Here is a 72,089-nt window from a genome sequence, read left to right as displayed (position 1 = left end):
AGAATTACAGCATAAAATCCATGGGATAGGTTACAACATGAGACACTCTCTAAGAGAAAATCTCTGTGTTTCAGCACTTCATCGGGGTAAGATTTCATGAAGTGCCAAAGAAGGCGGCAAAATATCATTCGGGACATTATTTACTGGAATTCAGCCTGGCCATTAGTAGGAACTGCCTTTGAACATATCATGTAGATATACCACACACGCTTTCCCTTCACTGAAAAATTACTGTTTACAACAAATAAGCAATTGACGATCAAAATTGATTGAAAGCATCTTAAACATGTCAAGTATTTCATTGTAGATGATCTGTGATCCAAATGCTTCTTCCACCTTCGAGAGGGACAGAAGAATTCTTCCATATCATGATGGTTTAAAATTGTATCAACCAATGTTTTCTGCTGAAAAGATATCATCTATTTTTTTCTATTTTTGGAAGAAAATATTCCTAGACATACAACAGGTGAGAACTAAGTAATTTTAAAGAAACAAATGAAATGAAAATATTCTGTAAATAGAATGAAATGAAAAGCTGTGTTTTAAATAGGAGCTAAATATTAAACAGAATTTTTGTACCAGGCATTTGAATTACTGCACCAGCTCTTTTGCCCATCAAGAGAGGCATTTAGCATTTCAGTCTTTTCCAAGGTGTTCATGATCTGCTATGCTGATCTCTGTGTGTGCCTAGGTGTGTGTGGAGGGGGGGGCATATGAAGGGGAGTGTGTATGTTTGCTTTACAATTGTTGTGGCAGATTCATGCCTCAGCTCCACATTTTGTTTTAAAAAGGTCACACCGAGTGGATATGAAGTTTACTATCAACAAGAGATCGATTCCCAAATCATCCATTTGACTCTCCCTTATAAATCATGTGCTTTGTTGCATATTTTATCAAATATACTTTCAAGCCAGATGGAGGAAGGAGGATGTGGGAATCCCTCCACCATCTTGCAACTTTTATGTAAGTAGGTTTTCAAGAAAATCATCATTTCTCTTTTAAATATGTCTGGAACAGGCATGATGGTAGTGTCAACCTGTTGGAGTTTTTGTTGCTGGAAGAAGTTGTACAAAAGGATTGGTTTTTACATTGACCAGTTACTGAATCAAGCGCAGGAATACATTGGAAATTTAGCTGGGGGTTCCTTTTCCCAGCAGACTACTTCTAGAACGAGCTTGTACACTGAAGCTGACTCTTTTGCTCTCTTTTTGTTTCTTTCCTATTTTCTTGGCTTCTTTGCCACTATCTAGACAATTTTGGAACTTTGTTCCCAACTAAAATGGTTTCAATAGTCTGATTGTGATCATACATTTTTACAAGGAATTTTTAAAATCTTTCCTCGAGTCCAGAAAGTCAAGGACTTAGATCTTTTTCTTCCCTTATCAATATTGCCATGAAATTGATAAATAAAGACCAACTCTTTATTTTTGTTTTTAACCCACGTAGATAATTCCCATCCATTAATCCATTTTGTGGACCAATAGCTGCCATTCTGATGGAAGCTGTCACTTCTTAACAATAGGCATTCTGTGACTATGTTGACTGCACTTTGGGTGAAGATCCTAACTGGTCTTAGATATACATAGGGAGAAATTTGCTCAGCCAGTGTCAGTCTTAAGCATGCGTATCAGAAGATCTTTCTAGAGCTGGGAATTTTCCCATGAAAGGGATTCAGTTAGGGAAGAGACACTTGTGCCAGAGTTTTACATTCTTCTTGAACACTGCTTAAGGAACTTAGATGCCATGTCCATTTGGATCTCTGTCTGCACAGAACTTTGTCATGCCAGTGCTTTGAAATGCATCTTGAAGAGAATTCACTAGCACAGAATGAAAGAGAGTGGAAGGGGTTGGTGGGGCTAACCAGGCCCAACCCCCCTGCCTAAACCAGGATACCTAGAGCCTCTTGCCCAGGATTCTATCTGGGTGTACTTTTAATGTCTTCAAAGATCCAGGCTCCACAATCTTTCTGGGCAGTCTGTGCCGTGGTTCAGTCACCCTGACAGTAAAGAAACATTTACTGATGTTCAAAGGCAATCTCCTGTATTTCAGTGTGTGCCCACTGCCTCTTGTCTTTTCCCTCAGCATCACTGAAAAGACACTGATTCCCTCCCCTTTGCACTATTGCTTCCATATGTATGTGTGATGCCATGTAGAGGTATGTCAAAAACCTCCCTGAAGCCCAGGCAGATAATATTCCCTTCATCTACCAGTCAAGTTGATTCATCAGAGGAGTTTAAAGTGATGTTCAGCATGAAATTCCCCTGAAAAATCATGCTAACTACATTATTTGGTCATCTGTCATGTGCCTGGCAAGGATTTCCAGGAAGAGCTGCTTCATCAACTTCCTGGGGATAAAAAAGAGGCTGGCTGGTTTGTACTATGGCGAGTCCTCTTAATTGCCTTTTTTGAAGATGGGTGTCATTTGCTAACATCCACTCTTTAGCCTCTCTTGTCGTCTACATCTTAGCAAAACGCTTTTCCACTATGTCTGGCTAGGAAAAACTGTGCCAGCACAGAAAACATCTCCCATCGTGTTCTAGAAGTTGCACGGATGTCTGCCAAGTGTTTGGCAGGAAGAAAAGAAAAGTTGTCCAAAACAGCTTCCAATCGAATGTTCCTGTGATTGGAAAAGTCAGGAGAGTGCAAAGGTACTGTTTTCTATCAGTTGGCAAGGTGCGCACACAATCCCAGTGTTGTACAGCTTGCTTCTTCACCTTCCCGAAGCTGCAGCTCTCGCCGGCTGCCGGAGCCCAAGAAGCGGCTTCTTCGCGCAAAGACGATTGTGCCGCTCACAGGGCTCTCCTTAGCGCGGCTTCTGCCGAAAGACGCCCGGCAGCGGCTCTTACCTCCGGAGAGCATCCTACCTTCGTCTTTCGCGTCTTTTGTAGTCTACATCTTAGCAAAACGCTTTTCCACTATGTCTGGCTAGGAAAAACTGTGCCAGCACAGAAAACATCTCCCATCGTGTTCTAGAAGTTGCACGGATGTCTGCCAAGTGTTTGGCAGGAAGAAAAGAAAAGTTGTCCAAAACAGCTTCCAATCGAATGTTCCTGTGATTGGAAAAGTCAGGAGAGTGCAAAGGTACTGTTTTCTATCAGTTGGCAAGGTGCGCACACAATCCCAGTGTTGTACAGCTTGCTTCTTCACCTTCCCGAAGCTGCCGCTCTCGCCGGCTCCCGGAACCGAAGAAGCGGCTTCTTCGCGCAAAGACGATTGTGCCGCTCACAGGGCTCTCCTTAGCGCGGCTTCTGCCGAAAGACGCCCGGCAGCGGCTCTTACCTCCGGAGAGCATCCTACCTTCGTCTTTCGCGTCTTATGTAGTCTACATCTTAGCAAAACGCTTCTCCACTATGTCTGGCTAGGAAAAACTGTGCCAGCACAGAAAACATCTCCCATCGTGTTCTAGAAGTTGCACGGATGTCTGCCAAGTGTTTGGCAGGAAGAAAAGAAAAGTTGTCCAAAACAGCTTCCAATCGAATGTTCCTGTGATTGGAAAAGTCAGGAGAGTGCAAAGGTACTGTTTTCTATCAGTTGGCAAGGTGCGCACACAATCCCAGTGTTGTACAGCTTGCTTCTTCACCTTCCCGAAGCTGCCGCTCTCGCCGGCTGCCGGAGCCCAAGAAGCGGCTTCTTCGCGCAAAGACGATTGTGCCGCTCACAGTGCTCTCCTTAGCGCGGCTTCTGCCGAAAGACGCCCGGCAGCGGCTCTTACCTCCGGAGAGCATCCTACCTTCGTCTTTCGCGTCTTTTGTAGTCTACATCTTAGCAAAACGCTTTTCCACTATGTCTGGCTAGGAAAAACTGTGCCAGCACAGAAAACATCTCCCATCGTGTTCTAGAAGTTGCACGGATGTCTGCCAAGTGTTTGGCAGGAAGAAAAGAAAAGTTGTCCAAAACAGCTTCCAATCGAATGTTCCTGTGATTGGAAAAGTCAGGAGAGTGCAAAGGTACTGTTTTCTATCAGTTGGCAAGGTGCGCACACAATCCCAGTGTTGTACAGCTTGCTTCTTCACCTTCCCGAAGCTGCCGCTCTCGCCGGCTGCCGGAGCCCAAGAAGCGGCTTCTTCGCGCAAAGACGATTGTGCCGCTCACAGTGCTCTCCTTAGCGCGGCTTCTGCTGAAAGACGCCCGGCAGCGGCTCTTACCTCCGGAGAGCATCCTACCTTCGTCTTTCGCGTCTTATGTAGTCTACACCTCGGCAAAAAGCTTTTCCACTATGTCTGGCTAGGAAAAACTGTGCCAGCACAGAAAACATCTCCCATCGTGTTCTAGAAGTTGCACGGATGTCTGCCAAGTGTTTGGCAGGAAGAAAAGAAAAGTTGTCCAAAACAGCTTCCAATCGAATGTTCCTGTGATTGGAAAAGTCAGGAGAGTGCAAAGGTACTGTTTTCTATCAGTTGGCAAGGTGCGCACACAATCCCAGTGTTGTACAGCTTGCTTCTTCACCTTCCCGAAGCTGCCGCTCTCGCCGGCTCCCGGAACCGAAGAAGCGGCTTCTTCGCGCAAAGACGATTGTGCCGCTCACAGTGCTCTCCTTAGCGCGGCTTCTGCCGAAAGACGCCCGGCAGCGGCTCTTACCTCCGGAGAGCATCCTACCTTCGTCTTTCGCGTCTTTTGTAGTCTACATCTTAGCAAAACGCTTCTCCACTATGTCTGGCTAGGAAAAACTGTGCCAGCACAGAAAACATCTCCCATCGTGTTCTAGAAGTTGCACGGATGTCTGCCAAGTGTTTGGCAGGAAGAAAAGAAAAGTTGTTCAAAACAGCTTCCAATCGAATGTTCCTGTGATTGGAAAAGTCAGGAGAGTGCAAAGGTACTGTTTTCTATCAGTTGGCAAGGTGCGCACACAATCCCAGTGTTGTACAGCTTGCTTCTTCACCTTCCCGAAGCTGCCGCTCTCGCCGGCTGCCGGAGCCCAAAAAGCGGCTTCTTCGCGCAAAGACGATTGTGCCGCTCACAGTGCTCTCCTTAGCGCGGCTTCTGCCGAAAGACGCCCGGCAGCGGCTCATACCTCCTGAGAGTGGCAGCTTCGGGAAGGTGAAGAAGCAAGCTGTACAACACTGGGATTGTGTGCGCACCTTGCCAACTGATAGAAAACAGTACCTTTGCACTCTCCTGACTTTTCCAATCACAGGAACATTCGATTGGAAGCTGTTTTGGACAACTTTTCTTTTCTTCCTGCCAAACACTTGGCAGACATCCGTGCAACTTCTAGAACACGATGGGAGATGTTTTCTGTGCTGGCACAGTTTTTCCTAGCCAGACATAGTGGAAAAGCGTTTTGCTAAGATGTAGACTACAAAAGACGCGAAAGACGAAGGTAGGATGCTCTCCGGAGGTAAGAGCCGCTGCCGGGCGTCTTTCGGCAGAAGCCGCGCTAAGGAGAGCACTGTGAGCGGCACAATCGTCTTTGCGCGAACAAGCCGCTTCTTCGGTTCCGGGAGCCGGCGAGAGCGGCAGCTTCGGGAAGGTGAAGAAGCAAGCTGTACAACACTGGGATTGTGTGCGCACCTTGCCAACTGATAGAAAACAGTACCTTTGCACTCTCCTGACTTTTCCAATCACAGGAACATTCGTTTGGAAGCTGTTTTGGACAACTTTTCTTTTCTTCCTGCCAAACACTTGGCAGACATCCGTGCAACTTCTAGAACACGATGGGAGATGTTTTCTGTGCTGGCACAGTTTTTCCTAGCCAGACATAGTGGAAAAGCTTTTTGCCGAGGTGTAGACTACATAAGACGCGAAAGACGAAGGTAGGATGCTCTCCGGAGGTAAGAGCCGCTGCCGGGCGTCTTTCGGCAGAAGCCGCGCTAAGGAGAGCACTGTGAGCGGCACAATCGTCTTTGCGCGAAGAAGCCGCTTCTTGGGCTCCGGCAGCCGGCGAGAGCGGCAGCTTCGGGAAGGTGAAGAAGCAAGCTGTACAACACTGGGATTGTGTGCGCACCTTGCCAACTGATAGAAAACAGTACCTTTGCACTCTCCTGACTTTTCCAATCACAGGAACATTCGATTGGAAGCTGTTTTGGACAACTTTTCTTTTCTTCCTGCCAAACACTTGGCAGACATCCGTGCAAGTTCTAGAACACGATGGGAGATGTTTTCTGTGCTGGCACAGTTTTTCCTAGCCAGACATAGTGGAAAAGCGTTTTGCTAAGATGTAGACTACAAAAGACGCGAAAGACGAAGGTAGGATGCTCTCCGGAGGTAAGAGCCGCTGCCGGGCGTCTTTCGGCAGAAGCCGCGCTAAGGAGAGCCCTGTGAGCGGCACAATCGTCTTTGCGCGAAGAAGCCGCTTCTTGGGTTCCGGGAGCCGGCGAGAGCGGCAGCTTCGGGAAGGTGAAGAAGCAAGCTGTACAACACTGGGATTGTGTGCGCACCTTGCCAACTGATAGAAAACAGTACCTTTGCACTCTCCTGACTTTTCCAATCACAGGAACATTCGATTGGAAGCTGTTTTGGACAACTTTTCTTTTCTTCCTGCCAAACACTTGGCAGACATCCGTGCAACTTCTAGAACACGATGGGAGATGTTTTCTGTGCTGGCACAGTTTTTCCTAGCCAGACATAGTGGAAAAGCGTTTTGCTAAGATGTAGACTACAAAAGACGCGAAAGACGAAGGTAGGATGCTCTCCGGAGGTAAGAGCCGCTGCCGGGCGTCTTTCGGCAGAAGCCGCGCTAAGGAGAGCACTGTGAGCGGCACAATCGTCTTTGCGCGAACAAGCCGCTTCTTCGGTTCCGGGAGCCGGCGAGAGCGGCAGCTTCGGGAAGGTGAAGAAGCAAGCTGTACAACACTGGGATTGTGTGCGCACCTTGCCAACTGATAGAAAACAGTACCTTTGCACTCTCCTGACTTTTCCAATCACAGAAACATTCGATTGGAAGCTGTTTTGGACAACTTTTCTTTTCTTCCTGCCAAACACTTGGCAGACATCCGTGCAACTTCTAGAACACGATGGGAGATGTTTTCTGTGCTGGCACAGTTTTTCCTAGCCAGACATAGTGGAAAAGCGTTTTGCTAAGATGTAGAGTACAAAAGACGCGAAAGACGAAGGTAGGATGCTCTCCGGAGGTAAGAGCCGCTGCCGGGCGTCTTTCGGCAGAAGCCGCGCTAAGGAGAGCACTGTGAGCGGCACAATCGTCTTTGCGCGAAGAAGCCGCTTCTTGGGCTCCGGCAGCCGGCGAGAGCGGCAGCTTCGGGAAGGTGAAGAAGCAAGCTGTACAACACTGGGATTGTGTGCGCACCTTGCCAACTGATAGAAAACAGTACCTTTGCACTCTCCTGACTTTTCCAATCACAGGAACATTCGATTGGAAGCTGTTTTGGACAACTTTTCTTTTCTTCCTGCCAAACACTTGGCAGACATCCGTGCAACTTCTAGAACACGATGGGAGATGTTTTCTGTGCTGGCACAGTTTTTCCTAGCCAGACATAGTGGAAAAGCTTGTTGCCGAGGTGTAGACTACATAAGACGCGAAAGACGAAGGTAGGATGCTCTCCGGAGGTAAGAGCCGCTGCCGGGCGTCTTTCGGCAGAAGCCGCGCTAAGGAGAGCCCTGTGAGCGGCACAATCGTCTTTGCGCGAAGAAGCCGCTTCTTCGGTTCCGGCAGCCGGCGAGAGCGGCAGCTTCGGGAAGGTGAAGAAGCAAGCTGTACAACACTGGGATTGTGTGCGCACCTTGCCAACTGATAGAAAACAGTACCTTTGCACTCTCCTGACTTTTCCAATCACAGGAACATTCGATTGGAAGCTGTTTTGGACAACTTTTCTTTTCTTCCTGCCAAACACTTGGCAGACATCCGTGCAACTTCTAGAACACGATGGGAGATGTTTTCTGTGCTGGCACAGTTTTTCCTAGCCAGACATAGTGGAGAAGCGTTTTGCTAAGATGTAGACTACAAAAGACGCGAAAGACGAAGGTAGGATGCTCTCCGGAGGTAAGAGCCGCTGCCGGGCGTCTTTCGGCAGAAGCCGCGCTAAGGAGAGCCCTGTGAGCGGCACAATCGTCTTTGCGCGAAGAAGCCGCTTCTTGGGTTCCGGGAGCCGGCGAGAGCGGCAGCTTCGGGAAGGTGAAGAAGCAAGCTGTACAACACTGGGATTGTGTGCGCACCTTGCCAACTGATAGAAAACAGTACCTTTGCACTCTCCTGACTTTTCCAATCACAGGAACATTCGATTGGAAGCTGTTTTGGACAACTTTTCTTTTCTTCCTGCCAAACACTTGGCAGACATCCGTGCAACTTCTAGAACACGATGGGAGATGTTTTCTGTGCTGGCACAGTTTTTCCTAGCCAGACATAGTGGAAAAGCGTTTTGCTAAGATGTAGACTACAAAAGACGCGAAAGACGAAGGTAGGATGCTCTCCGGAGGTAAGAGCCGCTGCCGGGCGTCTTTCGGCAGAAGCCGCGCTAAGGAGAGCCCTGTGAGCGGCACAATCGTCTTTGCGCGAAGAAGCCGCTTCTTGGGTTCCGGGAGCCGGCGAGAGCGGCAGCTTCGGGAAGGTGAAGAAGCAAGCTGTACAACACTGGGATTGTGTGCGCACCTTGCCAACTGATAGAAAACAGTACCTTTGCACTCTCCTGACTTTTCCAATCACAGGAACATTCGATTGGAAGCTGTTTTGGACAACTTTTCTTTTCTTCCTGCCAAACACTTGGCAGACATCCGTGCAACTTCTAGAACACGATGGGAGATGTTTTCTGTGCTGGCACAGTTTTTCCTAGCCAGACATAGTGGAAAAGCGTTTTGCTAAGATGTAGACTACAAAAGACGCGAAAGACGAAGGTAGGATGCTCTCCGGAGGTAAGAGCCGCTGCCGGGCGTCTTTCGGCAGAAGCCGCGCTAAGGAGAGCACTGTGAGCGGCACAATCGTCTTTGCGCGAAGAAGCCGCTTCTTGGGCTCCGGCAGCCGGCGAGAGCGGCAGCTTCGGGAAGGTGAAGAAGCAAGCTGTACAACACTGGGATTGTGTGCGCACCTTGCCAACTGATAGAAAACAGTACCTTTGCACTCTCCTGACTTTTCCAATCACAGGAACATTCGATTGGAAGCTGTTTTGGACAACTTTTCTTTTCTTCCTGCCAAACACTTGGCAGACATCCGTGCAACTTCTAGAACACGATGGGAGATGTTTTCTGTGCTGGCACAGTTTTTCCTAGCCAGACATAGTGGAAAAGCGTTTTGCTAAGATGTAGACTACAAAAGACGCGAAAGACGAAGGTAGGATGCTCTCCGGAGGTAAGAGCCGCTGCCGGGCGTCTTTCGGCAGAAGCCGCGCTAAGGAGAGCCCTGTGAGCGGCACAATCGTCTTTGCGCGAAGAAGCCGCTTCTTCGGTTCCGGGAGCCGGCGAGAGCGGCAGCTTCGGGAAGGTGAAGAAGCAAGCTGTACAACACTGGGATTGTGTGCGCACCTTGCCAACTGATAGAAAACAGTACCTTTGCACTCTCCTGACTTTTCCAATCACAGGAACATTCGATTGGAAGCTGTTTTGGACAACTTTTCTTTTCTTCCTGCCAAACACTTGGCAGACATCCGTGCAACTTCTAGAACACGATGGGAGATGTTTTCTGTGCTGGCACAGTTTTTCCTAGCCAGACATAGTGGAGAAGCGTTTTGCTAAGATGTAGACTACAAAAGACGCGAAAGACGAAGGTAGGATGCTCTCCGGAGGTAAGAGCCGCTGCCGGGCGTCTTTCGGCAGAAGCCGCGCTAAGGAGAGCACTGTGAGCGGCACAATCGTCTTTGCGCGAAGAAGCCGCTTCTTGGGCTCCGGCAGCCGGCGAGAGCGGCAGCTTCGGGAAGGTGAAGAAGCAAGCTGTACAACACTGGGATTGTGTGCGCACCTTGCCAACTGATAGAAAACAGTACCTTTGCACTCTCCTGACTTTTCCAATCACAGGAACATTCGATTGGAAGCTGTTTTGGACAACTTTTCTTTTCTTCCTGCCAAACACTTGGCAGACATCCGTGCAACTTCTAGAACACGATGGGAGATGTTTTCTGTGCTGGCACAGTTTTTCCTAGCCAGACATAGTGGAAAAGCTTTTTGCCGAGGTGTAGATGAGAAGAGGAGCTAAAGAGTGGATGTTAGCAAATGACACCCATCTTCAAAAAAGGCAATTAAGAGGACTCGCCATAGTACAAACCAGCCAGCCTCTTTTTTATCCCCAGGAAGTTGATGAAGCAGCTCTTCCTGGAAATCCTTGCCAGGCACATGACAGATGACCAAATAATGTAGTTAGCATGATTTTTCAGGGGAATTTCATGCTGAACATCACTTTAAACTCCTCTGATGAATCAACTTGACTGGTAGATGAAGGGAATATTATCTGCCTGGGCTTCAGGGAGGTTTTTGACATACCTCTACATGGCATCACACATACATATGGAAGCAATAGTGCAAAGGGGAGGGAATCAGTGTCTTTTCAGTGATGCTGAGGGAAAAGAGGCAGTGGGCACACACTGAAATACAGGAGATTGCCTTTGAACATCAGTAAATGTTTCTTTACTGTCAGGGTGACTGAACCACGGCACAGACTGCCCAGAAAGATTGTGGAGCCTGGATCTTTGAAGACATTAAAAGTACACCCAGATAGAATCCTGGGCAAGAGGCTCTAGGTATCCTGGTTTAGGCAGGGGGGTTGGGCCTGGTTAGCCCCACCAACCCCTTCCACTCTCTTTCATTCTGTGCTAGTGAATTCTCTTCAAGATGCATTTCAAAGCACTGGCATGACAAAGTTCTGTGCAGACAGAGATCCAAATGGACATGGCATCTAAGTTCCTTAAGCAGTGTTCAAGAAGAATGTAAAACTCTGGCACAAGTGTCTCTTCCCTAACTGAATCCCTTTCATGGGAAAATTCCCAGCTCTAGAAAGATCTTCTGATACGCATGCTTAAGACTGACACTGGCTGAGCAAATTTCTCCCTATGTATATCTAAGACCAGTTAGGATCTTCACCCAAAGTGCAGTCAACATAGTCACAGAATGCCTATTGTTAAGAAGTGACAGCTTCCATCAGAATGGCAGCTATTGGTCCACAAAATGGATTAATGGATGGGAATTATCTACGTGGGTTAAAAACAAAAATAAAGAGTTGGTCTTTATTTATCAATTTCATGGCAATATTGATAAGGGAAGAAAAAGATCTAAGTCCTTGACTTTCTGGACTCGAGGAAAGATTTTAAAAATTCCTTGTAAAAATGTATGATCACAATCAGACTATTGAAACCATTTTAGTTGGGAACAAAGTTCCAAAATTGTCTAGATAGTGGCAAAGAAGCCAAGAAAATAGGAAAGAAACAAAAAGAGAGCAAAAGAGTCAGCTTCAGTGTACAAGCTCGTTCTAGAAGTAGTCTGCTGGGAAAAGGAACCCCCAGCTAAATTTCCAATGTATTCCTGCGCTTGATTCAGTAACTGGTCAATGTAAAAACCAATCCTTTTGTACAACTTCTTCCAGCAACAAAAACTCCAACAGGTTGACACTACCATCATGCCTGTTCCAGACATATTTAAAAGAGAAATGATGATTTTCTTGAAAACCTACTTACATAAAAGTTGCAAGATGGTGGAGGGATTCCCACATCCTCCTTCCTCCATCTGGCTTGAAAGTATATTTGATAAAATATGCAACAAAGCACATGATTTATAAGGGAGAGTCAAATGGATGATTTGGGAATCGATCTCTTGTTGATAGTAAACTTCATATCCACTCGGTGTGACCTTTTTAAAACAAAATGTGGAGCTGAGGCATGAATCTGCCACAACAATTGTAAAGCAAACATACACACTCCCCTTCATATGCCCCCCCCTCCACACACACCTAGGCACACACAGAGATCAGCATAGCAGATCATGAACACCTTGGAAAAGACTGAAATGCTAAATGCCTCTCTTGATGGGCAAAAGAGCTGGTGCAGTAATTCAAATGCCTGGTACAAAAATTCTGTTTAATATTTAGCTCCTATTTAAAACACAGCTTTTCATTTCATTCTATTTACAGAATATTTTCATTTCATTTGTTTCTTTAAAATTACTTAGTTCTCACCTGTTGTATGTCTAGGAATATTTTCTTCCAAAAATAGAAAAAAATAGATGATATCTTTTCAGCAGAAAACATTGGTTGATACAATTTTAAACCATCATGATATGGAAGAATTCTTCTGTCCCTCTCGAAGGTGGAAGAAGCATTTGGATCACAGATCATCTACAATGAAATACTTGACATGTTTAAGATGCTTTCAATCAATTTTGATCGTCAATTGCTTATTTGTTGTAAACAGTAATTTTTCAGTGAAGGGAAAGTGTGTGTGGTATATCTACATGATATGTTCAAAGGCAGTTCCTACTAATGGCCAGGCTGAATTCCAGTAAATAATGTCCCGAATGATATTTTGCCGCCTTCTTTGGCACTTCATGAAATCTTACCCCGATGAAGTGCTGAAACACAGAGATTTTCTCTTAGAGAGTGTCTCATGTTGTAACCTATCCCATGGATTTTATGCTGTAATTCTTATCTCTTTTAAAATTTACTATCTTCTGTACAGTTTTCATGAAACTTTCTGTTACAGTAGTGAATAGCACAGATAAATGTCATTTTGTACAACTTTGAATTTACCCCAAGAGCTGAGAGAAAACTTGATCCTATACTTCAATCCGAGTTTCTTCTATAGTCCAACTTTGTTTCTCTACCATCAAGCTTCTCCTTTGTTGCTGCTCCAAGCCCCGTCCAAGGTGACCTTGAATACTTTCAGGGATGGGACACCCACAACTTCTCTGGGCAACCTGTTCCAGTGTTCCAGCACTCCCACAGTAAAAAAGGCCTTCCTTTCATCTAATATGTGTAGGAAATCATAAATCTAGGCATAGAAGCTTGGAGTGCAAATTTGAAATTCTTTGGATTTGAAGCACATTTTATATGAATACTGACTTACAGATGACTAAAAGATGTTGATGGGCATTTGAGCTGACAAGTTTTGAAAAAGTGCACGGAAATTAAAATTGAAACCACTAAAATTAAAAACTCCTTGCCATTTTCTTTTTCCTCTCCTATTCAAAATTGCATATGTCAGATATCAGTGCTTCATGCAAACCTCTCAGATGCTCTCAGAGAAAAAGCTTTTCTTTCAGACTAAGTTGCGGTTGACGTAGAACACTAGCAGGAGTGAAAGATTTTCTGGGCATCGGGGCAGCCCGTTCTCCTTGGATTTGTGTGCAGAATGCATTTTATCCAAACTGGAAAATAGATCCCAGCTCTGTTCTATTCATCATTCTTACTTCATCAGGCCAGAAGATTCTGTGAAAAGTAGCCTGTGGACCTTGAAGACAGCGCATGTGAACCAGATGAGAGGTGATAGAGAAGTTGAGGGAGAGAAGAAAGAGCATGAGGCTGAAACCAGAAAGTATTTCTCCACGTGATCATGGAAGATTGCAGGAGCCACTTGGTACTATCAAACCAGCCCAACTTGGCACTGGTGCCACTATGGGTCTGGGAGCCATGTTGCATATCGTGCATTTTAAGGAGCCAGCTGGCCACACCCAGCCATATGCCCCCAAACACAAACCAAGGCCCTTTTCTCTGGCAAACAAAACTCAGCTGCCCTGCTTCTGGATGGCAGATAGCAGGAACCACTTGGTACTATCAAACCAGCCCGACTTGGCACTGGTGCCACCATGGGTCTGGTCACCATCCTGCCTATTGTAGCTTTTCAGGAGCCAGCCGGTCACTCTCAGCCATAGGCCCCCAAACACAAACCTCGGCCCGTTTCCCTGGCAAACAAAAGTAAGCTGCCCCGCTTCTGGATGGCAGATTGCAGGAGCTACTTAGTACTATCAAATCAGCCCAACTTGGCACAGGTGCCACCTTGGATCTGGGAACCATCCTGTGTATCGTGGATTTTCAGGGGCCAGCCAGCCACTCTCAGCCATATGCCCCCAAAAACAAACCACGGACCTTTTCTCTGGCAAACAAAACTCAACTGCCCCTCTTCTGGATGGCAAATTTTAGGACGCACTTTGTACTACAAAAACCGCCCGACGTGGCACTGGTGCCACCTTGTGTCAGGGAACCATCCTGCATATCGAGCTTTTTAAGGAGCCAGCCGGCCAGGCCCAGCCATATACCCCCAAAAACAAACCACGGACCATTTCTCATGGAAACAAAAATCCGCTGCCCCGCGTCTGGATGGCAGATTGCAGGAGCCACTTTGCACCATCAAACCAGCCCGACTTGGCACTGGTGCCACCTTGGGTCTGGGAACAATCCTGCGTATCGTACATATTCAGGAACCAGCCGAACACTCCCAGCCACAGGCCCCCAAACACAAACAACGGCCCATTTCCCTGGCAAACAAAACTCAGCTGCCCCGCTTCTGGATGGCAGTTTGCAGGAGCCACTTGGGACTATCAAACCAGCCCGACTTGGCACTGGTGCCACCTTGGGTCTGGGAACCATCCTGCATATGGTGGATTCTTAGGAGCCAGCCGGCCACTCCCAGCCACAGGCCCCCAACAAAAACCACGGCCCTTTTTTCTGGCAAACAAAACTTAGCTGCCTCACTTCTGGATGGCAGATTGCAGGAGCCACTTGGTGTAATCAAACCAGCCCGACTTGGCACTGGTGCCACCTTGGGTCTGGGAACCATCCTGCGTATCGTGGATTCTAAGGAGCCAGCCGGCCACTCCCAGCCACAGGCCCCCAAACAAAATCAACGGCGCTGTTCCCTGGAAAACAAAACACGCCTGCCAACTTTTTGATGGAGTTTGCAGGAGCCACTTGGTACTATCAAACCAGCCCGACTTGGCACTGGTGCCACCTTGGGTCTGGGAAACATCCTGCGTATCGTGGATTCTTAGGAGCCAGCCGGCCACTCCTAGCCACAGGCCCCCAGACAAAAACCTAGGCCTATTTCTCTGGCAAACAAAAGTAAGCTGCCCCGCTTCTGGATGGCAGATTGCAGGAGACACTTGGTACTATCAAACCAGCCCAACTTGGCACTGGTGCCACCTTGGATCTGGGAACCATGCTGTGTATCGTGGATATTCAGGGGCCAGCCGGCCACTCTCAGCCATATGTCCCCAAACAGAAACCTCGGCCCGTTTCTCTGGCAAACAAAACTCCACTGCCCCTCTTCTGGATGGCAAATTGCAGGATGAACTTGATACTAAAACCGCAGGCCGACTTGGTAGTGGTGACACCTTGGACCTGGGAACCATCATGCGTATCGAGCATTTTAAGGAGCCAGCCGGCCACTCCCAGCAATATGCCCCCAAAAACAATCCACGGAATTTTTCTCTGGCAAACAAAAATCAGCTGCCCCGCTTCTGGATGGCAGATTGCAGGAGCCACTTTGCACCATCAAACCAGCCCGACTTGGCACTGGTGCCACCTTGGATCTGGGAACCACGCTGCCTAGCGTGGATTTTCAGGAGCCAGCCGGCCACTCTCAGCCATAGGCCCCCAAACAAAACCCACGGCCCGTTTCCCTGGCAAACAAAATTAAGCTGCCCCGCTTCTGGATGGCAGATTGCAGGACGCACTTGGTAGTATCAAACCAGCCCGACTTGGCACTGGTGCCACCTTGGGTCTGGGAACCATCCTGCGTATTGTGGGTTCAAAGGAGCCAGCCGGCCACTTCCAGCCACAGGCCCCCAAATAAAAACAACGGCGCTTTTCCCTGGAAAACAAAACTCGCCTGACAACTTTTTGATGGCAGATTGCAGGAGCCACTTGGTACTATCAAACCAGCCCAACTTGGCACTGGTGCCACCATGGGTCTGGTCACCATCCTGCCTATCGTAGCTTTTCAGGAGCCAGCCAGCCACCCCCAGCCATAGGTCCCCAGTCACAAACCTCGGCCCGTTTCCCTGGCAAACAAAAGTAAGCTGCCCCGCTTCTGGATGGCAGATTGCAGGAGCCACTTGGTACTATCAAACCAGCCCAACTTGGCACTGGTGCCACCTCTGGTCTGGGAACCATGCTGCGTAACACAGATTCTAAGGCGCCAGTCGGCCACTCCCAGCCACAAGCCCCCAAACACAAACAACGGCGCTATTCTCTGGCAAACAAAACTCCACTGCCCCTCTTCTGGATGGCAAATTGCAGGACGCACTTGGTACTATAAAAACAGCCCGACTTGGCACTGGTGCCACCTTGGGTCTGGGAACCATCCTGCGTATCGATCTTTTTAATGAGACAGCCGGCCACTCCCAGCCATATGCCCCCAAACACAACCCACGGCCCTTTTCTCTGGCAAACAAAACTCAACTGCACCGCTTCTGGATGGCAGATTGCAGGAGCCACTTGGTACTATCAAACCAGCCCGACTTGGCACTGGTGCCACCTTGGGTCTGGGAACCATCCTGCGTATGGTGGATTCTAAGGAGCCAGCCGGCCACTCCCAGCCACAGGCCCCCAACAAAAACCACGGCCCTTTTTTCTGGCAAACAAAACTTAGCTGCCTCACTTCTGGATGGCAGATTGCAGGAGCCACTTGGTGTAATCAAACCAGCCCGACTTGGCACTGGTGCCACCTCTGGTCTGGGAACCATCCTGCGTATCGTGGATTCTAAGGAGCCAGCCGGCCACTCCCAGCCACAGGCCCCCAAACAAAATCAACGGCGCTGTTCCCTGGAAAACAAAACACGCCTGCCAACTTTTTGATGGAGTTTGCAGGAGCCACTTGGTACTATCAAACCAGCCCGACTTGGCACTGGTGCCACCTTGGGTCTGGGAAACATCCTGCGTATCGTGGATTCTTAGGAGCCAGCCGGCCACTCCTAGCCACAGGCCCCCAGACAAAAACCTAGGCCTATTTCTCTGGCAAACAAAAGTAAGCTGCCCCGCTTCTGGATGGCAGATTGCAGGAGACACTTGGTACTATCAAACCAGCCCAACTTGGCACTGGTGCCACCTTGGATCTGGGAACCATGCTGTGTATCGTGGATATTCAGGGGCCAGCCGGCCACTCTCAGCCATATGTCCCCAAACAGAAACCTCGGCCCGTTTCTCTGGCAAACAAAACTCAACTGCCCCTCTTCTGGATGGCAAATTGCAGGATGAACTTGATACTAAAACCGCAGGCCGACTTGGTAGTGGTGACACCTTGGACCTGGGAACCATCATGCGTATCGAGCATTTTAAGGAGCCAGCCGGCCACTCCCAGCAATATGCCCCCAAAAACAATCCACGGAATTTTTCTCTGGCAAACAAAAATCAGCTGCCCCGCTTCTGGATGGCAGATTGCAGGAGCCACTTTGCACCATCAAACCAGCCCGACTTGGCACTGGTGCCACCTTGCATCTGGGAACCATGCTGCCTAGCGTGGATTTTCCGGAGCCAGCCGGCGACTCTCAGCCATAGGCCCCCAAACAAAACCCACGGCCCGTTTCCCTGGCAAACAAAATTAAGCTGCCCCGCTTCTGGATGGCAGATTGCAGGACGCACTTGGTAGTATCAAACCAGCCCGACTTGGCACTGGTGCCACCTTGGGTCTGGGAACCATCCTGCGTATCGTTCATTGTAAGGAGCCAGCCGGCCACTCCAGCCACAGGCCCCCAGACACAAACAACGGCGCTTTTCCCTGGAAAACAAAACTCGCCTGCCAACTTTTTGATGGCAGATTGCAGGAGCCACTTGCTACTATCAAATCAGCCCAACTTGGCACTGGTGCCACCATGGGTCTGGTCACCATCCTGCCTATCGTAGCTTTTCAGGAGCCAGCCGGTCACTCGCAGCCATAGGCCCCTAGACACAAAACTCGGCCCGTTTCCCTGGCAAACAAAAGTAAGCTACCCCGCTTCTGGATGGCAGATTGCAGGAGCCACTTTGCACCATCAAACTAGCCCGACTTGGCACTGGTGCCACCTCTGGTCTGGGAACCATCCTGCGTATCGTGGATTCTAAGGAGCCAGCTGGCCACTCCCAGCCACAGGCCCCCAAACACAAACAACGGCGCTTTTCCCTGGAAAACAAAACTCGCCTGCCAACTTTTTGATGGCAGATTGCAGGAGCCACTTGGTACTATCAAATCAGCCCAACTTGGCACTGGTGCCACCATGGGTCTGGTCACCATCCTGCCTATCGTAGCTTTTCAGGAGCCAGCCGGTCACTCCCAGCCATAGGCCCCCAGACACAAACCTCGGCCCGTTTCCCTGGCAAACAAAAGTAAGCTGCCCCGCTTCTGGATGGCAGATTGCAGGAACCACTTTGCACCATCAAACTAGCCCGACTTGGCACTGGTGCCACCTCTGGTCTGGGAACCATGCTGTGTATCGTGGATTCTAAGGAGCCATCCGTCCACTCCCAGCCACAGGCCCCCAAACAAAAACAACGGCGCTTTTCCCTGGAAAACAAAACTCGCCTGCCAACTTTTAGATGGCAGATTGCAGGAGCCACTTGGTACTATCAAACCAGCCCAACTTGGCACTGGTGCCACCATGGGTCTGGTCACCATCCTGCCTATCGTAGCTTTTCAGGAGCCAGCCGGTCACTCCCAGCCATAGGCCCCCAGACACAAACCTCGGCCCGTTTCCCTGGCAAACAAAAGTAAGCTGCCCCGCTTCTGGATGGCAGATTGCAGGACGCACTTGGTAGTATCAAACCAGCCCGACTTGGCACTGGTGCCACCTCTGGTCTGGGAACCATGCTGCGTATCGTGGATTCTAAGCAGCCAGCCGGCCACTCCCAGCCACAGGCCCCCAAACACAAACAACGGCGCTTTTCCCTGGAAAACAAAACTCGCCTGCCAACATTTTGATGGCAGATTGCAGGAGCCACTTGGTACTATCAAATCAGCCCAACTTGGCACTGGTGCCACCATGCGTTTGGTCACCATCCTGCCTATCGTAGCTTTTCAGGAGCCAGCCGGTCACTCCCAGCCATAGGCCCCCAGACACAAACCTCGGCCCGTTTCCCTGGCAAACAAAAGTAAGCTGCCCCGCTTCTGGATGGCAGATTGCAGGAACCACTTTGCACCATCAAACTAGCCCGACTTGGCACTGGTGCCACCTCTGGTCTGGGAACCATGCTGTGTATCGTGGATTCTAAGGAGCCATCCGTCCACTCCCAGCCACAGGCCCCCAAACAAAAACAACGGCGCTTTTCCCTGGAAAACAAAACTCGCCTGCCAACTTTTAGATGGCAGATTGCAGGAGCCACTTGGTACTATCAAACCAGCCCAACTTGGCACTGGTGCCACCATGGGTCTGGTCACCATCCTGCCTATCGTAGCTTTTCAGGAGCCAGCCGGTCACTCCCAGCCATAGGCCCCCAGACACAAACCTCGGCCCGTTTCCCTGGCAAACAAAAGTAAGCTGCCCCGCTTCTGGATGGCAGATTGCAGGACGCACTTGGTAGTATCAAACCAGCCCGACTTGGCACTGGTGCCACCTCTGGTCTGGGAACCATGCTGCGTATCGTGGATTCTAAGCAGCCAGCCGGCCACTCCCAGCCACAGGCCCCCAAACACAAACAACGGCGCTTTTCCCTGGAAAACAAAACTCGCCTGCCAACATTTTGATGGCAGATTGCAGGAGCCACTTGGTACTATCAAATCAGCCCAACTTGGCACTGGTGCCACCATGCGTTTGGTCACCATCCTGCCTATCGTAGCTTTTCAGGAGCCAGACGGTCACTCCCAGCTATAGGCCCCCAGACAAAAACCTCGGCCCGTTTCCCTGGCATACAAAAGTAAGCTGCCCCGCTTCTGGATGGCAGATTGCAGGAACCACTTGGTACTATCAAACCTGCCCGACTTGGCACTGGTGCCACCTCTGGTCTGGGAACCATCCTGCGTATCGTGGTTCTAAGGAGCCATCCGTCCACTCCCAGCCACAGGCCCCCAAACACAAACAACGGCGCTTTTCCCTGGAAAACAAAACTCGCCTGCCAACTTTTTGATGGCAGATTGCAGGAGCCACTTGGTACTATCAAATCAGCCCAACTTGGCACTGGTGCCACCATGGGTCTGGTCACCATCCTGCCTATCGTAGCTTTTCAGGAGCCAGCCGGTCACTCGCAGCCATAGGCCCCCAGAAACAATACTCGGCCCGTTTCCCTGGCAAACAAAAGTAAGCTGCCCCGCTTCTGGATGGCAGATTGCAGGAGCCACTTTGCACCATCAAACTAGCCCGACTTGGCACTGGTGCCACCTCTGGTCTGGGAACCATCCTGCGTATCGTGGATTCTAAGGAGCCAGCCGGCCACTCCCACCCACAGGCCCCCAAACAAAAACAACGGCGCTTTTCCCTGGCAAACAAAACTCGCCTGCCAATTTTTTGATGGCAGATTGCAGGAGCCACTTGGTACTATCAAACCAGCCCAACTTGGCACTGGTGCCACCATGGGTCTGGTCACCATCCTGCCTATCGTAGCTTTTCAGGAGCCAGCCGGTCACTCCCAGCCATAGGCCCCCAGACACAAACCTCGGCCCGTTTCCCTGGCAAACAAAAGTAAGCTACCCCGCTTCTGGATGGCAGATTGCAGGACGCACTTGATAGTATCAAACCAGCCCGACTTGGCACTGGTGCCACCTCTGGTCTGGGCACCATGCTGCGTATCGTGGATTCTAAGGAGCCAGCCGGCCACTCCCAGCCACAGGCCCCCAAACACAAACCACAGCGCTTTTCCCTGGAAAACAAAACTCGCCTGCCAACTTTTTGATGGCAGATTGCAGGAGCCACTTGGTACTATCAAACCAGCCCAACTTGGCACTGGTGCCACCATGGATCTGGTCACCATCCTGCCTATCGTAGCTTTTCAGGAGCCAGCCGGTCACTCCAAGCCATAGGCCCCCAGAGAAAAACCTCGGCCCGTTTCCCTGGCAAACAAAAGTAAGCTGCCCCGCTTCTGGATGGCAGATTGCAGGACGCACTTGGTACTATCAAACCAGCCCAACTTGGCACTGGTGCCACCTCTGGTCTGGGAACCATGCCGCGTATCGTGGATTCTAAGGAGCCAGCCGGCCACTCCCAGCCACAGGCCCCCAAACAGAAACAACGGCGCTTTTCCCTGGAAAACAAAACTCGCCTGCCAACTTTTTCATGGCAGATTGCAGGAGCCACTTGGTACTATCAAACCAGCCCAACTTGGCACTGGTGCCACCATGGGTCTGGTCACCATCCTGCCTATCGTAGCTTTTCAGGAGCCAGCCGGTCACTCCCAGCCATAAGCCCCCAGACACAAACCTCGGCCCGTTTCCCTGGCAAACAAAAGTAAGCTGCCCCGCTTCTGGATGGCAGATTGCCGGAGCCACTTGGTACTATCAAACCAGCCCAACTTGGCACTGGTGCCACCTCTGGTCTGGGAACCATGCTGCGTAACACAGATTCTAAGGCGCCAGTCGGCCACTCCCAGCCACAAGCCCCCAAACACAAACAACGGCGCTATTCTCTGGCAAACAAAACTCCACTGCCCCTCTTCTGGATGGCAAATTGCAGGACGCACTTGGTACTATAAAAACAGCCCGACTTGGCACTGGTGCCACCTTGGGTCTGGGAACCATCCTGCGTATCGATCTTTTTAATGAGACAGCCGGCCACTCCCAGCCATATGCCCCCAAACACAACCCACGGCCCTTTTCTCTGGCAAACAAAACTCAACTGCACCGCTTCTGGATGGCAGATTGCAGGAGCCACTTGGTACTATCAAACCAGCCCGACTTGGCACTGGTGCCACCTTGGGTCTGGGAACCATCCTGCGTATGGTGGATTCTAAGGAGCCAGCCGGCCACTCCCAGCCACAGGCCCCCAACAAAAACCACGGCCCTTTTTTCTGGCAAACAAAACTTAGCTGCCTCACTTCTGGATGGCAGATTGCAGGAGCCACTTGGTGTAATCAAACCAGCCCGACTTGGCACTGGTGTCACCTTGGGTCTGGGAACCATCCTGCGTATCGTGGATTCTAAGGAGCCAGCCGGCCACTCCCAGCCACAGGCCCCCAAACAAAATCAACGGCGCTGTTCCCTGGAAAACAAAACACGCCTGCCAACTTTTTGATGGAGTTTGCAGGAGCCACTTGGTACTATCAAACCAGCCCGACTTGGCACTGGTGCCACCTTGGGTCTGGGAAACATCCTGCGTATCGTGGATTCTTAGGAGCCAGCCGGCCACTCCTAGCCACAGGCCCCCAGACAAAAACCTAGGCCTATTTCTCTGGCAAACAAAAGTAAGCTGCCCCGCTTCTGGATGGCAGATTGCAGGAGACACTTGGTACTATCAAACCAGCCCAACTTGGCACTGGTGCCACCTTGGATCTGGGAACCATGCTGTGTATCGTGGATATTCAGGGGCCAGCCGGCCACTCTCAGCCATATGTCCCCAAACAGAAACCTCGGCCCGTTTCTCTGGCAAACAAAACTCAACTGCCCCTCTTCTGGATGGCAAATTGCAGGATGAACTTGATACTAAAACCGCAGGCCGACTTGGTAGTGGTGACACCTTGGACCTTGGAACCATCATGCGTATCGAGCATTTTAAGGAGCCAGCCGGCCACTCCCAGCAATATGCCCCCAAAAACAATCCACGGAATTTTTCTCTGGCAAACAAAAATCAGCTGCCCCGCTTCTGGATGGCAGATTGCAGGAGCCACTTTGCACCATCAAACCAGCCCGACTTGGCACTGGTGCCACCATGCATCTGGGAACCATGCTGCCTAGCGTGGATTTTCAGGAGCCAGCCGGCCACTCTCAGCCATAGGCCCCCAAACAAAACCCACGGCCCGTTTCCCTGGCAAACAAAATTAAGCTGCCCCGCTTCTGGATGGCAGATTGCAGGACGCACTTGGTAGTATCAAACCAGCCCAACTTGGCACTGGTGCCACCTCTGGTCTGGGAACCATCCTGCGTATCGTGGATTCTAAGGAGCCAGCCGGCCACTCCCAGCCACAGGCCCCCAAACAAAAACAACGGCGCTTTTCCCTGGAAAACAAAACTCGCCTGCCAATATTTTGATGGCAGATTGCAGGAGCCACTTGGTACTATCAAACCAGCCCAACTTGGCACTGGTGCCACCATGGGTCTGGTCACCATCCTGCCTATCGTAGCTTTTCAGGAGCCAGCCGGTCCCTCCCTGCCATAGGCCCCTAGACAAATATTTCGGCCCGTTTCCCTGGCAAACAAAAGTAAGCTACCCCGCTTCTGGATGGCAGATTGCAGGAGCCACTTTGCACCATCAAACTAGCCCGACTTGGCACTGGTGCCACCTCAGCTCTGGGAACCATCCTGCGTATCGTTCATTGTAAGGAGCCAGCCGGCCACTCCAGCCACAGGCCCCCAGACACAAACAACGGCGCTTTTCCCTGGAAAACAAAACTCGCCTGCCAACTTTTTGATGGCAGATTGCAGGAGCCACTTGCTACTATCAAATCAGCCCAACTTGGCACTGGTGCCACCATGGGTCTGGTCACCATCCTGCCTATCGTAGCTTTTCAGGAGCCAGCCGGTCACTCGCAGCCATAGGCCCCCAGACACAAACCTCGGCCCGTTTCCCTGGCAAACAAAAGTAAGCTACCCCGCTTCTGGATGGCAGATTGCAGGAGCCACTTTGCACCATCAAACTAGCCCGACTTGGCACTGGTGCCACCTCTGGTCTGGGAACCATCCTGCGTATCGTGGATTCTAAGGAGCCAGCCGGTCACTCCCACCCACAGGCCCCCAAACACAAACAACGGCACTTTTCCCTGGAAAACAAAACTCGCCTGCCAACTTTTTGATGGCAGATTGCAGGAGCCACTTGGTACTATCAAACCAGCCCAACTTGGCACTGGTGCCACCATGGGTCTGGTCACCATCCTGCCTATCGTAGCTTTTCAGGAGCCAGCCGGTCACTCCCAGCCATAGGCCCCCAGACACAAACCTCGGCCCGTTTCCCTGGCAAACAAAAGTAAGCTGCCCCGCTTCTGGATGGCAGATTGCAGGACGCACTTGGTAGTATCAAACCAGCCCGACTTGGCACTGGTGCCACCTCTGGTCTGGGAACCATCCTGCGTATCGTGGATTCTAAGCAGCCAGCCGGCCACTCCCAGCCACAGGCCCCCAAACACAAACAACGGCACTTTTCCCTGGAAAACAAAACTCGCCTGCCAACATTTTGATGGCAGATTGCAGGAGCCACTTGGTACTATCAAACCAGCCCAACTTGGCACTGGTGCCACCATGGGTCTGGTCACCATCCTGCCTATCGTAGCTTTTCAGGAGCCAGCCGGTCCCTCCCTGCCATAGGCCCCTAGACAAATATTTCGGCCCGTTTCCCTGGCAAACAAAAGTAAGCTACCCCGCTTCTGGATGGCAGATTGCAGGAGCCACTTTGCACCATCAAACTAGCCCGACTTGGCACTGGTGCCACCTCAGCTCTGGGAACCATCCTGCGTATCGTTCATTGTAAGGAGCCAGCCGGCCACTCCAGCCACAGGCCCCCAGACACAAACAACGGCGCTTTTCCCTGGAAAACAAAACTCGCCTGCCAACTTTTTGATGGCAGATTGCAGGAGCCACTTGCTACTATCAAATCAGCCCAACTTGGCACTGGTGCCACCATGGGTCTGGTCACCATCCTGCCTATCGTAGCTTTTCAGGAGCCAGCCGGTCACTCGCAGCCATAGGCCCCCAGACACAAACCTCGGCCCGTTTCCCTGGCAAACAAAAGTAAGCTACCCCGCTTCTGGATGGCAGATTGCAGGAGCCACTTTGCACCATCAAACTAGCCCGACTTGGCACTGGTGCCACCTCTGGTCTGGGAACCATCCTGCGTATCGTGGATTCTAAGGAGCCAGCCGGTCACTCCCACCCACAGGCCCCCAAACACAAACAACGGCACTTTTCCCTGGAAAACAAAACTCGCCTGCCAACTTTTTGATGGCAGATTGCAGGAGCCACTTGGTACTATCAAACCAGCCCAACTTGGCACTGGTGCCACCATGGGTCTGGTCACCATCCTGCCTATCGTAGCTTTTTAGGAGCCAGCCGGTCACTCCCAGCCATAGGCCCCCAGACAAAAACCTCGGCCCGTTTCCCTGGCAAACAAAAGTAAGTTATCCCGCTTCTGGATGGCAGATTGCAGGAGCCACTTTTCACCATCAAACCAGCCCGACTTGGCACTGGTGCCACCTCTGGTCTGGGAACCATCCTGCGTATCATGGATTCTAAGCAGCCAGCCGGCCACTCCCAGCCAGAGGCCCCCAAACACAAACAACGGCGCTTTTCCCTGGATAACAAACTCGCCTGCCAACTTTTTGATGGCAGATTGCAGGAGCCACTTGGTACTATCAAACCAGCCCAACTTGGCACTGGTGCCACCATGGGTCTGGTCACCATCCTGCCTATCGTAGCTTTTCAGGAGCCAGCCGGTCACTCCCAGCCATAGGCCCTGAGACACAAACGTCGGCCCGTTTCCCTGGCAAACAAAAGTAAGCTGCCCCGCTTCTGGATGGTAGATTGCAGGACGCACTTGGTACTATCAAACCAGCCCAACTTGGCACTGGTGCCACCTCTGGTCTGGGAACCATCCTGCGTATCGTGGATTCTAAGGAGCCAGCCGGCCACTCCCAGCCACAGGCCCCCAAACACAAACAACGGCGCTTTTCCCTGGAAAACAAAACTCGCCTGCCAACTTTTTGATGGCAGATTGCAGGAGCCACTTGGTACTATCAAATCAGCCCAACTTGGCACTGGTGCCACCATGGGTCTGGTCACCATCCTGCCTATCGTAGCTTTTCAGGAGCCAGCCGGTCACTCCCAGCCATAGGCCCCCAGACACAAACCTCGGCCCGTTTCCCTGGCAAACAAAAGTAAGCTGCCCCGCTTCTGGATGGCAGATTGCAGGAACCACTTTGCACCATCAAACTAGCCCGACTTGGCACTGGTGCCACCTCTGGTCTGGGAACCATCCTGCGTATCGTGGATTCTAAGGAGCCATCCGTCCACTCCCAGCCACAGGCCCCCAAACACAAACAACGGCGCTTTTCCCTGGAAAACAAAACTCGCCTGCCAACTTTTTGATGGCAGATTGCAGGAGCCACTTGGTACTATCAAACCAGCCCAACTTGGCACTGGTGCCACCATGGGTCTGGTCACCATCCTGCCTATCGTAGCTTTTCAGGAGCCAGCCGGTCACTCCCAGCCATAGGCCCCCAGACACAAACCTCGGCCCGTTTCCCTGGCAAACAAAAGTAAGCTGCCCCGCTTCTGGATGGCAGATTGCAGGACGCACTTGGTAGTATCAAACCAGCCCGACTTGGCACTGGTGCCACCTCTGGTCTGGGAACCATCCTGCGTATCGTGGATTCTAAGCAGCCAGCCGGCCACTCCCAGCCACAGGCCCCCAAACACAAACAACGGCACTTTTCCCTGGAAAACAAAACTCGCCTGCCAACATTTTGATGGCAGATTGCAGGAGCCACTTGGTACTATCAAATCAGCCCAACTTGGCACTGGTGCCACCATGCGTTTGGTCACCATCCTGCCTATCGTAGCTTTTCAGGAGCCAGACGGTCACTCCCAGCTATAGGCCCCCAGAGAAAAACCTCGGCCCGTTTCCCTGGCATACAAAAGTAAGCTGCCCCGCTTCTGGATGGCAGATTGCAGGAACCACTTGGTACTATGAAACCAGCCCGACTTGGCACTGGTGCCACCTCTGGTCTGGGAACCATCCTGCGTATCGTGGTTCTAAGGAGCCATCCGTCCACTCCCAGCCACAGGCCCCCAAACAAAAACAACGGCGCTTTTCCCTGGAAAACAAAACTCGCCTGCCAACTTTTTGATGGCAGATTGCAGGAGCCACTTGGTACTATCAAATCAGCCCAACTTGGCACTGGTGCCACCATGGGTCTGGTCACCATCCTGCCTATCGTAGCTTTTCAGGAGCCAGCCGGTCACTCGCAGCCATAGGCCCCCAGAAACAATACTCGGCCCGTTTCCCTGGCAAACAAAAGTAAGCTGCCCCGCTTCTGGATGGCAGATTGCAGGACGCACTTGATAGTATCAAACCAGCCCGACTTGGCACTGGTGCCACCTCAGGTCTGGGAACCATGCTGCGTATCGTGGATTCTAATTAGCCATCTGGCCACTCCCACCCACAGGCCCCCAAACAAAAACAACGGCGCTTTTCCCTGGAAAACAAACCTCGCCTGCCAAATTTTGATGGCAGATTGCCGGAGCCACTTGGTACTATCAAACCAGCCCAACTTGACACTGGTGCCACCATGGGTCTGGTCACCATCCTGCCTATCGTAGCTTTTCAGGAGCCAGCCGGTCACTCCCAGCCATAGGCCCCCAGACAAAAACCTTGGCCCGTTTCCCTGGCAAACAAAAGTAAGTTATCCCGCTTCTGGATGGCAGATTGCAGGAGCCACTTTTCACCATCAAACCAGCCCGACTTGGCACTGGTGCCACCTCTGGTCTGGGAACCATCCTGCGTATCGTGGATTCTAAGGAGCCAGCCGGCCACTCCCACCCACAGGCCCCCAAACACAAACAACGGCGCTTTTCCCTGGAAAACAAAACTCGCCTGCCAATTTTTTGATGGCAGATTGCAGGAGCCACTTGGTACTATCAAACCAGCCCAACTTGGCACTGGTGCCACCATGGGTCTGGTCACCATCCTGCCTATCGTAGCTTTTCAGGAGCCAGCCGGTCACTCCCAGCCATAGGCCCCCAGACACAAACCTCGGCCCGTTTCCCTGGCAAACAAAAGTAAGCTACCCCGCTTCTGGATGGCAGATTGCAGGACGCACTTGATAGTGTCAAACCAGCCCGACTTGGCACTGGTGCCACCTCAGGTCTGGGAACCATGCTGCGTATCGTGGATTCTAATTAGCCATCTGGCCACTCCCACCCACAGGCCCCCAAACAAAAACAACGGCGCTTTTCCCTGGAAAACAAACCTCGCCTGCCAAATTTTGATGGCAGATTGCCGGAGCGACTTGGTACTATCAAACCAGCCCAACTTGACACTGGTGCCACCATGGGTCTGGTCACCATCCTGCCTATCGTAGCTTTTCAGGAGCCAGCCGGTCACTCCCAGCCATAGGCCCCCAGACAAAAACCTTGGCCCGTTTCCCTGGCAAACAAAAGTAAGTTATCCCGCTTCTGGATGGCAGATTGCAGGAGCCACTTTTCACCATCAAACCAGCCCGACTTGGCACTGGTGCCACCTCTGGTCTGGGAACCATCCTGCGTATCGTGGATTCTAAGGAGCCAGCCGGCCACTCCCAGCCACAGGCCACCAAACACAAACAACGGCGCTTTTCCCTGGAAAACAAAACTCGCCTGCCAACATTTTGATGGCAGATTGCAGGAGCCACTTGCTACTATCAAATCAGCCCAACTTGGCACTGGTGCCACCATGGGTCTGGTCACCATCCTGCCTATCGTAGCTTTTCAGGAGCCAGCCGGTCCCTCCCTGCCCTAGGCCCCCAGAGAAAAACCTCGGCCCGTTTCCCTGGCAAACAAAAGTAAGCTACCCCGCTTCTGGATGGCAGATTGCAGGAGCCACTTTGCACCATCAAACTAGCCCGACTTGGCACTGGTGCCACCTCAGCTCTGGGAACCATCCTGCGTATCGTTCATTGTAAGGAGCCAGCCGGCCACTCCAGCCACAGGCCCCCAGACACAAACAACGGCGCTTTTCCCTGGAAAACAAAACTCGCCTGCCAACTTTTTGATGGCAGATTGCAGGAGCCACTTGGTACTATCAAATCAGCCCAACTTGGCACTGGTGCCACCATGGGTCTGGTCACCATCCTGCCTATCGTAGCTTTTCAGGAGCCAGCCGGTCACTCCCAGCCATAGGCCCCCAGACACAAACCTCGGCCCGTTTCCCTGGCAAACAAAAGTAAGCTGCCCCGCTTCTGGATGGCAGATTGCAGGAACCACTTTGCACAATCAAACTAGCCCGACTTGGCACTGGTGCCACCTCTGGTCTGGGAACCATCCTGCGTATCGTGGATTCTAAGGAGCCATCCGTCCACTCCTAGCCACAGGCCCCCAAACACAAACAACGGCGCTTTTCCCTGGAAAACAAAACTCGCCTGCCAACTTTTTGATGGCAGATTGCAGGAGCCACTTGGTACTATCAAACCAGCCCAACTTGGCACTGGTGCCACCATGGGTCTGGTCACCATCCTGCCTATCGTAGCTTTTCAGGAGCCAGCCGGTCACTCCCAGCCATAAGCCCCCAGACACAAACCTCGGCCCGTTTCCCTGGCAAACAAAAGTAAGCTGCCCCGCTTCTGGATGGCAGATTGCAGGACGCACTTGGTAGTATCAAACCAGCCCGACTTGGCACTGGTGCCACCTCTGGTCTGGGAACCATCCTGCGTATCGTGGATTCTAAGCAGCCAGCCGGCCACTCCCAGCCACAGGCCCCCAAACACAAACAACGGCGCTTTTCCCTGGATAACAAACTCGCCTGCCAACTTTTTGATGGCAGATTGCAGGAGCCACTTGGTACTATCAAACCAGCCCAACTTGGCACTGGTGCCACCATGGGTCTGGTCACCATCCTGCCTATCGTAGCTTTTCAGGAGCCAGGCGGTCACTCCCAGCCATAGGCCCCCAGACACAAACCTCGGCCCGTTTCCCTGGCAAACAAAAGTAAGCTGCCCCGCTTCTGGATGGCAGATTGCAGGAACCACTTGGTACTATCAAACCAGCCCGACTTGGCACTGGTGCCACCTCTGGTCTGGGAACCATCCTGCGTATCGTGGTTCTAAGGAGCCATCCGTCCACTCCCAGCCACAGGCCCCCAAACAAAAACAACGGCGCTTTTCCCTGGAAAACAAAACTCGCCTGCCAACATTTTGATGGCAGAGTGCAGGAGCAACTTGGTACTATCAAACCAGCCCAACTTGGCACTGGTGCCACCATGGGTCTGGTCACCATCCTGCCTATCGTAGCTTTTCAGGAGCCAGCCGGTCACTCCCAGCCATAGGCCCCCAGACACAAACCTCGGCCCGTTTCCCTGGCAAACAAAAGTAAACTACCCCGCTTCTGGATGGCAGATTGCAGGACGCACTTGATAGTATCAAACCAGCCCGACTTGGCACTGGTGCCACCTCAGGTCTGGGAACCATGCTGCGTATCGTGGATTCTAATTAGCCATCTGGCCACTCCCACCCACAGGCCCCCAAACAAAAACAACGGCGCTTTTCCCTGGAAAACAAACCTCGCCTGCCAAATTTTGATGGCAGATTGCCGGAGCGACTTGGTACTATCAAACCAGCCCAACTTGACACTGGTGCCACCATGGGTCTGGTCACCATCCTGCCTATCGTAGCTTTTCAGGAGCCAGCCGGTCACTCCCAGCCATAGGCCCCCAGACAAAAACCTTGGCCCGTTTCCCTGGCAAACAAAAGTAAGTTATCCCGCTTCTGGATGGCAGATTGCAGGAGCCACTTTTCACCATCAAACCAGCCCGACTTTGCACTGGTGCCACCTCTGGTCTGGGAACCATCCTGCGTATCGTGGATTCTAAGGAGCCAGCCGGCCACTCCCAGCCACAGGCCCCCAAACACAAACCACAGCGCTTTTCCCTGGAAAACAAAACTCGCCTGCCAACTTTTTGATGGCAGATTGCAGGAGCCACTTGGTACTATCAAACCAGCCCAACTTGGCACTGGTGCCACCATGGATCTGGTCACCATCCTGCCTATCGTAGCTTTTCAGGACCTAGCCGGTCACTCCAAGCCATAGGCCCCCAGAGAAAAACCTCGGCCCGTTTCCCTGGCAAACAAAAGTAAGCTGCCCCGCTTCTGGATGGCAGATTGCAGGAACCACTTGGTACTATCAAACCAGCCCAACTTGGCACTGGTGCCACCTTGGGTCTGGGAACCATCCTGCGTATCGTGGATTCTAAGGAGCCAGCCGGTCACTCCCAGCCACAGGCCACCAAACACAAACAACGGCGCTTTTCCCTGGAAAACAAAACTCGCCTGCCAACTTTTTGATGGCAGATTGCAGGAGCCACTTGCTACTATCAAATCAGCCCAACTTGGCACTGGTGCCACCATGGGTCTGGTCACCATCCTGCCTATTGTAGCTTTTCAGGAGCCAGCCGGTCCCTCCCTGCCATAGGCCCCCAGAGAAAAACCTCGGCCCGTTTCCCTGGCAAACAAAAGTAAGCTACCCCGCTTCTGGATGGCAGATTGCAGGAGCCACTTTGCACCATCAAACTAGCCCGACTTGGCACTGGTGCCACCTCAGGTCTGGGAACCATCCTGCGTATCGTTCATTGTAAGGAGCCAGCCGGCCACTCCCAGCCACAGGCCCCCAGACACAAACAACGGCGCTTTTCCCTGGAAAACAAAACTCGCCTGCCAACATTTTGATGGCAGATTGCAGGAGCCACTTGGTACTATCAAATCAGCCCAACTTGGCACTGGTGCCACCATGGGTCTGGTCACCATCCTGCCTATTGTAGCTTTTCAGGATCCAGCCGGTCACTCGCAGCCATAGGCCCCCAGAAACAATACTGGGCCCGTTTCCCTGGCAAACAAAAGTAAGCTACCCCGCTTCTGGATGGCAGATTGCAGGAGCCACTTTGCACCATCAAACTGGCCCGACTTGGCACTGGTGCGACCTCTGGTCTGGGCACCATCCTGCGTATCGTGGATTCTAAGGAGCCAGCCGGTCACTCCCACCCACAGGCCCCCAAACACAAACAACGGCGCTTTTCCCTGGAAAACAAAACTCGCCTGCCAACATTTTGATGGCAGATTGCAGGAGCCACTTGGTACTATCAAACCAGCCCAACTTGGCACTGGTGCCACCATGGGTCTGGTCACCATCCTGCCTATCGTAGCTTTTCAGGAGCCAGCCGGTCACTCCCAGCCATAGGCCCCCAGACAAAAACCTCGGCCCGTTTCCCTGCAAACAAAAGTAAGTTATCCCGCTTCTGGATGGCAGATTGCAGGAGCCACTTTTCACCATCAAACCAGCCCGACTTGGCACTGGTGTCACCTCTGGTCTGGGATCCATGCTGCGTATCGTGGATTCTAAGGAGCCATCCGTCCACTCCCAGACACAGGCCCCCAAACACAAACAACGGCGCTTTTCCCTGGAAAACAAAACTCGCCTGCCAACTTTTTGATGGCAGATTGCAGGAGCCACTTGGTACTATCAAACCAGCCCAACTTGGCACTGGTGCCACCATGGGTCTGGTCACCATCCTGCCTATCGTAGCTTTTCAGGAGCCAGCCGGTCACTCGCAGCCATAGGCCCCCAGACACAAAGCTCGGCCCGTTTCCCTGGCAAACAAAAGTAAGCTGCCCCGCTTCTGGATGGCAGATTGCAGGACGCACTTTGTAGTATCAAACCAGCCCGACTTGGCACTGGTGCCACCTCTGGTCTGGGAACCATCCTGCGTATCGTGGATTCTAAGCAGCCAGCCGGCCACTCCCAGCCACAGGCCCCCAAACACAAACAACGGCGCTTTTCCCTGGAAAACAAAACTCGCCTGACAACTTTTTGATGGCAGATTGCAGGAGCCACTTGGTACTATCAAATCAGCCCAACTTGGCACTGGTGCCACCATGCGTTTTGTCACCATCCTGCCTATCGTAGCTTTTCAGGAGCCAGACGGTCACTCCCAGCTATAAGCCCCCAGACAAAAACCTCGGCCCGTTTCCCTGGCAAACAAAAGTAAGCTGCCCCGCTTCTGGATGGCAGATTGCAGGAACAACTTGGTACTATCAAACCAGCCCGACTTGGCACTGGTGCGACCTCTGGTCTGGGAACCATCCTGCGTATCGTGGTTCTAAGGAGCCATCCGTCCACTCCCAGCCACAGGCCCCCAAACACAAACAACGGCGCTTTTCCCTGGAAAACAAAACTCGCCTGCCAACTTTTTGATGGCAGATTGCAGGAGCCACTTGGTACTATCAAACCAGCCCAACTTGGCACTGGTGCCACCATGGATCTGGTCACCATCCTGCCTATCGTAGCTTTTCAGGACCTAGCTGGTCACTCCAAGCCATAGGCGCCCAGACAAAAAGCTCGGCCCGTTTCCCTGGCAAACAAAGTAAGATGCCCCGCTTCTGGATGGCAGATTGCAGGAACCACTTGGTACTATCAAACCAGCCCGACTTGGCACTGGTGCCACCTCAGGTCTGGGAACCATCCTGCGTATCGTGGATTCTAAGGAGCCAGCCGGTCACTCCCAGCCACAGGCCCCCAAACACAAACAACGGCGCTTTTCCCTGGAAAACAAAACTCGCCTGCCAACATTTTGATGGCAGATTGCAGGAGCCACTTGGTACTATCAAATCAGCCCAACTTGGCACTGGTGCCACCATGGGTCTGGTCACCATCCTGCCTATCGTAGCTTTTCAGGAGCCAGCCGGTCCCTCCCTGCCATAGGCCCCCAGAGAAAAACCTCGGCCCGTTTCCCTGGCAAACAAAAGTAAGCTACCCCGCTTCTGGATGGCAGATTGCAGGAGCCACTTTGCACCATCAAACTAGCCCGACTTGGCACTGGTGCCACCTCAGGTCTGGGAACCATCCTGCGTATCGTTCATTCTAAGGAGCCAGCCGGCCACTCCAGCCACAGGCCCCCAGACACAAACAACGGCGCTTTTCCCTGGAAAACAAAACTCGCCTGCCAACTTTTAGATGGCAGATTGCAGGAGCCACTTGGTACTATCAAATCAGCCCAACTTGGCACTGGTGCCACCATGGGTCTGGTCACCATCCTGCCTATCGTAGCTTTTCAGGACCTAGCGGGTCACTCCCAGCCATATGCGCCCAGACACAAAGCTCGGCCCGTTTCCCTGGCAAACAAAAGTAAGCTGCCCCGCTTCTGGATGGCAGATTGCAGGACGCACTTGGTACTATCAAACCAGCCCAACTTGGCACTGGTGCCACCTCTGGTCTGGGAACCATGCTGCGTATCGTGGATTCTAAGGAGCCAGCCGGCCACTCCCAGCCACAGGCCCCCAAACACAAACAACGGCGCTTTTCCCTGGAAAACAAAACTCGCCTGCCATCATTTTGATGGCAGATTGCAGGAGCCACTTGCTACTATCAAATCAGCCCATCTTGGCACTGGTGGCACCATGGGTCTGGTCACCATCCTGCCTATCGTAGCTGTTCAGGCGCCAGCCGGTCACTCCCAGCCATAGGCCCCCAGAGAAATCCTCGGCCCGTTTCCCTGGCAAACAAAAGTAAGCTGCCCCGCTTCTGGATGGCAGATTGCAGGAGCCACTTTGCACCATCAAACCAGCCCAACTTGGCACTGGTGCCACCTCTGGTCTGGGAACCATGCTGCGTATCGTGGATTCCAATTAGCAAGCCGGCCACTCCCAACCACAGGCCTCCAAACACAAACAACGGCGCTTTTCCCTGGAAAACAAAACTCGCCTGCCAACTTTTTGATGGCAGATTGCAGGAGCCACTTGGTACTATCAAACCAGCCCAACTTGGCACTGGTGCCACCATGGGTCTGGTCACCATCCTGCCTATCGTAGCTTTTCAGGACCTAGACGGTCACTCCCAGCCATAGGCCCCGTGACACAAAGCTCGGCACGTTTCCCTGGCAAACAAAAGTAAGCTGTCCCGCTTCTGGATGGCAGATTGCAGGATCCATTAGGTATTATCAAACCAGCCCGACTTGGCACTGGTGCCACCTCAGGTCTGGGAACCATCCTGCGTATCGTGGATTCTAAGGAGCCAGCCGGCCACTCCCAGCCACAGGCCCCCAAACACAAACAACGGCGCTTTTCCCTGGAAAACAAAACTCGCCTGCCAACATTTTGATGGCAGATTGCAGGAGCCACTTGGTACTATCAAACCAGCCCAACTTGGCACTGGTGCCACCATGGGTCTGGTCACCATCCTGCCTATCGTAGCTTTTCAGGAGCCAGCCGGTCACTCCCAGCCATAGGCCCCCAGACACAAAGCTCGGCCCGTTTCCCCGGCAAACAAAAGTAAGCTGCCCCGCTTCTGGATGGCAGATTGTAGGACGCACTTGGTACTATCAAACCAGCCCGACTTGGCACTGGTGCCACCTCTGGTCTGGGAACCATGGTGCGTATCGTGGATTCTAAGGAGCCAGCCGGCCACTCCCAGCCATAGGCCCCCAAACACAAACAACGGCGCTTTTCCCTGGAAAACAAAACTCGCCTGCCAACTTTTTGATGGCAGATTGCAGGAGCCACTTGGTACTATCAAACCAGCTCAACTTGGCACTGGTGCCACCATGGGTCTGGTCACCATCCTGCCTATCGTAGCTTTTCAGGAGCCAGCCGGTCACTCGCAGCCATAGGCCCCCAGACACAAACCTCGGCCCGTTTCCGGGCAAACAAAAGTAAGCTGCCCCGCTTCTGCATGGCAAATTGCAGGAGCTATTTAGTACTATCAAACCAGCCCGACTTGGCACTGGTGCCACCTCAGGTCTGGGAACCATCCTGCGTATCGTGGATTCTAAGGAGCCAGCCGGCCACTCCCAGCCACAGGCCCCCAAACACAAACAACGGCGCTTTTCCCTGGAAAACAAAACTCGCCTGCCAAATTTTGACGGCAGATTGCAGGAGCCACTTGGTACTATCAAATCAGCCCAACTTGGGACTGGTGCCACCATGGGTCTGGTCACCATCCTGCCTATCGTAGCTTTTCAGGAGCCAGCCGGTCACTCCCAGCCATAGGCCCCCAGACAAAAAGCTCGGCCCGTTTCCCTGGCAAACAAAAGTAAGCTGCCCTGCTTCTGGATGGCAGATTGCAGGAACCACTTCGTACTATCAAACCAGCAAAACTTGGCGCTGGTGCCACCTTGGGTCTGGATACCATGCTGCGTATCGTGGATTCTAAGGAGCCAGCCGGTCACTCCCAGCCACAGGCCCCCAAACACAAACAACGGCGCTTTTCCCTGCGAAACAAAACTCTCCTGCCAAATTTTTGATGGGAGATTGCAGGAGCCACTTGGTTTTATCAAATCAGACCAACTTGGCACTGGTGCCACCATGGGTCTGGTCACCATCCTGCCTATCGTAGCTTTTCAGGAGCCAGCCGGTCACTCCCAGCCATAGGCCCCCAGACACAAACCTCGGCCCGTTTCCCTGACAAACAAAAGTAAGTTATCCCGCTTCTGGATGGCAGATTGCCGGAGCCACTTGGTACTATCAAACCAGCCCGACTTGGCACTGGTGCCACCATGGGTCTGGTCACCATCCTGCCTATCGTGGATTCTAATTAGCCATCCGTCCACTCCCAGCCCCAGGCCCCCAAACAGAAACAACGGCGCTTTTCCCTGGAAAACAAAACTCGTCTGCCAACATTTTGATGGCAGATTGCAGGACGCACTTGGTACTATCAAACCAGCCCAACTTGGCACTGGTGCCACCTTGGGTCTGGGAACCATGCTGCGTATCGTGGATTATAAGGAGCCAGCCGGCCACTCCCAGCCACAGGCCCCCAAACACAAACCACAGCGCTTTTCCCTGGAAAACAAAATTCGCCGGCCAACTTTTTGATGGCAGATTGCAGGAGCCACTTGGTACTATCAAATCAGCCCAACTTGGCACTGGTGCCACCATGGGTCTGGTCACCATCCTGCTTATCGTAGCTTTTCAGGAGCCAGCCGGTCACTCCCAGCCATAGGCGCCCAGACACAATGCTCTGCCCTTTTCCCTGGCAAACCAAAGTAAGCTGCCCCGCTTCTGGATGGCAGATTGCAGGAACCACTTGGTACTATAAAACCAGCCCGACTTGGCACTGGTGCCACCTCTGGTCTGGGAACCATGCTGCGTATCGTGGATTCTAAGGAGCCAGCCGGCCACTCCCAGCCACAGGCCCCCAAACAAAAACAACGGCGCTTTTCCCTGGAAAACAAAACTCGCCTGCCAAATTTTTGATGGCAGATTGCAGGAGCCACTTGCTGCTATCAAATCAGCCCAACTTGGCACTGGTGCCACCATGGGTCTGGTCACCATCCTGCCTATCGTAGCTTTTCAGGAGCCAGCCGGTCACTCCCAGTCATAGGCCCCCAGACACAAAGCTCGGCCCGTTTCCCTGGCAAACAAAAGTAAGCTGCCCCGCTTCTGGATGGCAGATTGTAGGACGCACTTGGTACTATCAAACCAGCCCGACTTGGCACTGGTGCCACCTCTGGTCTGGGAACTATGGTGCGTATCGTGGATTCTAAGGAGCCAGCCGGCCACTCCCAGCCATAGGCACCCAAACACAAACAACGGCGCTTTTCCCTGGAAAACAAAACTCGCCTGCCAACTTTTTGATGGCAGATTGCAAGAGCCACTTGGTACTATCAAACCAGCTCAACTTGGCACTGGTGCCACCATGGATCTGCTCACCATCCTGCCTATCGTAGCTTTTCAGGAGCCAGACGGTCACTCGCAGCCATAGGCCCCCAGACAAAAACCTCGGCCCGTTTCCCTGGCAAACAAAAGTAAGCCTCCCCGCTTCTGCATGGCAGATTGCAGGAGCTATTTAGTACTATCAAACCAGCCCGACTTGGCACTGGTGCCACCTCAGGTCTGGGAACCATCCTGCGTATCGTGGATTCTAAGGAGCCAGCCGGCCACTCCCAGCCACAGGCCCCCAAACACAAACAACGGCGCTTTTCCCTGGAAAACAAAACTCGCCTGCCAAATTTTGACGGCAGATTGCAGGAGCCACTTGGTACTATCAAATCAGCCCAACTTGGGACTGGTGCCACCATGGGTCTGGTCACCATCCTGCCTATCGTAGCTTTTCAGGAGCCAGCCGGTCACTCCCAGCCATAGGCCCCCAGACAAAAACCTCGGCCCGTTTCCCTGGCAAACAAAAGTAAGCTGCCCTGCTTCTGGATGGCAGATTGCAGGAACCACTTGGTACTATCAAACCAGCCCAACTTGGCACTGGTGCCACCTTGGGTCTGGGAACCATGCTGCGTATCGTGGATTATAAGGAGCCAGCCGGCCACTCCCAGCCACAGGCCCCCAAACACAAACCACAGCGCTTTTCCCTGGAAAACAAAATTCGCCGGCCAACTTTTTGATGGCAGATTGCAGGAGCCACTTGGTACTATCAAATCAGCCCAACTTGGCACTGGTGCCACCATGGGTCTGGTCACCATCCTGCTTATCGTAGCTTTTCAGGAGCCAGCCGGTCACTCCCAGCCATAGGCGCCCAGACACAATGCTCTGCCCTTTTCCCTGGCAAACCAAAGTAAGCTGCCCCGCTTCTGGATGGCAGATTGCAGGAACCACTTGGTACTATAAAACCAGCCCGACTTGGCACTGGTGCCACCTCTGGTCTGGGAACCATGCTGCGTATCGTGGATTCTAAGGAGCCAGCCGGCCACTCCCAGCCATAGGCCCCCAAACAAAAACAACGGCGCTTTTCCCTGGAAAACAAAACTCGCCTGCCAAATTTTTGATGGCAGATTGCAGGAGCCACTTGCTGCTATCAAATCAGCCCAACTTGGCACTGGTGCCACCATGGGTCTGGTCACCATCCTGCCTATCGTAGCTTTTCAGGAGCCAGCCGGTCACTCCCAGTCATAGGCCCCCAGACAGAAAGCTCGGCCCGTTTCCCTGGCAAACAAAAGTAAGCTGCCCCGCTTCTGGATGGCAGATTGTAGGACGCACTTGGTACTATCAAACCAGCCCGACTTGGCACTGGTGCCACCTCTGGTCTGGGAACTATGGTGCGTATCGTGGATTCTAAGGAGCCAGCCGGCCACTCCCAGCCATAGGCACCCAAACACAAACAACGGCGCTTTTCCCTGGAAAACAAAACTCGCCTGCCAACTTTTTGATGGCAGATTGCAGGAGCCACTTGGTACTATCAAACCAGCTCAACTTGGCACTGGTGCCACCATGGATCTGCTCACCATCCTGCCTATCGTAGCTTTTCAGGAGCCAGACGGTCACTCGCAGCCATAGGCCCCCAGACAAAAACCTCGGCCCGTTTCCCTGGCAAACAAAAGTAAGCCTCCCCGCTTCTGGATGGCAGATTGCAGGAGCTATTTAGTACTATCAAACCAGCCCGACTTGGCACTGGTGCCACCTCAGGTCTGGGAACCATCCTGCGTATCGTGGATTCTAAGGAGCCAGCCGGCCACTCCCAGCCACAGGCCCCCAAACACAAACAACGGCGCTTTTCCCTGGAAAACAAAACTCGCCTGCCAAATTTTGACAGCAGATTGCAGGAGCCACTTGGTACTATCAAATCAGCCCAACTTGGGACTGGTGCCACCATGGGTCTGGTCACCATCCTGCCTATCGTAGCTTTTCAGGAGCCAGCCGGTCACTCCCAGCCATAGGCCCCCAGACAAAAACCTCGGCCCGTTTCCCTGGCAAACAAAAGTAAGCTGCCCTGCTTCTGGATGGCAAATTGCAGGAACCACTTGGTACTATCAAACCAGCCCAACTTGGCACTGGTGCCACCTTGGGTCTGGGAACCATGCTGCGTATCGTGGATTATAAGGAGCCAGCCGGCCACTCCCAGCCACAGGCCCCCAAACACAAACCACAGCGCTTTTCCCTGGAAAACAAAATTCGCCGGCCAACTTTTTGATGGCAGATTGCAGGAGCCACTTGGTACTATAAAATCAGCCCAACTTGGCACTGGTGCCACCATGGGTCTGGTCACCATCCTGCTTATCGTAGCTTTTCAGGAGCCAGACGGTCACTCCCAGCCATAGGCGCCCAGACACAATGCTCTGCCCTTTTCCCTGGCAAACCAAAGTAAGCTGCCCCGCTTCTGGATGGCAGATTGCAGGAACCACTTTTCACCATCAAATAGCCCGACTTGGAACTGGAGCCACCTCTGGTCTGGGAACCATGCTGCGTATAGTGGATTCTAAGGAGCCAGCCGGCCACTCCCAGCCACAGGCCCCCAAACACAAACAACGGCGCTTTTCCCTGGAAAACAAAACTCGCCTGACAACTTTTTGATGGCAGATTGCAGGAGCCACTTGCTACTATCAAATCAGCCCAACTTGGGACTGGTGCCACCATGGGTCTGGTCACCATCCTGCCTATCGTAGCTTTTCAGGAGCCAGCCGGTCACTCCCAGCCATAGGCTCCCAGACAAAAACCTCGGCCCGTTTCCCTGGCAAACAAAAGTAAGCTGCCCCGCTTCTGGATGGCAGATTGCAGGAACCACTTGGTACTATAAAACCAGCCCGACTTGGCACTGGTGCCACCTCTGGTCTGGGAACCATGCTGCGTATCGTGGATTCTAAGGAGCCAGCCGGCCACTCCCAGCCAAAGGCCCCCAAACACAAACAACGGCGCTTTTCCCTGGAAAACAAAACTCGCCTGCCAACTTTTTGATGGCAGATTGCAGGAGCCACTTGGTACTATCAAACCAGCCCAACTTGGCACTTGTGCCACCATGGATCTGGTCACCATCCTGCCTATCGTAGCTTTTCAGGACCTAGCCGGTCACTCCCAGCCATAGGCCCCCAGACACAAAGCTCGACCCGTTTCCCTGGCAAACAAAAGCAAGCTGTCCCGCTTCTGGATGGCAGATTGCAGGACGCACTCGGTACTATCAAACCAGCCCAACTTGGCACTGGTGCCACCTCTGGTCTGGGAACCATGGTGCGTATCGTGGATTCTAAGGAGCCAGCCGGCCACTCCCAGCCATAGGCACCCAAACACAAACAACGGCGCTTTTCCCTGGAAAACAAAACTCGCCTGCCAACTTTTTGATGGCAGATTGCAGGAGCCACTTGGTACTATCAAACCAGCTCAAGTTGGCACTGGTGCCACCATGGGTCTGCTCACCATCCTGCCTATCGTAGCTTTTCAGGAGCCAGCCGGTCACTCCCAGCCATAGGCCCCCAGACACAAACCTCGGCCCGTTTCCCTGGCAAACAAAAGAAAGCTGCCCCGCTTCTGCATGGCAGATTGCAGGAGCTATTTAGTACTATCAAACCAGCCCGACTTGGCACTGGTGCCACCTCAGGTCTGGGAACCATCCTGCGTATCGTGGATTCTAAGGAGCCAGCCGGCCACTCCCAGCCAAAGGCCCCCAAACACAAACAACGGCGCTTTTCCCTGGAAAACAAAACTCGCCTGCCAAATTTTGACGGCAGATTGCAGGAGCCACTTGGTACTATCAAATCAGCCCAACTTGGGACTGGTGCCACCATGGGTCTGGTCACCATCCTGCCTATCGTAGCTTTTCAGGAGGCAGCCGGTCACTCCCAGCCATAGGCCCCCAGACAAAAACCTCGGCCCGTTTCCCTGGCAAACAAAAGTAAGCTGCCCTGCTTCTGGATGGCAGATTGCAGGAACCACTTGGTACTATCAAACCAGCAAAACTTGGCACTGGTGCCACCTTGGGTCTGGATACCATGCTGCGTATCGTGGATTCTAAGGAGCCAGCCGGCCACTCCCAGCCACAGGCCCCCAAACACAAACAACGGCGCTTTTCCCTGGGAAACAAACCTCGCCTGCCAACTTTTTGATGGGAGATTGCAGGAGCCACTTGGTTTTATCAAATCAGACCAACTTGGCACTGGTGCCACCATGGGTCTGGTCACCATCCTGCCTATCGTAGCTTTTCAGGAGCCAGCCGGTCACTCCCAGCCATAGGCCCCCAGACACAAACCTCGGCCCGTTTCCCTGACAAACAAAAGTAAGTTATCCCGCTTCTGGATGGCAGATTGCCGGAGCCACTTGGTACTATCAAACCAGCCCGACTTGGCACTGGTGCCACCATGGGTCTGGTCACCATCCTGCCTATCGTGGATTCTAATTAGCCATCCGTCCACTCCCAGCCACAGGCCCCCAAACATAAACAACGGCGCTTTTCCCTGGAAAACAAAACTCGTCTGCCAACTTTTTGATGGCAGATTGCCAGAGCCACTTGCTACTATCAAACCAGCCCAACTTGGCACTGGTGCCACCTTGGGTCTGGGAACCATGCTGCGTATCGTGGATTATAAGGAGCCAGCCGGCCACTCCCAGCCACAGGCCCCCAAACACAAACCACAGCGCTTTTCCCTGGAAAACAAAATTCGCCGGCCAACTTTTTGATGGCAGATTGCAGGAGCCACTTGGTACTATCAAATCAGCCCAACTTGGCACTGGTGCCACCATGGGTCTGGTCACCATCCTGCTTATCGTAGCTTTTCAGGAGCCAGCCGGTCACTCCCAGCCATAGGCGCCCAGACACAATGCTCTGCCCTTTTCTCTGGCAAACAAAAGTAAGCTACCCCGCTTCTGGATGGCAGATTGCAGGAGCCACTTTGCACCATCAAACTAGCCCGTCTTGGCACTGGTGCCACCTCTGGTCTGGGACCCATCCTGCGTATCGTGGATTTTAAGGAGCCAGTCGGCCACTCCCAGACATACGCCTCCAAACACAAACAACGGTCCGTTTCCCTGGCAAAGAAAAGTAAGCTGCCCCGCTTCTGGATGTCAGATTGCAGGAACCACTTGTTGCCAAGTTGGGCTGATTTGATAGTACCAAGTGGCTCCTGCAATCTTCCATCAAAAAGTTGGCAAGCGAGTTTTGTTTTCCAGGGAAAAGCGCCGTTGTTTGTGTTTGGGGGCCTGAGGCTGGGAGTGGCCAGCTGTCTCCTTAGAATCCACGATACGCAGGATGGGTCCCAGACCAGAGGTGGCACCAGTGCCAAGTCGGGCTGGTTTGATGGTGCAAAGTGACTCCTGCAATCTGCCATCCAGAAGCGGGGTAGCTTACTTTTGTTTGCCAGGGAAACGGGCAGAGCTTTGTGTCTGGGGGCCTATGGCTGGGAGTGACCGGCTGCCTCCTGAAAAGCTACGATAGGCAGGATGGTGACCAGACCCATGGTGGCACCAGTGCCAAGTTGGGCTGGTTTGATAGTACCAAGTGGCTCCTGCAATCTGCCATCAAAAAGTTGTCAGGCGAGTTTTGTTTTCCAGGGAAAAGCACCGTTGTTTGTGTTTGGGGGCCTGTGGCTGGGAGTGGCCAGCTGGCTCCTTAGAATCCACGATACGCAGGATGGTTCCCAGACCAGAGGTGGCACCAGTGTCAAGTCGGGCTGGTTTGATGGTACCAAGTGGCTCCTGCAATCTGCCATCCAGAAGCGGGGTAGCTTACTTTTGTTTGCCAGGGAAACGGGCCGAGGTTTGTGACTGGGGGCCTATGGCTGGGAGTGACCGGCTGGCGCCTGAAAAGCTACGATAGGCAGGATGGTGACCAGACCCATGGTGGCACCAGTGTCAAGTTGGGCTGGTTTGATAGTACCAAGTGGCTCCTGCAATCTGCCATCAAAAAGTTGGCAGGCCAGTTCTGTTTTCCAGGGAAAAGCGCCGTTGTTTGTGTTTGGAGGCCTGTGGCTGGGAGTGGCCGGCTGCCTCCTTTGAACCCAGGATACGCAGGATGGTTCCCAGAGCCAAGGTGGCGCCAGTGCCAAGTTGGGCTGGTTTGATAGTACCAAGCGGCTCCTGCAATCTGCCATCCAGAAGCGGGACAGCTTAATTTTGTTTCCCTGAGAAACGGGCCGAGGTATTTGTCTGGGGGCCTATGGCTGGGAGTGACTGGCTGGCTACTGAAAAGCTACGATAGGCAGGATGGTTACCAAACTCATGGTGGCACCAGTGCCAAGTCGGGCTGGTTTGATAATACTAAATAGCTCCTGCAATCTGCCATCCAGACGGGGGGCAGCGGATTTTTGTTTGCTGGAGAAAAGTTCCGTGGTTTTTTTTTGGGGGTATATGGCTGGACGTGGCCGGCTGGCTCCTTAAAAGATCGATACGCAGGATTGTTCCCTGACCCAAGGTGGCATCAGTGCCAAGTCGGGCTGTTTTCGTAGTACCAAGTGCGTCCTGCAATTTGCCATCCAGAAAAGGGGCAGTTGAGTTTTGTTTGCCAGAGAAAAGGGCCGTGGTAAATGTTTGGGGGCATATGGTTGAGAGTGGCCGGCTGGCCCCTGAAAATCCACGATAAGCAGGATGGTTCCCACACCAGAGGTGTCACCAGTGCCAAGTCGGGGTGGTTTGATAGTACTAAATAGCTCCTGCAATCTGCCATGCAGAAGCGGGGCAGCTTACTTTTGTTTGCCAGGGAAACGGGCCGAGATATTTGTCTGGGGGCCTATGGCTGGGAGTGAGCGGCTGGCTCCTGAAAAGCTACGATAGGCAGGATGGTGACCAGACCCATGGTGGCACCAGTGCCAAGTTGGGCTGGTTTGATAGTACCAAGTGGCTCCTGCAATCTGCCATCAAAAAGTTGTCAGTCGAGTTTTGTTTTCCAGGGAAAAGCGCCGTTGTTCTTGTTTAGAGGCCTGTGGCTGGGAGTGGCCGGCTGCCTCCTTTGAACCGAGGATACGCAGGATGGTTCCCAGACCCAAGGTGGCACCAGTGCCAAGTTGGGCTGGTTTGATAGTACCAAGTGGCTCCTGCAATCTGCCATCCAGAAGCGGGGTAGCTTACTTTTGTTTGCCAGGGAAACGGGCCGAAATATTTGTCTAGGGGCCTCTGGCTGGGGGTGACTGGGTGGCACCTGAAAAGCTACGATAGGCAGGATGGTGACCAGACCCATGGTGGCACCAGTGCCAAGTTGGGCTGATTTGATAAAACCAAGTAGCTCCTGCAATCTGCCATCAAATGTTTGGCAGGCGAGTTTTGTTTTCCAGGGAAAAGCACCGTTGTGTGTGTTTTGGGGCCTGTGGCTGGGAGTGGCCAGCTGGCTCCTTAGAATCCACGATACGCAGGATGGTTCCCAGACCCAAGGTGGCACCAGTGCCAAGTCGGGCTGGTTTGATAGTACCAAGTGGTTCCTGCAATCTGCCATCCAGAAGCGGGGCAGCTGAATTTTGTTTGCCAGAGAAAAAGGCTGTTGTTTGTGTTTCAGGGCCTGTGGCTGGCAGTGGCCGGCTGGCTCCTGAAAATCCATGATACGCAGCAAGGTTCCCAGACCCAAGGTGGCACCAGTGCCAAGTAGGGCTGGTTTCATAGTACCCAGTGGCTCCTGCAATCTCCCATCAGGAAGAGGGGCAGTTGAGTTTTGTTTTCCAGGGAAAAGGGCCGTGGTTTGTGTTTGGGGCCTATGGCTGAGAGTGACCGGCTGGCCCCTGAAAATCCACGATAGGAAGGATGGTTCCCAGATCCAAGGTGGCAGCAGTGCCATGTTGTGCTGGTGTGATAGTCCCAAGTGGCTCCTGCAATCTGCCATCCAGAAGCGGGGCAGCTGAATTTTGTTTGCCAGAGAAAAATGCTGTGGTTTGTGTTTGGGGGCCTGTGGCTGGGAGTGGCCGGCTGGCTCCTGAAAATCCATGATACGCAGCATGGTTCCCAGACCCAAGGTGGCACCAGTGCCAAGTTGGGCTGGTTTGATAGTACCAAGTGCGTCCTGCAATTTGCCATCCAGAAGAGGGGCAGTGGAGTTTTGTTTGCCAGAGAATAGCGCCGTTGTTTGTGTTTGGGGGCTTGTGGCTGGGAGTGGCCGACTGGCGCCTTAGAATCTGTGTTACGCAGCATGGTTCCCAGACCAGAGGTGGCACCAGTGCCAAGTTGGGCTGGTTTGATAGTACCAAGTGGCTCCTGCAATCTGCCATCCAGAAGCGGGGCAGCTTACTTTTGTTTGCCAGGGAAACGGGCCGAGGTTTGTGACTGGGGACCTATGGCTGGGAGTGACCGGCTGGTTCCTGAAAAGCTACGATAGGCAGGATGGTGACCAGACCCATGGTGGCACCAGTGCCAAGTTGGGCTGGTTTGATAGTACCAAGTGGCTCCTGCAATCTGCCATCAAAAAGTTGTCAGGCGAGTTTTGTTTTCCAGGGAAAAGCGCCGTTGTTTGTATTTGGGGGCCTGTGGCTGGGAGTGGCCGGCTGGCTCCTTTGAACCCACAATACGCAGGATGGTTCCCAGACCCAAGGTGGCACCAGTGCCAAGTCGGGCTGGTTTGATACTACCAAGTGCGTCCTGCAATCTGCCATCCAGAAGCGGGGCAGCTTAATTTTGTTTGCCAGGGAAACGGGCCGTGGGTTTTGTTTGGGGGCCTATGGCTGAGAGTGGCCGGCTGGCTCCTGAAAATCCACGCTAGGCAGCATGGTTCCCAGATGCAAGGTGGCACCAGTGCCAAGTCGGGCTGGTTTGATGGTGCAAAGTGGCTCCTGCAATCTGCCATCCAGGAGCGGGGCAGCTGATTTTTGTTTGCCAGAGAAAAATTCCGTGGATTGTTTTTGGGGGCATATTGCTGGGAGTGGCCGGCTGGCTCCTTAAAATGCTCGATACGCATGATGGTTCCCAGGTCCAAGGTGTCACCACTACCAAGTCGGCCTGCGGTTTTAGTATCAAGTTCATCCTGCAATTTGCCATCCAGAAGAGGGGCAGTTGAGTTTTGTTTGCCAGAGAAACGGGCCGAGGTTTCTGTTTGGGGACATATGGCTGAGAGTGGCCGGCTGGCCCCTGAATATCCACGATACACAGCATGGTTCCCAGATCCAAGGTGGCACCAGTGCCAAGTTGGGCTGGTTTGATAGTACCAAGTGTCTCCTGCAATCTGCCATCCAGAAGCGGGGCAGCTTACTTTTGTTTGCCAGAGAAATAGGCCTAGGTTTTTGTCTGGGGGCCTGTGGCTAGGAGTGGCCGGCTGGCTCCTAAGAATCCACGATACGCAGGATGTTTCCCAGACCCAAGGTGGCACCAGTGCCAAGTCGGGCTGGTTTGATAGTACCAAGTGGCTCCTGCAAACTCCATCAAAAAGTTGGCAAGCGTGTTTTGTTTTCCAGGGAACAGCGCCGTTGATTTTGTTTGGGGGCCTGTGGCTGGGAGTGGCCGGCTGGCTCCTTAGAATCCACGATACGCAGGATGGTTCCCAGACCCAAGGTGGCACCAGTGCCAAGTCGGGCTGGTTTGATTACACCAAGTGGCTCCTGCAATCTGCCATCCAGAAGTGAGGCAGCTAAGTTTTGTTTGCCAGAAAAAAGGGCCGTGGTTTTTGTTGGGGGCCTGTGGCTGGGAGTGGCCGGCTGGCTCCTTAGAATCCACCATACGCAGGATGGTTCCCAGACCCAAGGTGGCACCAGTGCCAAGTCGGGCTGGTTTGATAGTCCCAAGTGGCTCCTGCAAACTGCCATCCAGAAGCGGGGCAGCTGAGTTTTGTTTGCCAGGGAAATGGGCTGTTGTTTGTGTTTGGGGGCCTGTGGCTGGGAGTGTTCGGCTGGTTCCTGAATATGTACGATACGCAGGATTGTTCCCAGACCCAAGGTGGCACCAGTGCCAAGTCGGGCTGGTTTGATGGTGCAAAGTGGCTCCTGCAATCTGCCATCCAGACGCGGGGCAGCGGATTTTTGTTTCCATGAGAAATGGTCCGTGGTTTGTTTTTGGGGGTATATGGCTGGGCCTGGCCGGCTGGCTCCTTAAAAAGCTCGATATGCAGGATGGTTCCCTGACACAAGGTGGCACCAGTGCCACGTCGGGCGGTTTTCGTAGTACAAAGTGCGTCCTAAAATTTGCCATCCAGAAGAGGGGCAGTTGAGTTTTGTTTGCCAGAGAAAAGGTCCGTGGTTTGTTTTTGGGGGCATATGGCTGAGAGTGGCTGGCTGGCCCCTGAAAATCCACGATACACAGGATGGTTCCCAGATCCAAGGTGGCACCTGTGCCAAGTCGGGCTGATTTGATAGTACTAAGTAGCTCCTGCAATCTGCCATCCAGAAGCGGGACAGCTTACTTTTGTTTGCCAGGGAAACGGGCCGAGGTTTGTGTTTGGGGGCCTATGGCTGAGAGTGACCGGCTGGCTCCTGAAAAGCTACAATAGGCAGGATGGTGACCAGACCCATGGTGGCACCAGTGCCAAGTTGGGCTGGTTTGATAGTACCAAGTGGTTCCTGCAATCTGCCATCCAGAAGCAGGGCAGCTGAGTTTTGTTTGCCAGAGAAAAGGGCCTTGGTTTGTGTTTGGGGGCATATGGCTGGGTGTGGCCAGCTGGCTCCTTAAAATGCACGATATGCAACATGGCTCCCAGACCCAAGGTGGCACCAGTGCCAAGTCGGGCTGGTTTGATAGTACCAAGTGGCTCCTGCAATCTTCCATGATCACGTGGAGAAATACTTTCTGGTTTCAGCCTCATGCTCTTTCTTCTCTCCCTCAACTTCTCTATCACCTCTCATCTGGTTCACATGCGCTGTCTTCAAGGTCCACAGGCTACTTTTCACAGAATCTTCTGGCCTGATGAAGTAAGAATGATGAATAGAACAGAGCTGGGATCTATTTTCCAGTTTGGATAAAATGCATTCTGCACACAAATCCAAGGAGAACGGGCTGCCCCGATGCCCAGAAAATCTTTCACTCCTGCTAGTGTTCTACGTCAACCGCAACTTAGTCTGAAAGAAAAGCTTTTTCTCTGAGAGCATCTGAGAGGTTTGCATGAAGCACTGATATCTGACATATGCAATTTTGAATAGGAGAGGAAAAAGAAAATGGCAAGGAGTTTTTAATTTTAGTGGTTTCAATTTTAATTTCCGTGCACTTTTTCAAAACTTGTCAGCTCAAATGCCCATCAACATCTTTTAGTCATCTGTAAGTCAGTATTCATATAAAATGTGCTTCAAATCCAAAGAATTTCAAATTTGCACTCCAAGCTTCTATGCCTAGATTTATGATTTCCTACACATATTAGATGAAAGGAAGGCCTTTTTTACTGTGGGAGTGCTGGAACACTGGAACAGGTTGTCCAGAGAAGTTGTGGGTGTCCCATCCCTGAAAGTATTCAAGGTCACCTTGGACGGGGCTTGGAGCAGCAACAAAGGAGAAGCTTGATGGTAGAGAAACAAAGTCGGACTATAGAAGAAACTCGGATTGAAGTATAGGATCAAGTTTTCTCTCAGCTCTTGGGGTAAATTCAAAGTTGTACAAAATGACATTTATCTGTGCTATTCACTACTGTAACAGAAAGTTTCATGAAAACTGTACAGAAGATAGTAAATTTTAAAAGAGATAAGAATTACAGCATAAAATCCATGGGATAGGTTACAACATGAGACACTCTCTAAGAGAAAATCTCTGTGTTTCAGCACTTCATCGGGGTAAGATTTCATGAAGTGCCAAAGAAGGCGGCAAAATATCATTCGGGACATTATTTACTGGAATTCAGCCTGGCCATTAGTAGGAACTGCCTTTGAACATATCATGTAGATATACCACACACGCTTTCCCTTCACTGAAAAATTACTGTTTACAACAAATAAGCAATTGACGATCAAAATTGATTGAAAGCATCTTAAACATGTCAAGTATTTCATTGTAGATGATCTGTGATCCAAATGCTTCTTCCACCTTCGAGAGGGACAGAAGAATTCTTCCATATCATGATGGTTTAAAATTGTATCAACCAATGTTTTCTGCTGAAAAGATATCATCTATTTTTTTCTATTTTTGGAAGAAAATATTCCTAGACATACAACAGGTGAGAACTAAGTAATTTTAAAGAAACAAATGAAATGAAAATATTCTGTAAATAGAATGAAATGAAAAGCTGTGTTTTAAATAGGAGCTAAATATTAAACAGAATTTTTGTACCAGGCATTTGAATTACTGCACCAGCTCTTTTGCCCATCAAGAGAGGCATTTAGCATTTCAGTCTTTTCCAAGGTGTTCATGATCTGCTATGCTGATCTCTGTGTGTGCCTAGGTGTGTGTGGAGGGGGGGGCATATGAAGGGGAGTGTGTATGTTTGCTTTACAATTGTTGTGGCAGATTCATGCCTCAGCTCCACATTTTGTTTTAAAAAGGTCACACCGAGTGGATATGAAGTTTACTATCAACAAGAGATCGATTCCCAAATCATCCATTTGACTCTCCCTTATAAATCATGTGCTTTGTTGCATATTTTATCAAATATACTTTCAAGCCAGATGGAGGAAGGAGGATGTGGGAATCCCTCCACCATCTTGCAACTTTTATGTAAGTAGGTTTTCAAGAAAATCATCATTTCTCTTTTAAATATGTCTGGAACAGGCATGATGGTAGTGTCAACCTGTTGGAGTTTTTGTTGCTGGAAGAAGTTGTACAAAAGGATTGGTTTTTACATTGACCAGTTACTGAATCAAGCGCAGGAATACATTGGAAATTTAGCTGGGGGTTCCTTTTCCCAGCAGACTACTTCTAGAACGAGCTTGTACACTGAAGCTGACTCTTTTGCTCTCTTTTTGTTTCTTTCCTATTTTCTTGGCTTCTTTGCCACTATCTAGACAATTTTGGAACTTTGTTCCCAACTAAAATGGTTTCAATAGTCTGATTGTGATCATACATTTTTACAAGGAATTTTTAAAATCTTTCCTCGAGTCCAGAAAGTCAAGGACTTAGATCTTTTTCTTCCCTTATCAATATTGCCATGAAATTGATAAATAAAGACCAACTCTTTATTTTTGTTTTTAACCCACGTAGATAATTCCCATCCATTAATCCATTTTGTGGACCAATAGCTGCCATTCTGATGGAAGCTGTCACTTCTTAACAATAGGCATTCTGTGACTATGTTGACTGCACTTTGGGTGAAGATCCTAACTGGTCTTAGATATACATAGGGAGAAATTTGCTCAGCCAGTGTCAGTCTTAAGCATGCGTATCAGAAGATCTTTCTAGAGCTGGGAATTTTCCCATGAAAGGGATTCAGTTAGGGAAGAGACACTTGTGCCAGAGTTTTACATTCTTCTTGAACACTGCTTAAGGAACTTAGATGCCATGTCCATTTGGATCTCTGTCTGCACAGAACTTTGTCATGCCAGCGCTTTGAAATGCATCTTGAAGAGAATTCACTAGCACAGAATGAAAGAGAGTGGAAGGGGTTGGTGGGGCTAACCAGGCCCAACCCCCCTGCCTAAACCAGGATACCTAGAGCCTCTTGCCCAGGATTCTATCTGGGTGTACTTTTAATGTCTTCAAAGATCCAGGCTCCACAATCTTTCTGGGCAGTCTGTGCCGTGGTTCAGTCACCCTGACAGTAAAGAAACATTTACTGATGTTCAAAGGCAATCTCCTGTATTTCAGTGTGTGCCCACTGCCTCTTGTCTTTTCCCTCAGCATCACTGAAAAGACACTGATTCCCTCCCCTTTGCACTATTGCTTCCATATGTATGTGTGATGCCATGTAGAGGTATGTCAAAAACCTCCCTGAAGCCCAGGCAGATAATATTCCCTTCATCTACCAGTCAAGTTGATTCATCAGAGGAGTTTAAAGTGATGTTCAGCATGAAATTCCCCTGAAAAATCATGCTAACTACATTATTTGGTCATCTGTCATGTGCCTGGCAAGGATTTCCAGGAAGAGCTGCTTCATCAACTTCCTGGGGATAAAAAAGAGGCTGGCTGGTTTGTACTATGGCGAGTCCTCTTAATTGCCTTTTTTGAAGATGGGTGTCATTTGCTAACATCCACTCTTTAGCTCCTCTTCTCATCTACACCTCGGCAAAAAGCTTTTCCACTATGTCTGGCTAGGAAAAACTGTGCCAGCACAGAAAACATCTCCCATCGTGTTCTAGAAGTTGCACGGATGTCTGCCAAGTGTTTGGCAGGAAGAAAAGAAAAGTTGTCCAAAACAGCTTCCAATCGAATGTTCCTGTGATTGGAAAAGTCAGGAGAGTGCAAAGGTACTGTTTTCTATCAGTTGGCAAGGTGCGCACACAATCCCAGTGTTGTACAGCTTGCTTCTTCACCTTCCCGAAGCTGCCGCTCTCGCCGGCTGCCGGAGCCCAAGAAGCGGCTTCTTCGCGCAAAGACGATTGTGCCGCTCACAGTGCTCTCCTTAGCGCGGCTTCTGCCGAAAGACGCCCGGCAGCGGCTCTTACCTCCGGAGAGCATCCTACCTTCGTCTTTAGCTCCTCTTCTCATCTACACCTCGGCAAAAAGCTTTTCCACTATGTCTGGCTAGGAAAAACTGTGCCAGCACAGAAAACATCTCCCATCGTGTTCTAGAAGTTGCACGGATGTCTGCCAAGTGTTTGGCAGGAAGAAAAGAAAAGTTGTCCAAAACAGCTTCCAATCGAATGTTCCTGTGATTGGAAAAGTCAGGAGAGTGCAAAGGTACTGTTTTCTATCAGTTGGCAAGGTGCGCACACAATCCCAGTGTTGTACAGCTTGCTTCTTCACCTTCCCGAAGCTGCCGCTCTCGCCGGCTGCCGGAGCCCAAGAAGCGGCTTCTTCGCGCAAAGACGATTGTGCCGCTCACAGTGCTCTCCTTAGCGCGGCTTCTGCTGAAAGACGCCCGGCAGCGGCTCTTACCTCCGGAGAGCATCCTACCTTCGTCTTTCGCGTCTTTTGTAGTCTACATCTTAGCAAAAAGCTTTTCCACTATGTCTGGCTAGGAAAAACTGTGCCAGCACAGAAAACATCTCCCATCGTGTTCTAGAAGTTGCACGGATGTCTGCCAAGTGTTTGGCAGGAAGAAAAGAAAAGTTGTCCAAAACAGCTTCCAATCGAATGTTCCTGTGATTGGAAAAGTCAGGAGAGTGCAAAGGTACTGTTTTCTATCAGTTGGCAAGGTGCGCACACAATCCCAGTGTTGTACAGCTTGCTTCTTCACCTTCCCGAAGCTGCCGCTCTCGCCGGCTCCCGGAACCGAAGAAGCGGCTTCTTCGCGCAAAGACGATTGTGCCGCTCACAGTGCTCTCCTTAGCGCGGCTTCTGCCGAAAGACGCCCGGCAGCGGCTCTTACCTCCGGAGAGCATCCTACCTTCGTCTTTCGCGTCTTTTGTAGTCTACATCTTAGCAAAACGCTTTTCCACTATGTCTGGCTAGGAAAAACTGTGCCAGCACAGAAAACATCTCCCATCGTGTTCTAGAAGTTGCACGGATGTCTGCCAAGTGTTTGGCAGGAAGAAAAGAAAAGTTGTCCAAAACAGCTTCCAATCGAATGTTCCTGTGATTGGAAAAGTCAGGAGAGTGCAAAGGTACTGTTTTCTATCAGTTGGCAAGGTGCGCACACAATCCCAGTGTTGTACAGCTTGCTTCTTCACCTTCCCGAAGCTGCCGCTCTCGCCGGCTGCCGGAGCCCAAGAAGCGGCTTCTTCGCGCAAAGACGATTGTGCCGCTCACAGTGCTCTCCTTAGCGCGGCTCCTGCCGAAAGACGCCCGGCAGCGGCTCTTACCTCCGGAGAGCATCCTACCTTCGTCTTTCGCGTCTTTTGTAGTCTACATCTTAGCAAAACGCTTTTCCACTAGGTCTGGCTAGGAAAAACTGTGCCAGCACAGAAAACATCTCCCATCGTGTTCTAGAAGTTGCACGGATGTCTGCCAAGTGTTTGGCAGGAAGAAAAGAAAAGTTGTCCAAAACAGCTTCCAATCGAATGTTCCTGTGATTGGAAAAGTCAGGAGAGTGCAAAGGTACTGTTTTCTATCAGTTGGCAAGGTGCGCACACAATCCCAGTGTTGTACAGCTTGCTTCTTCACCTTCCCGAAGCTGCCGCTCTCGCCGGCTGCCGGAGCCCAAGAAGCGGCTTCTTCGCGCAAAGACGATTGTGCCGCTCACAGTGCTCTCCTTAGCGCGGCTTCTGCCGAAAGACGCCCGGCAGCGGCTCTTACCTCCGGAGAGCATCCTACCTTCGTCTTTCGCGTCTTTTGTAGTCTACATCTTAGCAAAACGCTTTTCCACTATGTCTGGCTAGGAAAAACTGTGCCAGCACAGAAAACATCTCCCATCGTGTTCTAGAAGTTGCACGGATGTCTGCCAAGTGTTTGGCAGGAAGAAAAGAAAAGTTGTCCAAAACAGCTTCCAATCGAATGTTCCTGTGATTGGAAAAGTCAGGAGAGTGCAAAGGTACTGTTTTCTATCAGTTGGCAAGGTGCGCACACAATCCCAGTGTTGTACAGCTTGCTTCTTCACCTTCCCGAAGCTGCCGCTCTCGCCGGCTGCCGGAGCCCAAGAAGCGGCTTCTTCGCGCAAAGACGATTGTGCCGCTCACAGTGCTCCCCTTAGCGCGGCTTCTGCCGAAAGACGCCCGGCAGCGGCTGTTACCTCCTGAGAGTGGCAGCTTCGGGAAGGTGAAGAAGCAAGCTGTACAACACTGGGATTGTGTGCGCACCTTGCCAACTGATAGAAAACAGTACCTTTGCACTCTCCTGACTTTTCCAATCACAGGAACATTCGATTGGAAGCTGTTTTGGACAACTTTTCTTTTCTTCCTGCCAAACACTTGGCAGACATCCGTGCAACTTCTAGAACACGATGGGAGATGTTTTCTGTGCTGGCACAGTTTTTCCTAGCCAGACATAGTGGAAAAGCGTTTTGCTAAGATGTAGACTACAAAAGACGCGAAAGACGAAGGTAGGATGCTCTCCGGAGGTAAGAGCCGCTGCCGGGCGTCTTTCGGCAGAAGCCGCGCTAAGGAGAGCACTGTGAGCGGCACAATCGTCTTTGCGCGAAGAAGCCGCTTCTTGGGCTCCGGCAGCCGGCGAGAGCGGCAGCTTCGGGAAGGTGAAGAAGCAAGCTGTACAACACTGGGATTGTGTGCGCACCTTGCCAACTGATAGAAAACAGTACCTTTGCACTCTCCTGACTTTTCCAATCACAGGAACATTCGATTGGAAGCTGTTTTGGACAACTTTTCTTTTCTTCCTGCCAAACACTTGGCAGACATCCGTGCAACTTCTAGAACACGATGGGAGATGTTTTCTGTGCTGGCACAGTTTTTCCTAGCCAGACATAGTGGAAAAGCGTTTTGCTAAGATGTAGACTACAAAAGACGCGAAAGACGAAGGTAGGATGCTCTCCGGAGGTAAGAGCCGCTGCCGGGCGTCTTTCGGCAGAAGCCGCGCTAAGGAGAGCACTGTGAGCGGCACAATCGTCTTTGCGCGAAGAAGCCGCTTCTTGGGCTCCGGCAGCCGGCGAGAGCGGCAGCTTCGGGAAGGTGAAGAAGCAAGCTGTACAACACTGGGATTGTGTGCGCACCTTGCCAACTGATAGAAAACAGTACCTTTGCACTCTCCTGACTTTTCCAATCACAGGAACATTCGATTGGAAGCTGTTTTGAACAACTTTTCTTTTCTTCCTGCCAAACACTTGGCAGACATCCGTGCAACTTCTAGAACACGATGGGAGATGTTTTCTGTGCTGGCACAGTTTTTCCTAGCCAGACATAGTGGAAAAGCGTTTTGCCGAGGTGTAGACTACAAAAGACGCGAAAGACGAAGGTAGGATGCTCTCCGGAGGTAAGAGCCGCTGCCGGGCGTCTTTCGGCAGAAGCCGCGCTAAGGAGAGCCCTGTGAGCGGCACAATCGTCTTTGCGCGAAGAAGCCGCTTCTTGGGCTCCGGCAGCCGGCGAGAGCGGCAGCTTCGGGAAGGTGAAGAAGCAAGCTGTACAACACTGGGATTGTGTGCGCACCTTGCCAACTGATAGAAAACAGTACCTTTGCACTCTCCTGACTTTTCCAATCACAGGAACATTCGATTGGAAGCTGTTTTGGACAACTTTTCTTTTCTTCCTGCCAAACACTTGGCAGACATCCGTGCAACTTCTAGAACACGATGGGAGATGTTTTCTGTGCTGGCACAGTTTTTCCTAGCCAGACATAGTGGAAAAGCGTTTTGCTAAGATGTAGACTACAAAAGACGCGAAAGACGAAGGTAGGATGCTCTCCGGAGGTAAGAGCCGCTGCCGGGCGTCTTTCGGCAGAAGCCGCGCTAAGGAGAGCACTGTGAGCGGCACAATCGTCTTTGCGCGAAGAAGCCGCTTCTTGGGCTCCGGCAGCCGGCGAGAGCGGCAGCTTCGGGAAGGTGAAGAAGCAAGCTGTACAACACTGGGATTGTGTGCGCACCTTGCCAACTGATAGAAAACAGTACCTTTGCACTCTCCTGACTTTTCCAATCACAGGAACATTCGATTGGAAGCTGTTTTGGACAACTTTTCTTTTCTTCCTGCCAAACACTTGGCAGACATCCGTGCAACTTCTAGAACACGATGGGAGATGTTTTCTGTGCTGGCACAGTTTTTCCTAGCCAGACATAGTGGAAAAGCGTTTTGCTAAGATGTAGACTACAAAAGACGCGAAAGACGAAGGTAGGATGCTCTCCGGAGGTAAGAGCCGCTGCCGGGCGTCTTTCGGCAGAAGCCGCGCTAAGGAGAGCACTGTGAGCGGCACAATCGTCTTTGCGCGAAGAAGCCGCTTCTTGGGCTCCGGCAGCCGGCGAGAGCGGCAGCTTCGGGAAGGTGAAGAAGCAAGCTGTACAACACTGGGATTGTGTGCGCACCTTGCCAACTGATAGAAAACAGTACCTTTGCACTCTCCTGACTTTTCCAATCACAGGAACATTCGATTGGAAGCTGTTTTGGACAACTTTTCTTTTCTTCCTGCCAAACACTTGGCAGACATCCGTGCAACTTCTAGAACACGATGGGAGATGTTTTCTGTGCTGGCACAGTTTTTCCTAGCCAGACATAGTGGAAAAGCGTTTTGCCGAGGTGTAGACTACAAAAGACGCGAAAGACGAAGGTAGGATGCTCTCCGGAGGTAAGAGCCGCTGCCGGGCGTCTTTCGGCAGAAGCCGCGCTAAGGAGAGCCCTGTGAGCGGCACAATCGTCTTTGCGCGAAGAAGCCGCTTCTTGGGCTCCGGCAGCCGGCGAGAGCGGCAGCTTCGGGAAGGTGAAGAAGCAAGCTGTACAACACTGGGATTGTGTGCGCACCTTGCCAACTGATAGAAAACAGTACCTTTGCACTCTCCTGACTTTTCCAATCACAGGAACATTCGATTGGAAGCTGTTTTGGACAACTTTTCTTTTCTTCCTGCCAAACACTTGGCAGACATCCGTGCAACTTCTAGAACACGATGGGAGATGTTTTCTGTGCTGGCACAGTTTTTCCTAGCCAGACATAGTGGAAAAGCTTTTTGCCGAGGTGTAGACTACATAAGACGCGAAAGACGAAGGTAGGATGCTCTCCGGAGGTAAGAGCCGCTGCCGGGCGTCTTTCGGCAGAAGCCGCGCTAAGGAGAGCACTGTGAGCGGCACAATCGTCTTTGCGCGAAGAAGCCGCTTCTTGGGCTCCGGCAGCCGGCGAGAGCGGCAGCTTCGGGAAGGTGAAGAAGCAAGCTGTACAACACTGGGATTGTGTGCGCACCTTGCCAACTGATAGAAAACAGTACCTTTGCACTCTCCTGACTTTTCCAATCACAGGAACAATCGATTGGAAGCTGTTTTGGACAACTTTTCTTTTCTTCCTGCCAAACACTTGGCAGACATCCGTGCAACTTCTAGAACACGATGGGAGATGTTTTCTGTGCTGGCACAGTTTTTCCTAGCCAGACATAGTGGAAAAGCGTTTTGCTAAGATGTAGACTACAAAAGACGCGAAAGACGAAGGTAGGATGCTCTCCGGAGGTAAGAGCCGCTGCCGGGCGTCTTTCGGCAGAAGCCGCGCTAAGGAGAGCCCTGTGAGCGGCACAATCGTCTTTGCGCGAAGAAGCCGCTTCTTGGGCTCCGGCAGCCGGCGAGAGCGGCAGCTTCGGGAAGGTGAAGAAGCAAGCTGTACAACACTGGGATTGTGTGCGCACCTTGCCAACTGATAGAAAACAGTACCTTTGCACTCTCCTGACTTTTCCAATCACAGGAACATTCGATTGGAAGCTGTTTTGGACAACTTTTCTTTTCTTCCTGCCAAACACTTGGCAGACATCCGTGCAACTTCTAGAACACGATGGGAGATGTTTTCTGTGCTGGCACAGTTTTTCCTAGCCAGACATAGTGGAAAAGCGTTTTGCTAAGATGTAGACTACAAAAGACGCGAAAGACGAAGGTAGGATGCTCTCCGGAGGTAAGAGCCGCTGCCGGGCGTCTTTCGGCAGAAGCCGCGCTAAGGAGAGCACTGTGAGCGGCACAATCGTCTTTGCGCGAAGAAGCCGCTTCTTGGGCTCCGGCAGCCGGCGAGAGCGGCAGCTTCGGGAAGGTGAAGAAGCAAGCTGTACACCACTGGGATTGTGTGCGCACCTTGCCAACTGATAGAAAACAGTACCTTTGCACTCTCCTGACTTTTCCAATCACAGGAACATTCGATTGGAAGCTGTTTTGGACAACTTTTCTTTTCTTCCTGCCAAACACTTGGCAGACATCCGTGCAACTTCTAGAACACGATGGGAGATGTTTTCTGTGCTGGCACAGTTTTTCCTAGCCAGACATAGTGGAAAAGCTTTTTGCCGAGGTGTAGATGAGAAGAGGAGCTAAAGACGAAGGTAGGATGCTCTCCGGAGGTAAGAGCCGCTGCCGGGCGTCTTTCGGCAGAAGCCGCGCTAAGGAGAGCACTGTGAGCGGCACAATCGTCTTTGCGCGAAGAAGCCGCTTCTTGGGCTCCGGCAGCCGGCGAGAGCGGCAGCTTCGGGAAGGTGAAGAAGCAAGCTGTACAACACTGGGATTGTGTGCGCACCTTGCCAACTGATAGAAAACAGTACCTTTGCACTCTCCTGACTTTTCCAATCACAGGAACATTCGATTGGAAGCTGTTTTGGACAACTTTTCTTTTCTTCCTGCCAAACACTTGGCAGACATCCGTGCAACTTCTAGAACACGATGGGAGATGTTTTCTGTGCTGGCACAGTTTTTCCTAGCCAGACATAGTGGAAAAGCTTTTTGCCGAGGTGTAGATGAGAAGAGGAGCTAAAGAGTGGATGTTAGCAAATGACACCCATCTTCAAAAAAGGCAATTAAGAGGACTCGCCATAGTACAAACCAGCCAGCCTCTTTTTTATCCCCAGGAAGTTGATGAAGCAGCTCTTCCTGGAAATCCTTGCCAGGCACATGACAGATGACCAAATAATGTAGTTAGCATGATTTTTCAGGGGAATTTCATGCTGAACATCACTTTAAACTCCTCTGATGAATCAACTTGACTGGTAGATGAAGGGAATATTATCTGCCTGGGCTTCAGGGAGGTTTTTGACATACCTCTACATGGCATCACACATACATATGGAAGCAATAGTGCAAAGGGGAGGGAATCAGTGTCTTTTCAGTGATGCTGAGGGAAAAGACAAGAGGCAGTGGGCACACACTGAAATACAGGAGATTGCCTTTGAACATCAGTAAATGTTTCTTTACTGTCAGGGTGACTGAACCACGGCACAGACTGCCCAGAAAGATTGTGGAGCCTGGATCTTTGAAGACATTAAAAGTACACCCAGATAGAATCCTGGGCAAGAGGCTCTAGGTATCCTGGTTTAGGCAGGGGGGTTGGGCCTGGTTAGCCCCACCAACCCCTTCCACTCTCTTTCATTCTGTGCTAGTGAATTCTCTTCAAGATGCATTTCAAAGCGCTGGCATGACAAAGTTCTGTGCAGACAGAGATCCAAATGGACATGGCACCTAAGTTCCTTAAGCAGTGTTCAAGAAGAATGTAAAACTCTGGCACAAGTGTCTCTTCCCTAACTGAATCCCTTTCATGGGAAAATTCCCAGCTCTAGAAAGATCTTCTGATACGCATGCTTAAGACTGACACTGGCTGAGCAAATTTCTCCCTATGTATATCTAAGACCAGTTAGGATCTTCACCCAAAGTGCAGTCAACATAGTCACAGAATGCCTATTGTTAAGAAGTGACAGCTTCCATCAGAATGGCAGCTATTGGTCCACAAAATGGATTAATGGATGGGAATTATCTACGTGGGTTAAAAACAAAAATAAAGAGTTGGTCTTTATTTATCAATTTCATGGCAATATTGATAAGGGAAGAAAAAGATCTAAGTCCTTGACTTTCTGGACTCGAGGAAAGATTTTAAAAATTCCTTGTAAAAATGTATGATCACAATCAGACTATTGAAACCATTTTAGTTGGGAACAAAGTTCCAAAATTGTCTAGATAGTGGCAAAGAAGCCAAGAAAATAGGAAAGAAACAAAAAGAGAGCAAAAGAGTCAGCTTCAGTGTACAAGCTCGTTCTAGAAGTAGTCTGCTGGGAAAAGGAACCCCCAGCTAAATTTCCAATGTATTCCTGCGCTTGATTCAGTAACTGGTCAATGTAAAAACCAATCCTTTTGTACAACTTCTTCCAGCAACAAAAACTCCAACAGGTTGACACTACCATCATGCCTGTTCCAGACATATTTAAAAGAGAAATGATGATTTTCTTGAAAACCTACTTACATAAAAGTTGCAAGATGGTGGAGGGATTCCCACATCCTCCTTCCTCCATCTGGCTTGAAAGTATATTTGATAAAATATGCAACAAAGCACATGATTTATAAGGGAGAGTCAAATGGATGATTTGGGAATCGATCTCTTGTTGATAGTAAACTTCATATCCACTCGGTGTGACCTTTTTAAAACAAAATGTGGAGCTGAGGCATGAATCTGCCACAACAATTGTAAAGCAAACATACACACTCCCCTTCATATGCCCCCCCCTCCACACACACCTAGGCACACACAGAGATCAGCATAGCAGATCATGAACACCTTGGAAAAGACTGAAATGCTAAATGCCTCTCTTGATGGGCAAAAGAGCTGGTGCAGTAATTCAAATGCCTGGTACAAAAATTCTGTTTAATATTTAGCTCCTATTTAAAACACAGCTTTTCATTTCATTCTATTTACAGAATATTTTCATTTCATTTGTTTCTTTAAAATTACTTAGTTCTCACCTGTTGTATGTCTAGGAATATTTTCTTCCAAAAATAGAAAAAAATAGATGATATCTTTTCAGCAGAAAACATTGGTTGATACAATTTTAAACCATCATGATATGGAAGAATTCTTCTGTCCCTCTCGAAGGTGGAAGAAGCATTTGGATCACAGATCATCTACAATGAAATACTTGACATGTTTAAGATGCTTTCAATCAATTTTGATCGTCAATTGCTTATTTGCTGTAAACAGTAATTTTTCAGTGAAGGGAAAGCGTGTGTGGTATATCTACATGATATGTTCAAAGGCAGTTCCTACTAATGGCCAGGCTGAATTCCAGTAAATAATGTCCCGAATGATATTTTGCCGCCTTCTTTGGCACTTCATGAAATCTTACCCCGATGAAGTGCTGAAACACAGAGATTTTCTCTTAGAGAGTGTCTCATGTTGTAACCTATCCCATGGATTTTATGCTGTAATTCTTATCTCTTTTAAAATTTACTATCTTCTGTACAGTTTTCATGAAACTTTCTGTTACAGTAGTGAATAGCACAGATAAATGTCATTTTGTACAACTTTGAATTTACCCCAAGAGCTGAGAGAAAACTTGATCCTATACTTCAATCCGAGTTTCTTCTATAGTCCGACTTTGTTTCTCTACCATCAAGCTTCTCCTTTGTTGCTGCTCCAAGCCCCGTCCAAGGTGACCTTGAATACTTTCAGGGATGGGACACCCACAACTTCTCTGGACAACCTGTTCCAGTGTTCCAGCACTCCCACAGTAAAAAAGGCCTTCCTTTCATCTAATATGTGTAGGAAATCATAAATCTAGGCATAGAAGCTTGGAGTGCAAATTTGAAATTCTTTGGATTTGAAGCACATTTTATATGAATACTGACTTACAGATGACTAAAAGATGTTGATGGGCATTTGAGCTGACAAGTTTTGAAAAAGTGCACGGAAATTAAAATTGAAACCACTAAAATTAAAAACTCCTTGCCATTTTCTTTTTCCTCTCCTATTCAAAATTGCATATGTCAGATATCAGTGCTTCATGCAAACCTCTCAGATGCTCTCAGAGAAAAAGCTTTTCTTTCAGACTAAGTTGCGGTTGACGTAGAACACTAGCAGGAGTGAAAGATTTTCTGGGCATCGGGGCAGCCCGTTCTCCTTGGATTTGTGTGCAGAATGCATTTTATCCAAACTGGAAAATAGATCCCAGCTCTGTTCTATTCATCATTCTTACTTCATCAGGCCAGAAGATTCTGTGAAAAGTAGCCTGTGGACCTTGAAGACAGCGCATGTGAACCAGATGAGAGGTGATAGAGAAGTTGAGGGAGAGAAGAAAGAGCATGAGGCTGAAACCAGAAAGTATTTCTCCACGTGATCATGGAAGATTGCAGGAGCCACTTGGTACTATCAAACCAGCCCAACTTGGCACTGGTGCCACCTTGGGTCTGGGAGCCATGTTGCATATCGTGCATTTTAAGGAGCCAGCTGGCCACACCCAGCCATATGCCCCCAAACACAAACCAAGGCCCTTTTCTCTGGCAAACAAAACTCAGCTGCCCTGCTTCTGGATGGCAGATTGCAGGAACCACTTGGTACTATCAAACCAGCCCAATTTGGCACTGGTGCCACCATGGGTCTGGTCACCATCCTGCCTATTGTAGCTTTTCAGGAGCCAGCCGGTCACTCTCAGCCATAGGCCCCCAAACACAAACCTCGGCCCGTTTCCCTGGCAAACAAAAGTAAGCTGCCCCGCTTCTGGATGGCAGATTGCAGGAGCCACTTTGCACCATCAAACCAGCCCGACTTGGCACTGGTGCCACCTTGGGTCTGGGAACAATCCTGCGTATCGTACATATTCAGGAACCAGCCGAACACTCCCAGCCACAGGCCCCCAAACACAAACAACGGCCCATTTCCCTGGCAAACAAAACTCAGCTGCCCCGCTTCTGGATGGCAGTTTGCAGGAGCCACTTGGGACTATCAAACCAGCCCGACTTGGCACTGGTGCCACCTTGGGTCTGGGAACCATCCTGCGTATGGTGGATTCTAAGGAGCCAGCCGGCCACTCCCAGCCACAGGCCCCCAACAAAAACCACGGCCCTTTTTTCTGGCAAACAAAACTTAGCTGCCTCACTTCTGGATGGCAGATTGCAGGAGCCACTTGGTGTAATCAAACCAGCCCGACTTGGCACTGGTGCCACCTTGGGTCTGGGAACCATCCTGCGTATCGTGGATTCTAAGGAGCCAGCCGGCCACTCCCAGCCACAGGCCCCCAAACAAAATCAACGGCGCTGTTCCCTGGAAAACAAAACACGCTTGCCAACTTTTTGATGGAGTTTGCAGGAGCCACTTGGTACTATCAAACCAGCCCGACTTGGCACTGGTGCCACCTTGGGTCTGGGAAACATCCTGCGTATCGTGGATTCTTAGGAGCCAGCCGGCCACTCCTAGCCACAGGCCCCCAGACAAAAACCTAGGCCTATTTCTCTGGCAAACAAAAGTAAGCTGCCCCGCTTCTGGATGGCAGATTGCAGGAGACACTTGGTACTATCAAACCAGCCCAACTTGGCACTGGTGCCACCTTGGATCTGGGAACCATGCTGTGTATCGTGGATATTCAGGGGCCAGCCGGCCACTCTCAGCCATATGTCCCCAAACAGAAACCTCGGCCCGTTTCTCTGGCAAACAAAACTCAACTGCCCCTCTTCTGGATGGCAAATTGCAGGATGAACTTGATACTAAAACCGCAGGCCGACTTGGTAGTGGTGACACCTTGGACCTGGGAACCATCATGCGTATCGAGCATTTTAAGGAGCCAGCCGGCCACTCCCAGCAATATGCCCCCAAAAACAATCCACGGAATTTTTCTCTGGCAAACAAAAATCAGCTGCCCCGCTCCTGGATGGCAGATTGCAGGAGCCACTTTGCACCATCAAACCAGCCCGACTTGGCACTGGTGCCACCTTGCATCTGGGAACCATGCTGCCTAGCGTGGATTTTCAGGAGCCAGCCGGCCACTCTCAGCCATAGGCCCCCAAACAAAACCCACGGCCCGTTTCCCTGGCAAACAAAATTAAGCTGCCCCGCTTCTGGATGGCAGATTGCAGGACGCACTTGGTAGTATCAAACCAGCCCGACTTGGCACTGGTGCCACCTTGGGTCTGGGAACCATCCTGCGTATTGTGGGTTCAAAGGAGCCAGCCGGCCACTCCCAGCCACAGGCCCCCAAATACAAACAACGGCGCTTTTCCCTGGAAAACAAAACTCGCCTGACAACTTTTTGATGGCAGATTGCAGGAGCCACTTGGTACTATCAAACCAGCCCAACTTGGCACTGGTGCCACCATGGGTCTGGTCACCATCCTGCCTATCGTAGCTTTTCAGGAGCCAGCCGGTCACTCCCAGCCATAGGTCCCCAGTCACAAACCTCGGCCCGTTTCCCTGGCAAACAAAAGTAAGCTGCCCCGCTTCTGGATGGCAGATTGCAGGAGCCACTTGGTACTATCAAACCAGCCCAACTTGGCACTGGTGCCACCTCTGGTCTGGGAACCATGCTGCGTAACACAGATTCTACGGCGCCAGTCGGCCACTCCCAGCCACAAGCCCCCAAACACAAACAACGGCGCTATTCTCTGGCAAACAAAACTCCACTGCCCCTCTTCTGGATGGCAAATTGCAGGACGCACTTGGTACTATAAAAACAGCCCGACTTGGCACTGGTGCCACCTTGGGTCTGGGAACCATCCTGCGTATTGATCTTTTTAATGAGACAGCCGGCCACTCCCAGCCATATGCCCCCAAACACAACCCACGGCCCTTTTCTCTGGCAAACAAAACTCAACTGCACCGCTTCTGGATGGCAGATTGCAGGAGCCACTTGGTACTATGAAACCAGCCCTACTTGGCACTGGTGCCACCTTGGGTCTGGGAACCATGCTGCCTAGCGTGGATTTTAAGGAGCCAGCCGGCTACTCCCAGCCACAGGCCCCCAACAAAAACCACGGCCCTTTTTTCTGGCAAACAAAACTTAGCTGCCTCACTTCTGGATGGCAGATTGCAGGAGCCACTTGGTGTAATCAAACCAGCCCGACTTGGCACTGGTGCCACCTTGGGTCTGGGAACCATCCTGCGTATCGTGGATTCTAAGGAGCCAGCCGGCCACTCCCAGCCACAGGTCCCCAAACAAAATCAACGGCGCTGTTCCCTGGAAAACAAAACACGTCTGCCAACATTTTGATGGAGTTTGCAGGAGCCACTTGGTACTATCAAACCAGCCCGACTTGGCACTGGTGCCACCTTGGGTCTGGGAAACATCCTGCGTATCGTGAATTCTAAGGAGCCAGCCGGCCACTCCTAGCCACAGGCCCCCAGACAAAAACCTAGGCCTATTTCTCTGGCAAACAAAAGTAAGCTGCCCCGCTTCTGGATGGCAGATTGCAGGAGACACTTGGGACTATCAAACCAGCCCAACTTGGCACTGGTGCCACCTTGGATCTGGGAACCATGCTGTGTATCGTGGATATTCAGGGGCCACCCGGCCACTCTCAGCCATATGTCCCCAAACAGAAACCTCGGCCCGTTTCTCTGGCAAACAAAACTCAACTGCCCCTCTTCTGGATGGCAAATTGCAGGATGAACTTGATACTAAAACCGCAGGCCGACTTGGTAGTGGTGACACCTTGGGCCTGGGAACCATCATGCGTATCGAGCATTTTAAGGAGCCAGCCGGCCACTCCCAGCAATATGCCCCCAAAAACAATCCACGGAATTTTTCTCTGGCAAACAAAAATCAGCTGCCCCGCTTCTGGATGGCAGATTGCAGGAGCCACTTTGCACCATCAAACCAGCCCGACTTGGCACTGGTGCCACCTTGCATCTGGGAACCATGCTGCCTAGCGTGGATTTTCAGGAGCCAGCCGGCCACTCTCAGCCATAGGCCCCCATACAAAACCCACGGCCCGTTTCCCTGGCAAACAAAATTAAGCTGCCCCGCTTCTGGATGGCAGATTGCAGGACGCACTTGGTAGTATCAAACCAGCCCGACTTGGCACTGGTGCCACCTTGGGTCTGGGAACCATCCTGCGTATCATGGATTTTCAGGAGCCAGCCGTCCACTGCCAGCCACAGGCCCCGAAACACAAACAACAGCCTTTTTCTCTGGCAAACAAAATTCAGCTGCCCCGCTTCTGGATGGCAGATTGCAGGAACCACTTGTTACTAACAAACCAGCCCGACTTGGCACTGGTGCCACCTTGGGTCTGGGAACCATCCTGCGTATCGTGGATTCTAAGGAGCCAGCTGGCCACTCCCAGCCACAGGCGCCCAAAACACACACAACGGTGCTTTTCCCTGGAAAACAAAACTCGCCTGCCAAACATTTGATGGCAGATTGCAGGAGCCACTTGGTACTATCAAACCAGCCCAACTTGGCACTGGTGCCACCATGGGTCTGGTCACCATCCTGCCTATCGTAGCTTTTCAGGTGCCAGCCAGCCACCCCCAGCCAGAGCCCCCTAGATAAATATTTCGGCCCGTTTCCCTGGCAAACAAAAGTAAGCTACCCCGCTTCTGGATGGCAGATTGCAGGAGCCACTTTGCACCATCAAACCAGCCAAACTTGGCACTGGTGCCACCTCTGGTCTGGGAACCATCCTGCGTATCGTGGGTTCTAAGGAGCCAGCTGGCCACTCCCAGCCACAGGCCCCCAAACACAAACAACGGCGCTTTTCCCTGGAAAACAAAACTCGCCTGCCAACTTTTTGATGGCAGATTGCCGGAGCCACTTGGTACTATCAAACCAGCCCAACTTGGCACTGGTGCCACCATGGGTCTGGTCACCATCCTGCCTATCGTAGCTTTTCAGGAGCCAGCCGGTCATACCCAGCCATAGGCCCCCAGACACAAACCTCGGCCCGTTTCCCTGGCAAACAAAAGTAAGCTGCCCCGCTTCTGCATGGCAGATTGCAGGAGCTATTTAGTACTATCAAACCAGACCGACTTGGCACTGGTGACACCTCTGGTCTGGGAACCATCCTGCCTATCGTGGATTTTCAGGGGCCAGCCGGCCACTCTCAGCCATATGCCCCCAAAAACAAACCACGGCCCTTTTCTCTGGCAAACAAAACTCAACTGCCCCTCTTCTGGATGGCAAATTTTAGGACGCACTTTGTACTACGAAAACCGCCCGACGTGGCACTGGTGCCACCTTGTGTCAGGGAACCATCCTGCATATCGAGCTTTTTAAGGAGCCAGCCGGCCACGCCCAGCCATATACCCCCAAAAACAAACCACGGACCATTTCTCATGGAAACAAAAATCCGCTGCCCCGCGTCTGGATGGCAGATTGCAGGAGCCACTTTGCACCATCAAACCAGCCCGACTTGGCACTGGTGCCACCTTGGGTCTGGGAACAATCCTGCATATCGTGGATTCTAAGGAGCCAGCCGGCCACTCCCAGCCACAGGCCCCCAAACACAAACAACGGCGCTTTTCCCTGGAAAACAAAACTCGCCTGCCAACATTTTGATGGCAGATTGCAGGAGCCACTTGGTACTATCAAATCATCCCAACTTGGCACTGGTGCCACTTTGGTTCTGGGAACCATCCTGCCTATTGTAGCTTTTCAGGAGCCAGCCGGTCACTCCCAGCCATAGGCCCCCAGACACAAACCTCGGACCGTTTCCCTGGCAAACAAAATTAAGCTGCCCCGATTCTGGATGGCAGATTGCAGGAGCCACTTGGTAGTGTCAAACCAGCCCGACTTGGCACTGGTGCCACCTTGGGTCTGGGAACCATCCTGCGTATCGTGGATTCTAAGCAGCCACCCGGCCACTCTGAGCCACAGGCGCCCAAACACAAACAACGGCGCTTTTCCCTGGAAAACAAAACTCGCCTGCCAACATTTTGATGGCAGATTGCAGGAGCCACTTGGTGCTATCAAACCAGCCCAACTTGGCACTGGTGCCACCATGGGTCTGGTCACCATCCTGCCTATCGTAGCTTTTCAGGAGCCAGCCGGTCACTCCCAGCCATAGACCCCCAGACACAAACCTCGGCCCGTTTCCCTGGAAAACAAAAGTAAGCTGCCCCGATTCTGGATGGCAGATTGCAGGAGCCACTTGGTACTATCAAATCAGCCCAACTTGGCACTGGTGCCACCATGGGTCTGGTAAACATCCTGCCTATCATAGCTTTTCAGGAGCCAGCCGGTCACTCCCTGCCATAGGCCCCCAGACACAAACCTCGGCCCGTTTCCCTGGCAAACAAAAGTAAACTGCCCCGCTTTTGGATGGCAGATTGCAGGATGCATTTGGTACTATCAAACCTGCCCGACTTGGCCCTCGTGCCACCTTGGCTCTGGGAACCATGCTGCGTAACGTAGATTCTACGAGGACAGGCGGCCACTCCCAGCCACAGGCCTCTAAACAAAAACAACGGCGCTTTTCCCTGGAAAACAAAACTCGCCTGCCAAATTTTTGATGGCAGATTGCAGGAGCCACTTGGTACTATCAAACCAGCCCAACTTGGCACTGGTGCCACCATGGGTCTGGTCACCATCCTGCCTATCGTAGCTTTTCAGGAGCCAGCCGGTCACTCCCAGCCATAGGCCCCCAGACAAATATCTCGGCCCGTTTCCCTGGCAAACAAAAGTAAGCTGCCCCGCTTCTGGATGGCAGATTACAGCAGCCACATGGTACTATCAAACCAGGCCAACATGGCACTGGTGCCACCTTGGCTCTGGGAACCATCCTGCCTATCGTGGATTTTCAGGGGCCAGCCGGCCACTCTCAGCCATATGCCCCCAAACACATACCACGGCCCTTTGCTCTGGCAAACAAAACTCAACTGCCCCTCTTCTGGATGGCAAATTGCAAGACGCACTTGGTACTACGAAAACAGCCCGACTTGGCAGTGATGCCACCTTGGGTCAGGGAACAATCCTGCGTATCGATCTTTTTAAGGAGCCAGCCGGCCACGTCGAGCCATATACCCCCAAAAAATAACCACGGAACTTTTCTCCAGCAAACAAAAATCCGCTGCCCCGCGTCTGAATGGCAGATTTCAGGAGCTATTTAGTATTATCAAACCAGCCCGACTTGGCACTGGTGCCACCATGAGTCTGGTAACCATCCTGCCTATCGTAGCTTTTCAGTAGCCAGCCGGTCACTCCCAGCCATTGGCCCCCAGACACAAACCTCGGCCCGTTTCCCTGGCAAACAAAAGTAAGCTGACCCGCTTCTGGATGGCAGATTGCAGGAGCCACTTGGTACTATCAAACCAGCCCAACTTGGCACTGGTGCCACCTTGGCTCTGGGAACCATCCTGCGTATCCTGGGTTCAAAGGAGGCAGCCGGCCACTCCCAGCCACAGGCCTCTAAACAAGAACAACGGCGCTTTTCCCTGGAAAACAAAAGTCGCCTGACAACTTTTTGATGGCAGATTGCAGGAGCCACTTGGTACTATCAAACCAGCCCAACTTGGCACTGGTGCCACCATGGGTCTGGTCACCATCCTGCCTATCGTAGCTTTTCAGGAGCCAGCCGCTCACTCCCAGCCATAGGCCCCCAGACAAATATCTCGGCCCGTTTCCCTGGCAAACAAAAGTAAGCAGCCCCGCTTCTGGATGGCAGATTGCAGGAGCCACATGGTACTATCAAACCAGGCCAACATGGCACTGGTGCCACCTCTGGTCTGGGAACCATCCTGCGTATCGTGGATTCTAAGGAGCCAGCTGGCCACTCCCAGCCACAGGCCCCCAAACACAAACAACGGTGCTTTTCCCTGGAAAACAAAACTCACCTGCCAACTTTTTGATGGCAGATTGCAGGAGCCACTTGGTACTATCAAACCAGCCCAACTTGGCACTGGTGCCACCATGGGTCTGGTCACCATCCTGCCTATCGTAGCTTTTCAGGAGCCAGCCGGTCACTCCCAGCCATAGGCCCCCAGACACAAAGCTCTACCCGTTTCCCTGGCAAACAAAAGTAAGCTACCCCGCTTCTGGATGGCAGATTGCAGGAGTCACTTTGCACCATCAAACCAGCCCGACTTGGCACTGGTGCCACCTCTGGTCTGGGACCCATCCTGCGTATCGTGGATTCTAAGGAGACAGCTGGCCACTCCCAGCCACAGGCCCCCAAACAAAAACAACGGCGCTTTTCCCTGGAAAACAAAACTCGCTTGCCAACTTTTTGATGGCAGATTGCAGGAGCCACTTGGTACTATCAAACCACCCCAACTTGGCAACAAGTGGTTCCTGCAATCTGACATCCAGAAGCGGGGCAGCTTACTTTTGTTTGCCAGGGAAATGGACCGTTGTTTGTGTTTGGAGGCATATGGCTGGGAGTGGCCGACTGGCTCCTTAAAATCCACGATACGCAGCATGGTTCCCAGACCAGAGGTGGCACCAGTGCCAAGTCGGGCTGGTTAGATAGTACAAAGTGGCTCCTGCAATCTGCCATCCAGAAGCGGGGCAGCTTACTTTTGTTTGCCAGGGAAACGGGCCGGGCTTTCTGTCTCGGGGCCTATGGCAGGGAGTGACCGGCTGGCTCCTGAAAAGCTACGATAGGCAGGATGGTGACCAGACCCATGGTGGCACCAGTGCCAAGTTGGGCTGGTTTGATAGTACCAAGTGGCTCCTGCAATCTGCCATCAAAAAGTTGGCAGGCGAGTTTTGTTTTCCAGGGAAAAACGCCATTGTTTGTGTTTGGGGACCTGTGGTTGGGAGTGCCCGGCTGGCTCCTTAGAAACCACGATACGCAGCATGGTTACCAGACAAGAGGTGCCACCAGGGCCAAGTTGTGCTGGTTTGATACTACCAAGTGGTTCCTGCAATCTGCCATCCAGAAGCGGGGCAGCTTACTTTTGTTTGCCACGGAAACGGGCCGTTGTTTGTGTTTGGGGGCCTGTGGCTGGGAGTGGCCGACTGGCTCCTTAGAATCCACGATACGCAGGATGGGTCCCAGACCAGAGGTGGCACCAGTGCCAAGTCGGACTGGTTTGATAGTCCCAAGTGGCTCCTGCAAACTGCCATCCAGAAGCGGGGCAGCTTACTTTTGTTTGCCAGGGAAACGGGCCGAGGTTTGTGACTGGGGACCTATGGCTGGGAGTGACCGGCTGGCTCCTGAAAAGTTACGATAGGCAGGATTGTGACCAGACCCATGGTGGCACCAGTGCCAAGTTGGGCTGGTTTGATAGTACCAAGTGGCTCCTGTAATCTGCCATCAAATAGTTGGTAGGCGAGTTTTGTTTTCCAGGGAAAAGCGCCGTTGTTTTTGTTTGGGGGCCTGTGGTAGGGAGTGGCCGGCTGGCTAATTAGAATCCACGATACGCAGGATGGTTCCCAGACCAGAGGTGGCACCAGTGCCAAGTCGGGCTAGTTTGATGGTGCAAAGTGGCTCCTGCAATCTGCCATCCTGAAGCGGGGTAGCTTACTTTTGTTTGCCAGGGAAACGGGCCGAGTTTTTGTCTGGGGGCCTATGGCGGGGAGTGACCGGCTGGCTCCTGAAAAGCTAAGATAGGCAGGATGGTGACCAGACCCATGGTGGCACCAGTGCCAAGTTGGGCTGATTTGATAAAACCAAGTGGCTCCTGCAATCTGCCATCAAAAAGTTGGCAGGAGAGTTTTGTTTTCCAGGGAAAAGCGCCGTTGTTTGTGTTTGGGGGCCTGTGGCTGGGAGTGGCCGGCTGGCTCCTTAGAATCCACGATACGCAGCATGGTATCCAGACCCAAGGTGGCACCAGTGCCAAGTTTTGCTGGTTTGATAGTACCAAGTGGTTCCTGCAATCTGCCATCCAGAAGCAGGGCAGCTTACTTTTGTTTGCCAGGGAAACGGGCCGTGGTTTTTGTCTGGGGGCCTATGGCTGAGAGTGACCGGCTGGCTCCTGAAAAGCTACGATAGGCAGGATGGTGACCAGACCCATGGTGGCACCAGTCCCAAGTTGGGCTGATTTGATAGTACCAAGTGGCTCCTGCAATCTGCCGTCAAAATTTGGCAGGCGAGTTTTTATTTTCCAGGGAAAAGCGCCGTTGTTTGTGTTTGGGGGCCTGTGGCTGGGAGTGGCCGGCTGGCTGCTTAGAATCCACGATACGCAGGATGGTTCCCAGACCCAAGGTGGCACCAGTGCCAAGTCGGGCTAGTATGATGGTGCAAAGTGGCTCCTGCAATCTGCCATCCAGAAGCGGGGCAGCTTACTTTTGTTTGCCAGGGAAACGGTCCGAGCTTTGTGTCTCGGGGCCTATGGCTGGGAGTGACCGGCTGGCTCCTGAAAAGCTACGATAGGCAGGATGGTGACCAGACCCATGGTGGCACCAGTGCCAAGTTGGGCTGGTTTGATAGTACCAAGTGGCTCCTGCAATCTGCCATCAAAATGTCGGCAGGCGAGTTTTGTTTTCCAGGGAAAAGCGCCGTTGTTTGTGTTTGGGGGCCTGTGGCTGGGAGTGGCCGGCTGGCTCCTTAGAATCCACGATACGCAGGATGGTTCCCAGACCTGAGGTGGCACCAGTGCCAAGTCGGGCTGGTTTTATAGTACCAAGTGCATCCTGCAATCTGCCATCCAGAAGCGGGGCAGCTTACTTTTGTTTGCCAGGGAAACGGGCCGAGCTTTGTGTCAGGGG

Source organism: Melospiza melodia, chromosome 2 (assembly GCF_035770615.1).
Source record: "Melospiza melodia melodia isolate bMelMel2 chromosome 2, bMelMel2.pri, whole genome shotgun sequence".
Classification (NCBI taxonomy): Eukaryota; Metazoa; Chordata; class Aves; order Passeriformes; family Passerellidae; genus Melospiza; species Melospiza melodia.
Note: the sequence above shows the minus strand (reverse complement) of the source record.